The 72,089-nt window shown below is 41.3% G+C and overlaps 1 pseudogene; it reads right to left on the minus strand.

Annotated features, from left to right (window-relative positions):
* Positions 1 to 2,320: 2,320 nt before the first annotated feature.
* Positions 2,321 to 28,562, minus strand: LOC129830453 (uncharacterized; annotated as a pseudogene).
* Positions 28,563 to 72,089: the final 43,527 nt, after the last annotated feature.

The raw sequence follows: 72,089 nt of genomic DNA on the forward strand, positions 1-72,089 counted from the left end.
CTCTGTTATTATTTATGCATACTCACTTTAATAATTCGACCTACATGTACAGTCGTTGCCAAAAGTTGAGAATGACACCAAAATTAATTTTCACAAAGTCTGCTGCCTCAGTTTGTATGATGGCAATTTGTATATTCTCCAGAATGTTATGAAGAGTGATCAGATGAATTTCAATTAAGTGTAAAGTCCCTCTTTGCCATGCAAATTAACTGAATCCCCAAAAAACATTTCCACTGCATTTCAGCCCTGCCATAAAAGGACCAGCTTTTGGAGACTTTTGGAGGATGGCTGTGTGTCAAGAAGGGCAGCAAAGAAGCCACTTCTCTCCAGGAAAAACATCAGGGACAGACTGATATTCTGCAAAAGGTACAGGGATTGGACTGCTGAGGACTGGGGCAAAGTCATTTTCTCTGATAAAACCCCTTTCTGATTGTTTGGGGCACCCGGAAAAAAGCTTGTCCGGAGAAGACAAGGTGAGCGCTACCATCAGTCCTGCGTCATGCCAACAGTAAAGCATCCTGAGACCATTCATGTGTGGGGTTGCTTCTCAGCCAATGGAGTGGGCTCACTCACAATTTTGCCTAAGAACACAGCCATGAATACAGAATGGTACCAATACATCCTCCGAGAGCAACTTCTCCCAACCATCCAGGAACAGTTTGGTGACGAACAATGCCTTTTCCAGCACGATGGAGCACCTTGCCATAAGGAAAAGTGATAACTAAGTGGCTCGGGGAACAAAACATTGATATTTTGGGTCCATGGCCAGGAAACTCTCCTGTACTTCAGACCTTAATCCCATTGAGAACTTGTGGTAAATCCTCAAGAGGCGGGTGGACAAACAAGAACCCACAAATTCTGACAAACTCCAAGCATTGATTATGCAAGATTATTGATTATGCAAGAAATTAATTGACAGCATGCCAGGGCGGATTGTAGAGGTCTTGAAAAAGAAGGGTCAACACTGCTAATATTGACTCTTTGCATCAACTTCATGTAATTATCAATAAAAGCCTTGGACACTTATGAAAGGCTTGTATTTATACTTCAGTATTCCATAGTAACCTCTGACAAAAATATCTAAAGACACTGAAGCAGCAAACTTTGTGTAAATGAATATTTGTTTCATTCTCAAAACTTTTGGCTACGACTGTACATATTACCTCGACTAACTGGTGCCCCAGCACATTGACTCTGTACTTGTACCCCCTCGCTATTTTACTGCTGCTCTTTAATTTTTAAAAACTTTTATTACATTCTTTTCATATTTTTGGGGCTATTTCTCTTAAAACTGCATTGTTGGTTAAGGGCTTGTAAGCAAGCATTTCACTGTAAAGTCTACACCTTACAGCGAATAAAATAAGATTTGACTATCCAACATATTTCACCAACATGATATATTTCTGAAATCCTCAAGATGTTTCCTAATCACAGAGGAAAAATGTTGATATCAGGCATGACACATGCACTTGTGTACACTGCGCCAAAACCATATTTTCAGTTAGCGTTTGGTTTCAGTTAGCGTGCCAGGTACCTCAAGATACGATATGTAGTGTGATTCTCAATTATTAGACCTAAATTGTACACCAATGACAATTCAATTATATCATCTTGAGGATTTCAGCAATATGTGTTAATGTTAGATACCGGTTACAGAAGACAGAAATGCAGTGTCCCACTTTTTCTGAAATCACCCTACTATAGATGGGTTAGCTGACAACTTCACGAAAATGAAGTGTACGCTTCAATGGGGAAGAAGTCAGAGTTGTGATTCTGGATGGCCAGATAGCTAGCAACAATGACAAAGAAAATGCCATGTAGGGAATCGTGACTCATTTCATCTCGTTTTAGATACCATGTCATTTTGACTGATTACATGTCAATGCAAATATGGCTTAAATTCACTAGCCAGCTAACCAACAACTTCAATGATGTATTTAAGAGACAAGTTCTCATTGTGCAAATATGTTTTCAATAAACATTGGAGACTAAATAGTTTACATGTCGTCAAAAATCTAAGCCAACCCAGCCTGTCTTGCCACAAAGTTGCGCAAGCGTCAGTTTTGTGGCGCAGCGGTCCAATGCACTGCATCTGTGCCAGAGGCGTCACTACAGACCCTGGTTTGATCCTGAAATGTATCACAACCGGCCGTGATTTGATTCCCATAGGGCGGCGCACCAATGGCCCAGCGTCGTTAGGGTTTGGCCGGGGTAGCTCGTCATTGTAAATAAGAATTTGTTCTTCACTGACTTGCCTGAAACGTTAAATGAAAAAAAACAAAAACACTTTAGCTACTTCAAAAAAATGACAATTACAAAATTGAAACCTAATATGGGAAACTTTATTTTTATGCACCAGTACATAGTATGCACATTTACGTCACAATGCATTATTTATGACAATTTTAGAACCTTAACATCAAAACAGCAAAAAAAAAATCACTGATCTTACCGTGTGCTCCGTGGGGTGCGCATCCTGTTTGAAGCTTGCTCTGCACTCTGATGCCACAATTTTAGGGCTTTCTGTATAGTGGTATAATGTTGGTGGGGTATTTCAGCCTGTAATGTCAATCCTGCATCACTATCATAAAAGGTTTGATCTTACATTAATTTTTTATTTCACCTTTATTTATACAGGTAAAACAATTAAGAACAAATTCTTATTTACAATGACCTGTCAAATATCAATAAACAAGTCTACTATAGAGATCTACAGCGCATTATGAAAGTTTTCAAACCTCTTGACTTTTTCCACATTGTTACGTTAAAGCTTTATTCTAGAAACAGGATAAAAAAAAATCCCCCTCAATCTACACACAATACCCCATAATGACAAAGTGAAAAAAATTGTTTTTAAAATGTTTGCAAATGTATTAAAAATAGAAAACAAAAATAACTTAATTACATAGCTTTTCAGACCCTTTGCTATGAGATGCTAAATTGAGCTCAGGTGCAGCCTGTTGCCATTGATCATCCTTGAGATGTTTCTACAACTTGGAGTCCACCTGTTGGTAAATGCATTTATATATATATTTGAGTGTTGGTACTTCACCCCTCCCCCCCCCCCCCCAATTCCGTGATATCCAAATTGGTAGTTAGTTACAGTCTTGTCCGTACGGAAGTTGCAGCGATGGGACTCGGCAGAGGTGAAGGTCGAGAGCCACGGGTCCGAAACAACTGCGCCAAGCCGCACTGCTTCTTGACACATGCTCGCTTAACCCAGAAGCACCAATGTGTCTGAAGAAACACCGTACAGCCGGTGACCGAAGTCAGCGCGCATGCGCCCGGCCGCCACAAGTCGCTAGAGTGCGATGGGACAAGGACATCCCAGCTGGCCAAACCCTCCCCTAACCTGGACGAAGTTGAGCCAATTGTGCGCCCTATCATGGGTCTCCCGGTAGCGGCACAGCCCAGGATCGAACGCAGATCTCTAGTGACGCCTCTAGTACTGCGATGCAGTGCCGTAGAGCACTGCACCACTCGGGAAGCCCTTGTGGTAAATTCAATTGATTGGACATGATTTGGAAAGGCACACCTGTCTCTGTAAGGTTCCACAGTTGACAGTGCATGTCAGTGCAAAAACCAATGAGATCAAAGGAATTGCACGTAGAGCTCTGAGACAGGATTGTGTCGAGACACAGATCTGAGGAATGGTATCAAAACATTTCTGCAGCATTGAAGGTCTCCAAGAACACATTGGCCTCCATGGAAGAAGTTTGGAACCACCAAGATTCCTCCTAGTGCTGGCTGCCAGGCCAAACTGAGCAATCGGGGAGAAAGGCCTTAGTCGGGGAGGTGACTAAGAACCCAATGGTGACTCTGACAGAGCTCCTCTGTGGAGATAGGAGAACCTTCCAAAAGTACAACAATCTCTGCAGCACTCCACCAATCAGGCCTTTATGGTAGAGTGGTCAGACGGAAGCCACTCAGTAAAAGGCACATGAAAACCCACTTGGAGTTTGCCAAAAGGCACGTAAAGGACTCAGACCACGAGAAACAATATTTTCTGGTCTGATGAAACGCTTTGGCCTGAATGCTAAGCCTTCACTTCTGGAGGAAACCTGGCACCATCCCTATGGTGAAGCATGGTGGTGGCAGCATCACGCTGTGGGGATGTTTTTAAGCGGCAGGGACTGGGAGATTGAGGGAAAGAGTAACAGAGAGTACAGAGATATCCTTGATGAAAACCTACTCCAGAGTGCTCAAGACCTCAAACTGGGGTGAAGGTTCACCTTCCAACAGGACAACGACCCTTAGCACACAGCCAAGACAACGCAGGAGTGGCTTCGGGACAAGTCTCAATATCCTCGAGTGGTCCAGCCAGAGCCCGGACTTGAAACCGATCGTATATATCTGGAGAGACCTGAAAATAGCTGTGTAGCGATGCTTCCCTTCCAACCTGACAGAGCTTGAGGATCTGCTGAGAAGAAAAATGGGAAAACTCCCCAAATACAGGTGTAAGAAGCTTGCAGCGTCATTTTCAAGAAGACTTGAAGCTATAATCACTTCCAAAAAGGTGCGTTAAACTGAGTAAAAAGGTCTGAATATTTATGTAAATGTCTTATTTTTTTAAAACTTTGCACACCCAAAAATATTTTGGGCTGTCATTATGGGGTACCGTGTGTAGTAGATTGAGGGAAAAACACTAATTCATTTTAGAATAAGCCTGAAAATTATCAAAATGTGGAAAAAAGTCAAAATGGTCTGAATACTTCCCGAATACACGGTACACACACAAAGAAAACACGAAAAGCAAAGCACATCCATATAAAACAAACATTCAGTAAAAAGTCCCTCTAACATCCACCTGAATTGCCCTAGAGCAGGGGTGTCAACTCAGTCCTCTGTAGCTCAATTGGTACGCCATGGCGTTTGCAATGCCAGGATTGAGGGTTTGATTCCCAGGACCACCTGTATGTAAAATACATTCACGCAAGACTAAATCGCTTTGGATTAAAGCATTTGCTAATAGGCATATTTTAATCCATGGAGGGTTTAGTGTCTGCAGGTCTTTCCTTTCAATTAAGCACTAGACAACCAGGTGCTAGAGGCACCAAATCCACCAACTTTATGAAAAATTTGAGATCACGAGGTACAAAAAAAACCTAAAAGCAGATTTACCGTAACTCTATGGAGATTGAAGGGATCTCCTGGGTTAGCCATCCCTGAGTCCGAGCTGAGATTTACTTCAAAGTGCATTTCAAGAAGACCATGGAGAGATGCTCAGCTATATAGAATTAATACTGATACTTTGTGCTCAAGAGGTAATCAGAGTCACATCTTTCAATGAGCAACTGATTTTAATTTGATCAGTAAGGTGTAACTGTTGACAAATAATTACATTAACATATATTGCTAAGAATGAGAGAGTAGTGTGCGTCTCTAACCCATGCCACCAGCACCAATGACAAACACACTAACCACTCTCCAATAAGGGATATGCCTAGGACATGTCCTTATTGGGCCAGTATAGCAAGGCCCTGTCCACAAGCAAACCCAAACCCTCGGCATTTGTGTAGACCTGAAACAGTCTAGGTGTAAATAATAGGGTGAATGCACTTAAGTAAATCTCAGCTCTGTTAAAAATACTCAAGAAAAACTATAACATTAAAAAACAGGGTTATATGCCCCACCAACATCAGACTACACAAAAATCCCTAAAATTGCTGAAATAAGTCATCGAAATCAGAGAACAGTCAGATTAACATAACTGACACAGAGACGGTGGTGTAGCAGGACGATAGGAATGCCGTGTACCAAGAGGTTGGGAGTTAATGGATCCGTGGTTAAAACATCAGAATCTCGATGGGCTCGGCCACAGTAACATGGGGTGACGTGTAAATGATGAAACAAATGTTTTGGAGAACGTTTCTTTGGGATCATCAGGCGACTTCCGGACAACTGACACATGTTCTGGCAAAGTTACAATGAAACGTGTCTAGAACATTCATATTTTAGAGTTTGCCATGTTCGGTGTATGTTTGGTGGGACATTTGAATATTCTCCCAACCCTTAGAAAACGTGTCTAGAACACATAGAATATTCAGTGAACATGGTAACCACGTTCTGCGTAAGTTCTGCTCGACATTAACGGAATGGTCTCTTGGAAACAGTCCCTGCACTTCACTGGAACATTCCTAAGAAAAACGGCAGACTCTTAAGGGAACTTCCTCTGAAGTTGTGGGAACGTTTGTTGTTAGCAGGGTTTTGAGAGGTGGAAAATGCATGCACCTATTCACCTGGTCCCCAGTGGTCCCATGGGCTGCTAACGCCCCTCTTTCTTTTTCTGCCTTATTCGTGTGCTGTTCTGTACCCTCAATAATGGCTTGAATAATAGGCTCGTTAGGAGTTTGTATTGCAGAGACCATGGCATGTTTTCTAAATATGAGATTATGACTGTACACTCCCAGTCAGTAGCCTTTTGGACGTACGGGCATTGATTTGGACAGCTAACGGGTTATTTGTTGAATGAACATAACCCTGATCAATCCATCCCGGCGTCTCATATTTGATTACAAAATTACTGTTATATTACAGCTGTTATGATCAGCACATTTCAGCAATAAGTAAGTCTATATTATGCAAATCACCTTGTCATCACTATCGCCATCTGTAAATGATCCAAAACGTTGTGACATGTAATTTGATTACTGCGCTAGTGTCAGCACATTGTTGCAAAATGATTTCATAGGATAGCTTCATGATCTAAAAAGCTGCAATGTTTGTAGTGCCACGCGTCGAGTCCTGCGCCAACAGTTAATCGAGTTGTTCCCCTAGTGCTGGCGCGCGCAATTGGCAGAAAGCCAACTGTGTTTTAATGTCTATGCAAACGCGCATAAAAAAAAGCCAGCTTTTTTTGTTTGAAAACGAGGTGAAATAAAATCACTATTCTGCCCTACAAAGCAAGAAAAAGACAGTAACTGCTCATAGTGTAGAACTGAGAAAGGTGGCGTTTATTTACCTTGTTTCGCAGTTACTGCTAACATGACCCTCACTTTGTCCAAAACACAAGAGGCAGGAAACTTGCCCGCATGTACTTCATGTAGAAAATAAATAAATACAAAAAAAAAAATCTTATTTGACCAGTTACTGCCTTTTTGCTCGGTAGAGCAGTATTGGTTGTGAATAGGCTACGCTGTGGTTGTCGAGTTGTTTTGTTCGCCCTGTTCAGATGTTTCATATGCATCCTTTAAAACAGATGTATAGGAACTCTTAACTTCTCACATCCAAAAAGAAAACTACCTTTATAACACATCTGGGAAAAAATTAAATAAAAAAATCACACCATTTCAATGGACCCAATTATCCAAAATACAGTAACGACATGACTAGAATGTGATGTATATAAAATAGCTGTAATATTCTAGCAAGTGAATGCTGCATAGTTAAACATGACTTCATTGTCAAAGGTGTGTGTATCATTTATAAAACAGATAAGAAAATTACATTTCATAACGGTTTAAAAGAAAAAAATAATAATATACACTGTCGGTTCAACTCACCACACTTATCCATTCCTTCCCGTATCAGTCAAGGGGTGGCCTATACTATGTGCAGTGTTAGACAAAACAAAACCAGATTTTTGGATGTTTAGGTAATACCCCCAGCATCCTCTTATGTAAACATATATTAAACATAAATATTTTTTCTTCTCCAATCTCAGAAAAGTATCCCAAACAAACCCAATCCTCCCAAACTGAGCACAGCCAAGACAAAGCACCGTCTCGATTTGAGATGTAACTGAAACTGTTTAAAACATGTACATGGAGGACAAAAGGACTAAGACTCTTGACGGCCGTTCACATTGGGTAGGCAATAAGTGGTCGAATCTCTGACCGGTGACCTCGGAGGGATCTTCTAGGCTTACCTCACCTCCTTGTCTATGATTGAGTCAACGTTCACCTCGAACCTCCGGTTGCTCTGGCTCAGTCAGAGGTCTTCCTGCTCTTTGACCAGCCAGACCCCATTTCTGGGCCTCTCCACAGAGTTTGTCCTCAGCCTCATCAGTCGTTTTCCTTTTCTGGTCCCTCATGCAAGGCATTCTGTTGCATTCCTTCAAAACCCGGTCGTTGTGCAGCGTGGCAGGAACAGGGACTCCAATGATATTGACTGGGCAAGGCACAAAGTTCACTTTCCTCAAAGTGACTGATTTTGCGGAGTTTCCGGTACCTTCCAAATGCAGTGCTTGTGTCCCTGTTAGAGATGGTGGCCGATGAGAGTTGGGCACCGTTACCTCTTCTGACCACACCTGTGTGGAACTGCAGTCTTGCTGTGTGGCCTGTAGAGGGTCCAATTATGTTTGTCAGTTTTATGTATGACTGCATCTGGACAGGCCCAACAGCCAATTCTGGTGGTTTTGAGAGGACCGTCTGTTTGAGAGACTCCTTTGACAGATTTGTCAAAAGAATCTTGGGTTGATTCTTCAGGACAACTTTCGCTGCTGCACTTAACAAAGCATAGTTGATTTCAGTGTTCTTGTCCAGGGGTTTTCGACTCTTCTTTCTGCCAGTCTTTTTAACCTTTGAGGCAGCAATGTCCAGAGTACTCTGCGTCTTTACGACAGGCCTGAGTACTGAAGTACAAGACCTGTAACCATAAACATCCTTACTTTTAAGAACAGTAGGCTTGTGACCTTCATCTTTGAGTCCTTTAATAAAAGTGGCCAGTTCCTTTTCACTGTCAAAAAGGTCTTCTGACATAGGACTGAATGCCTTCAGGGTCTCCAGTAGAGTAGTTTGGCCAGCTGAGCTGAATCGCGACCATGACAGGACAACCTTCTCTGCAGCTTCCTTACAATTCATGGCATATACCATGTGTTAGCATTGGCAATACTCACGTCCGAGATTAGCCCTGTGGGAAAGAAAAGTAAAATCAATTAGAAAATGTGCAGTGACTCCATACAAAAACTTCTGTAAATCATTGACATTCAAAAACTTGAATATGGGACATTTCAGGTTGCTGATTATGTAGGCTAACATTTGATTCGAAGTACCACAACAGACAAAAAGACATCACAGGGGGTATAAATCTGAAGCATCTTTTTAGAACTTCCACTCACCACCAAATGTGGTGATGAGCAGAAGTCCAGAGGGAGGAAAATGGAGAAAATCGTTCTAGATTAAACTTGGCTGACAATCGGTTAATTCTCAAGATTCAATCTCAACAGTTTTTGGTTCCTTATGCACTCTTTTTCCTGCATTAAAAAAAATGAATGCGACCACTATCTGACTTACTGAATTAATAAGGTGACTGGGCATCATATTTTGTAAGCTTTCTGCCGTGTTTGAGAAGTCAAAGCCCTTTGGATGAGTTCTGTACACCTGCCACCATTTGATCTTGAGTTCTGCGCCAAGCAGGCAGGCCCGTTGCCCTAGCAACTCCAGACACTGTGTACACATGCAGCTTCAGAGCCAGTACTGTTCTTCTGTCAGACAAGCATGCATTACCTTTGTACATTTTTACAAGCGAATGTGAAGGAGATTTAAAAATGAACTCAAAATACAGTAGCTCACACACGAATAACAGCTGGATAGCCTGTCTTTGTGCTCGTTAGCATATCTAGCTAGCAGCCTCCATGGAAATTCAACATTGTGCTAATTTTATTAGCATTCGGATAAGACGCTCAATGGTATTTGGCTGTTTTTAACTAACAAGTAGGTTAGTTAAAAAGGGATGAAGTGAAAATCTATAGGAGGATAGCGCTCCACGACGAGGGATCGGCATGACAGCAAGCTGTTCAATACTAGGCCATAATGACTGACGAGTGGTGTGGATTGGTATAGCTCGGCTCAGTCCCACAGTATGTTATCAATAGCAGTGTTTACGTTAGCCGGCAACTACCGGCTTTTGGCCGATAATACTAATAAAAAAAACATGAAGCTAATAAATAAATAAATAGCTGACCAAATTAACGGCTGCAGGGGCAGTATTGAGTAGCGTGGATGAAAGGTGCCCAGAGTAAACGGCATGCTCTTCAGTCCCAGTTACTAATATATGCATATTATTATTAGTATTGGATAGAAAACTCTAAAGTTTCTAAAACGGTTTGAATTATGTCTGAGTATAACAGAACTCATATGGCAGGCAAAAACCTGAGAAGTTCCAATTCCTGTTTGGATTTTTTCTGGGGGTGCCATATTTTCAACCACTCTCTCATTGAAAATACAGAGAAATATGGATGGGTTTTCACTTCCTACGGCTTCCACTAGATGTCAACAGTCAATAGAACTAAGTCTGATGACTAATGTGAAGGGGGGGGGGGGGGGAGGGGGAGGGTCGAAGGAGACAGAAATTAGTAATCACTGCCATGTGACCATGCATTCAACATACGCGTTCACGTGAGAGGCAGTTTGTTCCATCTCTCAATTGAAGTCAATGTAATTTTCCGGTTGGAACGTTATTCAAGATGTATGTTAACAACATTCTAAAGATTGATTCAGTACATCGTTTGACATGTTTCTACTGACTGTAACGGAACATTTGGACATTTCGTCACATTATAGTGGTCGTGCTTTGAGACTTTGGTTAGGGTGTTTGGTAAACAATTCGAAAGTAGCTAATTGGACATAAATAACGGACATTAACGAACAAATCAAGCATTTATTGTGGACCTGGGATTCCTAGGACTGCATTCTGATGAATTCATCTAAGGGAACATTTATCATGTATTTTCTGGTTTCTGTTGAGTCCAACATGGCGGCTAATTTGGCTATTCATCTGAGCTCAGTCTCAGATTATTGCATGGTTTATTTTTCCGTAAAGTTTTTTTGAAATCTGACAAAGCGGTTGCATTAAGGAGAGGTATATCTACAATTCCATGTGTATAACTTGTATTATCATCTATATTTATGATGAACTTGATGTTTTTGCAACTAGTGAATCTAACGCCTCAATGTAAACTCAGATTTTTTTATATAAATATTAACTTAATTAAACACATGCATGTATTGTGTAACGTGAAGTCCTATGAGGGTCATCTGATGAAAATAATCAAAGGTTAGTGATTAATTTGATCTCTATTCTGGTTTTTGTGAAAGCTATCTTTAGCTGGGAAAAATGGCTGTGGTTATTGTGGTTTTGTGGTGACCTAAATCGTTTGTAGTGCTTTCGCTGAAAAGCCTATTTGAAATCGGACACTGTGGTGGGATTAACAACAAGATTACCTTTAAAATGATATAAGATGTCTGAGGAATTTTAATTATGAGATTTCTGTTTTTTGAATTTGGCACCCTGCACTTCGACTAGCTGTTGTCATATCGATCCCGTTAACGGGACTGCAGCCATAAAAGGTTAACAGGGAGAAAATAAACATTTGCATTGCAAAATAATGTGTTTTATTAAAATTGGACATACCAGTGGATGTACAGTGGCTTCTGAAAGTATTCACACTGCTCGACTCTCTAGATGTTGTTACAGCCCAAATTTAAAGTGGATTCAATTTAGATTGGTCATCACTGGCCTACATACAATACCCCATGTCAAAGTGGAATTACGTTTTCCTAAAAGTTAATAAAAAGCGGAAATATCTTGAGTCAATAAGTATTCAAGCCCTTGGTTATGGGAAGCCTAAATAAGTTCAGGAGTAAAATTGTGCTTAAGTCACATGGACGTAGATTTTTGAATGACTACCTCAGCTCTGTACCCCACACACAATTATTTTTTAAAGTCCCTCAGAGCAGTGCATTTCAAAACAGATTTTTGCCACAAAGACCAGGGAGGTTGTCCAATGCCTTGCAAAGGACACCCATTGGTAGATGGGTAAAAATAAAATAAAAGCAGACATTGAACATCCCTTTGAGCACGGCAAAGTTATTAATTACACTTTGGATGGTGCATCAATAGACCCAGTCACAACAAAGATACAGGCGTCCTTCCAAACCCAGTTGCCGGAGAGAAAGGAAACCGCTCAGGGATTTCCCCATAAGGACAATGGTGACTTAAAAAAGTTAGTTTAACTTCTTGAGAATACAGGGGGTGCTGTTTCGCATTAGCATAATTGCCTCTACAGACTAAACTGCCTCTTATTCAATTATTGCTGTTACTATATGCATATAACCATATAGCATTGGATAGAAAACAAGCTATGGTTTCTAAAACCGTTCCAATTGAGTCTCTGAGTCAAACACAGGTCATTTCACAGCACTTTCCCTGAGCCAGAAAAAGATTGCAAGATGTGTATGCTCGCTTCAAAGCTCTGCCTATATATGGTCACGCGACCTATGACCCGAATGACACTTCCTTCTTCTTCCTCTGGGTGTCTGGAAGACGTCAGAGGAGAAATTTTTTGTTTATCTTGTACTGACGTGAAATAAGACCTATTTCTTTAGCGTGACCGACAACTTCCGGTTTCCTGAGATGCGCGTTTAGAGAAGCCATTGACTTTTGTTATGCTGACGTTACGGATGAAAACTATCTCCGTGTCGAAGTTTGTTTGATACATGTGACCATATCACCGTAATGTATGTTTTTTCAATATAGTTTAATCAGATTATTAGAATTTTTTCGGGAGTTTTGCCGTGTTCCGTTCTGTGAGTTTTTTAACTTTGGACAGAGCCGTGCTAGTCGACCAGTACCCAGGCTAAATGAAGAGGGAAAGTTGCCATTGTGAATGGATTGAACGACTCATCAGGACTAAGGACACCTTGATCAACATTCTGATGAAAGATCAGCAATAGTAAGACCCAATTTACGATGTTATTTCATATATCTGTCGTGCATGTGAACTGGTCGCGCGCGTCCAGCTGGTTTTGGCTGGCCTGGTTATGCTAATTAGCTAGTTATGCTAATTTCGCTATAAAACATTTAAAAAATCTGAAATATTGTTTGGATTCACCAGATGTTGGGCTTTCAATGTCTGTACGCTGTGTATTTTTTCTGAAATGTTTTAAGACAAGTAATTAGTTATATAACGTTGGTCTCTGTAATTGTTCTAGCTGCATCAGCACTATATCAGATTGCAGCTGCAATGTAGAACTGTGATTTATACCTGAAAAATGCACATTTAAAAAAAAAAAACTATGCTATACCATAAATATGTTATCAGACTGTCATCTTAAGAATTTTTTTGTTGGTTAGTGGCTATCAATATCTTAGTTTAGCCGAATTGGTGATAGCACCTGATGGAGTAAGAAACTGTTGGAGTAAGAAAATGGTGTCATTTTGCTAACGTGTTTAGCTAATAGATTTACATATTGTGTCTTCCCTGTAAAACATTTAAAAAATCTGAAATGGTGGTTTTATTCACAAGATCTGTGTCTTTCATTGGGTGTCTTGGACTTGTGATTTAATGATATTTAGATGCTACTATTTAATTGTGACCCTATGCTAGCGATGCTAATCAGTGTGGGGGGTGTGGGGGGTGCTCCCGGATCCGGGTTAGGTACTCTGTAGAGGTTAATGGCTGTGATGGGGGGGGGGAGATTAGGACGGATCAACATTGTAGTTACTCTACAATACTAACCTAAATGAACAGGTGGAAAGGAAGCCTTTACAGAATAAAAACATTCCAAAACATGCACCCCGTTTGCAATCTGGCACTAAAGTAAAACTGCAAGAAATGAACTACAAGTCCTGAATACAAAATGTTACGTTTGGGGCAAATCCAACACGTCACTGAGTACCACTTCACAACTTCCATGGTCATGGCTGCATCATGTTATGTGTATGAGCATCATTGGCTAAAAATAAAACTGAATAGCGCTAACCACAGGCAAAATCCAAGAGGAAAACCTGGTTCAGCCTGATTTCTAACAGAAACTGGGAGACAAATTCCCCTTTCAGCATGGCAATAACTAGGGTTGCACATTTTGTGGGAATATTCAGAGGTGGAAACTTTGTGGGAATTAACATAAATGCTAATTAATATTAAAACCATTTAAATGTAGATGTTTTTTGCATTGGATATATTTACCATATAATATGGATACAAACAACTTTTACCTTATCATAAGTAGACAATTGCAAATGATTAAATCCTTCCAATAGAAATAAAAACAATTTAGTACCGAAATGAACTTTTAATTAAATGATTTGACTTCATATGGGATGATTTCACTGAAGAACAAAAGGGATTATTGAATGATCCATCACATTTCCCAAAAACATTTTCAACATAAGATCATAGTCTAGAAAATAAAGCCTTATTTGTCTTCCTCTCAGGCTTCCATGTCTTCTCCTGGACCTCCTCAATGTCCACCACTTTCCAACCTGGTTGAGGATGGCTCTTTGTCAGGCTCAAAAATCCTCAAATTCGCCCAGATGCCCACCAATTTTTCAACCCTTGTATTGGTCAGCCTGTTGCGTGCTTTGGTGTGTGTGTCCCAAACAAGGACCAGTTGCGCTCTGAGGCGGCTGATGTTGGTGGGATTTGGAGGATGATGGAGGTAACAGGGGAAAGAGCCAGATCCACAAAGTCCCTTCCACCAGGTGGCTGATGAGATATGTTGGCACGACTGCCAAATTGCATCTCCATCCCAAAGCCCTTGCTTAGAAGTGTATTTCCCCAGACTGCCAAGAACCTTGCACCCATCCAGGCCAAGGTGGCGAGACACGATAGTAATGAAACCATAGGCCTTGTTGATTTCAGCACCAGACAGGATGCACATACCAGCATACTTGGGGTCCAACATATACGCTGCACCGTGTATGGGCTTCAGGCAGAAGTCTTCACGCTTTTTGATGCATTTCAGAACTGCAGTTTACTCTGCTTGGAGCAACAATGAAGTGGGCAGGGCAGTATGGATTTCTTCTCTTACATCTGCAAGCAGACTCTGAACATCAGACAGGATGGCATTGTCTCCCTCAATCCGTGCAATGGCTACTGCTATAGGTTTCAGGCTGCTTACCACTCTCCCAAAATACATCCAGGAGGATCCTCGACGGGGCTGTCCATATCATGTCTTGGAGACTCCTTCCCCTACAGAAGACTGTCAAACATGACAACACCACCCCAATAGGAGTTGCTGGGCAGCTTCAATGTGGTCCTCTTATTCGTCTCACTTTGCTTGGTGAAGTAGATTTCTGTTATAACTTGATGACCCTTCACATACCTAACCATTTCCTTGGCTCTCTTGTAGAGTAGAGTATCTATTGTGTTCAGTGCCATGTCCTTGAGGAGTAATTCAATGCATGCGCAGCTCAGCCAATGGGTGTGATGTGAGGGTAGGACTCCTCCACTTTAGACCAAACAGCCTTCATGGCCACAGCATTGTCTGTTACCAGTACAAATACCTTCTGTGGTCCAAGGTCATTGATGACTGCCTTCAGCTCACGTGCAATGTAGAGACTGGTGTGTGTTGCCCCTTGAATCTGTGCTCTTGTAGAATACTGGTTGAGGGAGTGGAGATGTAGTTAATTATTCCTTGCTCACAAACATTCAGCCACCCATCAGATTGCAATACAGTGTGCTTCCTCTATGATTTGCTTGACCTTCACTTGAATGCTGTTGAACTCTGCATCCAGCAAATTAGTAGATAAAGCATGTCTGGTTGGATGGGTATATGCTGGGTGAAGAACATTCACAAATCTCTTCCAATACACATTGCCTGTGAGCATCAGAGGTGAACCAGTTGCATACTCAGCTCGAGCAAGACATTCTTAAGCATTTCTCTGACTACATTCCTCCATTGAGTCAAATCAACTTCTGATTCCAGGAGGACCATGAGCTGTTGTTATCAATAAGATGTCCGATTCATGATTTTCACCTCCAATAGTAGAGGGACTTTTGTCAGAGGTTGCTTGTTGTGAGCCCAGAGGGAACTTTATGGACTTGGCCAGATGATTCTGCATATTTGTTGCACTCTTCACATAGGATTTGGCACAGTATTTTACAGCTTTTCCTTCTACATTAGCTGCAGTGAAATCTCTCCACACATCAGATAGTGCCTGTGGCATTTCCTAAATAGTTAAGCAGTTAGATTAAACTCCATAGTTAGAAAACTTTCGAAATTAAAACGGGTGAAATAAAACTCATCAGGTTCAAGCAAGCTAAAACCCACATGGTAGCAAAAAATACCTAGCAGAAATTGTTAAGTTAGAAATAATTTAAACACTGCTGTAGGCTACTATTTAGCAGTTAACTTCTCTAGGATAGGTGGCAGCATTCACATTTGGATGAAAAGCATGCCCAGAGAAAACTGCCTCCTACTCAGTCCCAGATGCGAATATATGCATATTAATATAGGATAGAAATCTGAAGCTTCTAAAACTGTTTGAATCATGTCTGTGACTAACAGAACTTATTTGGCAGGCAGAACCCCGAGGACAAACCATTCAGATTTATTTATTTTATTTTTTATGTCACTCTTTTCAATGTGTTTTCATTGGGAATCCAGATTTCTAAGGGACCTTCCTGCAGTTCCTATCGTGTCAGTCTTTAGAAATTGGTTGAGGTTTTTCCTTTGAGAAATGAAGTAGCCATGTTCAGAATGAGGCTCCAGTGAAGTGCACTGTTAGAGGCACGTGACAAGAAAGCATGCTACACATTGTTTTCCTCTGGTATTGAACACAGATCGACTTCAATTTTATCGATTATTTACGTTAAAAAAGACCTCAAGTTGTGTTACAAAATGTTTGGACAAAGCTTACAGTTTTTTAGTCATGTTGAGCTTGTTGGAACCAGTGTTTTTCTGGATCAAACGCGCCAAATAAATGGACATTTTGGATATATATATAGACGGAATTAATCGAACAAAAGGACCATTTGTGATGTTTATGGGACATATTGGAGTGCCAACAACAGAAGCTCGTCAAAGGTAAGGCATGAATTATATCTTTATTTCTGCGTTTTGTGTCGTGCCGGGAGGGTTGAAATATGATGGTCTGTGATTGTTAGCTGGGGTGCTATCCCCAGATAATAGCCTTGTTTGCTTTCGCCGTAAAGCATTTTTGAAATCTGACACGTTGGCTGGATTCACAACAAGTGTAGCTTTAATTTCGTATGTTGAACGTGATTTCATGAAATGTAAATATTTATAGTAATTTATTTGAATTTGGCACTCTGCATTTTCACTGGATGTTGGCCAGGTGGGACGTTACCGCCCCACATATCCCAGAGAAATTAACAAAAAATAATGTCTCAAAATATATATTCACCCCGCCCAGTATTGTAATCAAAACTTACCAGAAAGTATGTAGTCCGTGGCTTAGACAGTGTAGTAGTGTGGGCTCAATAGCATCTCATTAACTTCTTGAGAATACAGGGGGCGCTGTTTTCGCATTAGCATAATTTCCTCTACAGATTAAACTGCCTCTTATTCAATTATTGCTCTTACTATATGCATATAATTAATACCATTGGATAGAAAACAATCTATAGTTTCTAAAACCGTTTCAATTTTGTCTCTAAGTGAAACAGAAGTCATTTGACAGCACTTTCCCCGACCAAGAAGAAGAATGCAAGATGTGTATGCTCGCTTCAACGCTCTGCCTATATCTGGTCACGCCACCTATGACCCGAAACACACTTCATTCGTCTTCCTCTGGGTGTCAAGAGGACGTCAGAGGAGAAATGTTTTGTTTATCTTGTACTGACGTGAAATAGGACCTATTTATTTGGCGTGACCGACAACTTCCGGTTCTCTGAATCGCGCGATTTGTAGGTGTGATTGTCTTCTGTTTTGCTGCCGTTACGGATGAAAACTAACTCCGTCTCGAAGTTTGTTTGATACATGTGACCATATCATCTTAATGTATGTTTTTTCAATATAGTTTAATCAGATTATTTGAATTTTTTCGGGAGTTTTGCCGTGTTCCGTTCTGTGACTTTTTCTTTGGCCAGTCGACCAGTACATATGCTAAATGAAGAGGGAAAGTTGCCATTATGAATGGATTGAACGACTCATCAGGACTAAGGACACCTTGATCAACATTCTGATGAAAGATCAGCAATAGTAAGACCCAATTTACGATGTTATTTCATATATCTGTCGTGCATGTGAACTGGTCGGGGGCGCCCAGCTGGTTCTGGCTGGCGTGGCTATGCTAATTTAGCGCTACATTTTGTTTTCGCTATAAAACATTTAATAAATCAGAAATATTGTTTGGATTCACCAGATGTTGGGCTTTCAATATCTGTACACTCTGTATTTTTTCTGAAATGTTTTAAGACAAGTAATTAGTTATATGACGTTGGTCTCTAATTGTTCTGGCTGCGTCAGCACTATTTCAGATTGCAGCTGCAATGTAGAACTGTGATTTATACCTGAAAAATTCACATTTTTCAACAACAAAAAAATGCTATACCATAAATATGTTATCAGACTGTCATCTTATGAACTTGTTTCTTGGTTAGTGGCTATATATATTTTTATTTAGTCGAATTAGTGATAGCTACTGACGCAGGAAAAAAACTGTTGGAGTAAAAAAATTGTGTCTTTTGCTAACGTGTTTAGCTAATAGATTTACATATTGTGTCTTCCCTGTAAAACATTATAAAAATCTGAAATGGTGGCTTTATTCACAGGATCTGTATCTTTCATTAGGTGTCTTGGACTTGTGATTTAATGATATTTAGATGCTACTATTTAATTGTGACTTTATGCTAGCGATGCTAATCAGTGTGGGGGGGGGGGGGTGGGGGGTGCTCCCGGACCCGGGGTAGGTGCTCGGTAGAGGTTAATGTGAAAGATCTTGAGAATTAGCAGCACATGTTTCTTTATTTTACCAGGTAGGCTAGTTGAGAACAAGTTCTCATATGCAACTGCGACCTGGCCAAGATAAAGCATAGCAATTCGACACATACAACACAGTTACACACGGACTAAACACAACATACAGTCAATAATACAGTATAAAAAAGAACAAAGGCTATATACAGTGAGAGCAAATGAGGTAAGATAAGGGAGTTAAGGCAATAAATAGGCCATGGTGGTGAAGTAATTACAATATAGCAATTAAAACACTGGAATGGTAGACGTGCAGAAGATGAATGTGCAAGTAGAGATACTGGGATGCAAAGGAGCAAGATAGATAAATGCGGTATCGGGATGAGGTAGGTAGATAGCCCATCTGTAAACAGCCTATGTACAGGTGCAGTGAGCTATGAGCTGCTCTGACAGCTGGTGCTTAAAGCTAGTGAGGGAGATATGAGTCTCCAACCTCAGTGATGTTTGCAGTTCGTTCCAGTCAATGGCAGCAGAGAACTGGAAGGCGACCAAAGGAGGAATTGGCTTTGGGGCTGACCAGTGAGATATACCTGCTGGACCACGTGCTACGAGTGGGTGCTGCTATGGTGACCAGTAAGCTGAGAAGGCGGGGCTTTACCTAGCAGAGACTTGTAGATGACCTGGAGCCAGTGTGTTTGGCGACGAGTATGAAGCGAGAGCCAACCAATGAGAGCGTACAGGTCGCAGTGATGGGTAGTGTATGGGGCTTGTGACAAAACGGATGGCACTGTTACAACCTCCAACACTCTACTCAACAAATTGGATGCAATGTTAGATGACGTCGCCGAAGTCGAGGATCGGTAGGAACGTCAGTATTACGAGGGTGTGTTTGGCAGCATGAGTGAAGGATGCTTTGTTGCAATATAGGAAGCCAATTCTAGATTTAATTTTGGATTGGAGATGCTTAATGTGAGTCTGGAAGGCGAGTTTACAGTCTAACCAGACACCTAGGTATTTGTAGTTGTCCACATATTCTGAGTCAGAGCCATCCAAAGTAGTGATTGGATGGGCGGGCAGGTGCGGGCAATGATCGATTGAATAGCATGCATTTAGTTTGACTTGCATTTAAGAGCAGTCAGAGGCCACGGAAGGAGAGTTGTATGGCGTTGAAGCTCATCTGCAGGTTGGTTAACAGTGTCCAAAGACGGGCCAGAAGTATACAGAATGGTGTCGACTGCATAGAGGTGGATCAGAGACTCACCAGCAGCAAGAATGACATCATTGATGTATACAGAGAAGAGAGTCGGCCCAAGAATTGAACCCTGTGGCAATCCCATAAGCAGCAAGAGGTCCGGACAACAGACCCTCCGATTTGACACACTGAACTCGATCAGAGAAGTAGTTGGTAAACCAGGCAAGGCAATCATTTAAAAATATCAAGGCTGTTGAGTCTGCCAATAAGAATGTGGTGATTGACAGTCGAAAGCCTTGGCCAGGTCGATGAATACAGCTGCACAGTCATGTCTCTTATCGATGTCGGTTAAGATATCGTTTAGGACCTCGAGCGTGGCTGAGGTGCACCCATGACCAGCTTTGAAACGACATTGCATAGTGGAGAAGGTACGGTGGTATTTGAAATGGTCGGTAATCTGTTAATTTGGCTTATGAAGACCGTAGAAAAGGCAGGGTAGAGTAGATATAGGTCTGTAGCAGTTTGGGTCAAGAGTGTCCCCCCCCTTTGAAGAGGGGGATGACCGCGGCAGCTTTCCAATCTTTGGCAATCTCAGACGATACGAAAGAGAGGATGAACAGGCTTAGTAATAGGGTTTGCAATAATTTCGGCAGATCATTTTAGAAAGAGAGGGTTCAGATTGTCTAGCACAGCTGATTTGTAGGGGTCCAGATTCTGCAGCTCTTTCAGAACATCAGCCATCTGGATTTGGGTGAAGGAAAAATGGTGGGGGCTTGGGCGGGTTGATGTGGAGGGTGCCGGGCAGTTGACCGGGGTAGGGGTAGCCAGGTGGAAAGCATGGCCAGCCGTAGAGAAATGCTTATTGAAATTCTCAATTATAGTTGATTTATCGGTGGTAACAGTGTTTCCTAGCCTCAGAGAAGTGGGCAGCTGGGAGGAGGTGCTCTTATTCTCCATGGACTTTACAGTGTCCAAGAACTGAGTGTACTACAGGATGGAAGTTTGTTTGAAAAAAAAAAGCTAGCCTTAGCTTTCCTAACTGCCTGTGTATATTTCTTCCCAACTTCCCTGAAAAGTTGCATATCACGGGAGCCAGTTGATGCTAATGTAGAACGCCACAGGATGTTTTTGTGCTGGTCAAGGGCAGACAGGTCTGGAGTGAACCAAGGGCTATATCTATTCCTGGTTAAAAAAAAATGTAATGGAGCATGCTTATTTAAGATGGTGAGGACGGCATTTAAAAAAAAATAATAAGCAGGCATCCTCTACTGACGGGATGAGGTCAATGTCATTCCAGGATGGCCAGGTCGATTAGAAAGGCCTGCTCGCAGAAGTGTTTTAGGGAGCGTTTTGACAGTGATGAGTGGTCATTTGATTGCAGACCCATTACGGATGCAAGCAATGAGGCAGTGATCGCTGAGATATTGATTGAAAACAGCAGAGGTGTATTTGGAGGGCGAATTAGTTAGGATGATATCTATGAGGAAGCCCGTGTTTACGGATTTGGGGTTGTACCTGGTAGGTTCTTTGACAATTTGTGTGAGATTGAGGGCATCAAGTTTAGATTGTAGGATGGCCGGGGTGTTAAGCATGTCCCAGTTTAGTTCACCTAGTAGCACGAGCTCAGATAGATTGGGGGCAATCAATTAATATATGGTGTCGAGGGCACAGCTGGGGGCAGATTGTGGTCTATAGCAAGCGGCAACGGTGAGAGACTTTTTTCTGGAAAGGTGCATTTTTAGAAGTAGAAGCTCGAATTGTTTGGGTACAGACATGGATAGTAAAGACAGAACTCTACAGGCCATCTTTGCAGTACATTGCAACACCGCCCCCTTTGGCAGTTCTATCTTGGCGGAAAATGTTATAGCTAGGGATGAAGATTTCAGGGTTTTTGGTATCTGAGCTAAAGCAGTGAGTAAAACAAACTTAAGGAGTAGACTTCTAACGTTAACATGCATGAAACCAAGGCTTTTACAGTTACAGAAGTCAACAAATGTGAGCACCTGGGGAGTGGAGCTAGGCACTGCAGGGCCTGGATTAACCTCTACATCACCAGACGAAAAGTAGGATAAGGGTACGGCTAAAGGCTATACGAACGGGCCGTCTAGCACGTTCGGAACAGAGTAAAAGGAGCAGGTTTCTGGGCACGATAGCATAGATTCAAGGCATAGTGTACAGACAAAGGTAAGGTAGAACGTTTTTACATTGGAGGTAAACCTAGGCATTGCGTAATGAGAGATATAGTCTCTAGAGAGGTTTAAACCAGGTGCTGTCATCGCTTATGTAGGTGGTGGAACCACATGGTTGGTTAAGGAATATTGAGCAGGGCTAGCAGCTCTACAGTGAAATAAGACCGTAATAACTAACCAGGACCGTAACGGACAAGGCATATTGATACTAGAGAGGCATGCGTAGCCAAGTTATCATATGGGTCCAGTGAGTGGTTGGGCTGGCTGGGGACACGGCGATTCAGACAGTTAGCAGACCGGGGCTCTAGCAAGCTAGCAGACCGGGGCTCTAGCAAGCTAGCAGAAGGGCCTTCGGAGGACGTCGCAATGGAGGAAAGTCTGTTTTTTCCTCCTCGCACGGTGACGTCGATAGACCAGTCGTGGATTAGTAGGGTTCCAAGTAGCTCTAGATCGCTAGCAGGCCGCTGTTAGCAGAATGGGCCTTCAATGGACGTCGCGCCTGAGGGGCCTGTTGGAATCCTCGGGCAGACTATTCCAGTCGTAGAGGATCGGCTGGGTTCCGTGCCCCATACCGGCAGTAGAAGGGGTCCGGATATTGTTGCCCAGGAGTGGGCTTCGGTGGTAGCCCAGGAGCCCTAGCTTCGGGCTAATTGGTGCTTGCGCCAGGATGGAAATGCTAGCCAGGAGTTGTCACCCGGGATTGCGGTTAGCTAGTTGTGAAGATCCAGATGAAAAGGTGATGGAGAATGCACTGTGCATGCAGAGGGTTAACAATTTCATGGAATTGTGTTTAGTTTAACCAAAATATGCCTAGACCTAATTGAATCATGCCTCCCATTCAAGTGCAGGCAATCAGCGCAATTAACCCAGCACTTTACACAATGTGACCTGTAGGCAGTATACATTATAAACACAAATGAATCCTGAATGTTTAATTTCATATTACGAGGCATGTCTTACCTTGCTTCAAAGTAGTCTACAGGCAAAATCTGACCTGGAAACAGATAATTATTTTATAAATACTTAATAGGCTACAAGTGAGTTTAGTTTGGGAAAGCTTACAACTTACCCTACCATTTATACTGCTCTGCGTGCCAGTAATGATTTTCATATGCACATTTGTGGAAAAGTTTAGTTTTAATACGGTTTTTGCTTCTCATAATCAGTGGCATCTGGTTAAATCAAAAACCTGACTTAAAATGAGAAGAATCTAAAAGTTACTGCAAGAGCAGCCTCTGCCATATGGACACATTGATGGCTAAAGAAATGAAACTCAGTCTATTAGGCCAATGCAGTGATAGGCCTAGAACTTCCATTGCTCTTTCATGCCGAGGATTGGTGATTCTTCGAATGATTTCTCAAATAGTTTACTGTGAGGAACTATAGTTAATAGACCATTAGCAATGGATGTTTAAAACACTTTCCTACATTTCCGCGCAGCAGGCCAGGTACTTCTACGCTTGCTCAGTTTACGCTTGCTCAGACGCACGTGCTCGCCCACCATTATAAGGACAGAGAAAACAAACATGCTCATTGCTCACATGGAGCACTCCAACATTTACAAATCTCATAAACGGTTAGTGAAATAAACCAAAACTTGTTTCCCACCAGTGTAGCAGGTTGCGTACTCTGCAAACACACCCAGAATGGTACATTAACAATAAATAGATTATCAGAAATTAATGTAACCAAATGACTGAGAATAACAGTTCATATTTACTACTGGTGACATTTATTTTAAATTTGATCAAAAAGGGAAAATCGCACAAGAATTTGCGAAAGACAGCGGAGCCATTCTGGAGGGAGACTCGCCTAGATCCTCGCCACACCCCTACCCTTGTCTCAACATTTTATATTCTACGCAGGAAACAGTTCACATATTTTAGAAGCTTTTCACTGACAGACGCAACTCAGATAGGCTTCCTGCCACGCGCACTGCCCAAATTGCAGCCTTACCAAACAGGTTTGTGATTTGAAACAACCCACAGTATAAAGAAGCTAATGATCCTCGATTCCTCTGTAGCTAAGTCACTCTTTCTGTTAAAGTATTTTATTTCTGTATAGAGAGGAATAATATAATTAGCAAATTTAATTCAATTTACTTCCTGATTGGACCCACCGCTACACAATTTCTCTCCTGTTCTTTTGATTTTCATAACTCTTTCATTGTCCAAAAGCCAAAATCCCAGTCATATTAGCAACTATCCTAGTTATTGCATCTTTAGCTTCCCCCTCTAAGTTTAAGAGGTTTTTATCCCAGTCCCATGAAACTGCTATCAGCTGTGCCGTTTAGAAATGCATTTTGGTTCATGTTTGAAAAGTGTTTTATTGGCTGCATGTTCTGTTAAGATGCATTACCATAATTTAAAGGCGATTTGTCATTCTGCGCAGTGTAGGTGGATGCCCTAATGCGTTATGCCCTAAAGCATATGGGTCTCATAAAGTTCTCAAATGGAAGGTAAATTTAAATCTTCCCGGTCACGTTGTCTGATGCCACTGATCAGTGACAATGGCTGGCTGCTATTTAAGTGACAAGACTGCGACCCCCAGCGCATGACAAAATGAACAGTACAAAACCAAAATATATGGATCTGTTTTAAGCAATTGATCGTGTTGACTAAACATTTATACTAACGTCACCAATGTGGTAAAAAGGATGTGTAATAACCCCAAATTGATGTGGTCAAACAATCCGCTTGTGTAATGTACACTGAACCAAAAACAAACATGAAACAATAAGATTTTACTGAGTTGGGAGTTCATTAAAAAATTAAATAAGTCCATTGAAATCAACTCATTAGGCACTAATCTGTGGATTTCATGACTGGGAATACAGATATGGATCGGTTGGTAAGAGTGTGGATCAGAAAACCAGTCCGTATCTGGTGTGACCATTTGCCTAACGCAGCGCGACATCTCCCTCGTTGATCAGGCTGTTGATTATGGCCTGAAGAATGTTGTCCCACTCCTCTAACGGCCGTGCTAAGTTGCTGGATATTGGGCGCATGGTCAATCTGACATTTACATTGGCCATGCAGCATTTACGGTGATATGGCCTCAGCAGAAGTCAGGGCATTCATTCATACTTCTTGCGCTTGATGGAGCTGTTGTCAAGTGAGTTTGTCTTCTACAGGATGTATCGCCGAATATATTTAGCAGTTGCGAATAGACTGGACGGTAACATTGCTCCCGTGAACCAACAAACTTAGTCCATCCCGTTTTGAAAATAATGTCTTCCAGGATGGGAACAGGGAAGTATGGCTCCCGTCAAAGCGGTTTATAACGAATCCAAGGTCGTTTCCAATGGGAAGCAATTAGTCATAGTGGGCCAAACAAGCAAGGAGGGAGCGGAGCCAAGCACGAGCTAGCGAGATCTTATTGGCGCTTTCGCACATATTTCCGTAAGGGACCACCTACTCTGAAATGTGCAATAAAGCAATTCAACCATGCACTCCTAAACAACTACATTTTTGGAAACCTTGGCAAGAAGTGAAGTCTACAAAAAAACGTAGTCCCCTGTTCATAAAAGACAGTAGTTTTCGGAACAGAAAACTGTATTGAGATCAAATGTTTCATTGATGAACACATTTGCAGAACGTCAGCCAAAATTAATCTTGTGCCATCTTCTTGGAAAACCAAGCGGATGCTTCACACTTAACTTCTTATGGCTTGGGTGCAGTATTTCGACGTCTGGATGAGAAGCGTGCCCAAAGTAAACTGCCGGTCACTCGGCCCAGAAGCTAGGATATGCATACAAATTGGTAGATTTGGATAGAAAACACTAAAGTTTCCAAAACTGTTAAAATAATGTCTGAGTATAACAGAACTGATATGGCAGGCAAAAACCTGAGGAAAATCCATACAGGAAGTGGGAGTTTTTTTTATGTGGGTATTTTCAATTGAATGACTATAGAGTATCTAATGGGTTATGACCCAGATCCCATGTCTTCCACTAGATGTCAACAGTCTTTAGACATTGTTTCAGGCTTTTTTTCTAAAAAAATGAAGAAGAATGAGACCTCTGTCAATGTACTGTAGAATCATGCAGTGCTGGTTTGCGCACGTGACCGAGTGCACACCCTTCGTTGTTTATCCTTTGCGGTTTGACAACCTGGGAATTAAATATAAACATTGTTTGACATTGACGAACTTTACCGGTACTATTAGGATGCATTCATCTGCATGTTTTGACCGCCTTTGAGCCAGTGGATTACTGAACAAAACCGTTTTTGGGATATAAAAGAGGGACTTTATTGAAAAAAATGATCATTTGTGTAGCTGGGACTCTTGTGACTGCAACCATATGAAGATCTTCAAAGTGATACATTTTTAACGCCATTTCTGACTTTTGTAATTCCTTTACTTGTAAAATGTTTGTATGCTTTTGTAAGCAGGGCGCTGTCCTCAGCTAATCGCATGGTATGCTTTTGCCATAAAGCCTTTTTGAAATCTGACAAAGCGACTGGATTAACAAGAAGTTAATCTTTAAGCCGATGTATAACACTTGTATTTTTTATGAATGTTCATTATGACTATTTCTGTATTTTAAATTTGGCGCTCTGCAATTTCACCGGATGTTGTCGAGGTGGGTCGCTAGCGGAACGCCTGCGCCAGAAAGGTTAACATCCAGGGAAATGTCTCTGTGGTGAAGTCTTTACAAAGCATCAACCTAGATATCCTGCAATCTCCTGGCAGATAAGAACCTTGTTGAGACAAGTCCCATAGCTCTACTGAACGACATCTACTTGCGTGATTGTGCCATCAGCGAAACACAAAGGCCACAATTACTACAAAACATGACATACATTTTTTGATCAGATCGCAAGCTCAATTAAAAACGGCATCATTGGTTTTACTCTCCTGTCACGAAAAAGCAAAAATAGAGCTATAGTGCATCATGTCTGAAACACCCCCTCATCTCTTATGTAGGGAGACAGGAAAAAACGAATTGTGTCTTGCGGTGAAGTTTCCTTTAATAAAAAAAATGTCCATCACCATTATCAGACCACTTACGACGTCCCATACCCTTGCCTGATTTATTTAAGAACAAATTCTTATTTATTATGCCGGCCTACACTGGCCAAACCCGGACAACACTGGTCGCCGCCCTATGGGACTCCCAATCATAGCTGGTTGTGATACAGCCTGGTTTCAAACCGGGGTGTCTGTAGTGATGCTTCAAGCACAGAGATGCAGTGGTCTAAGACACCTTCCTACATTGTCCGAAAATGTCTGAAAATGCTGGTGGAAAATAGTGTTTCCTTAAAAGGGAAACTACACTGCATTTGTTTTACTACGACAGTACATATTTTTCAAGTCCCCCCTAGCGGCTCGCCATAAACGCTATGCCTTTGCAGCCTGGACGGGTAATGCTTTATTTATGTATGAGCCGCCCATGGTACACGTGAATTACCGGGAATGCACTTCAATCCAAGACAATAGTGCAGATCTAGCGGCCACTATCGACTGCCTAGGCTACACGAGTTGTCCCATCCCCCTCCAGCTAGGCATTATTCGGGAAACACTTTTCACGCCACTTTGATAACTACCGAGTTGACTTTTTCGCAGCAGGTTATTAAAATTGACGTAGCATGTTAGGAGACTGAGGTTATGGTTATAAAAGGGTTATCGAAAATACTATTCTAACCTGCTACTAAAATCACTTCGTATCAAAGCGGAGTGAGAAGCTTGTGTCCCGGAATTATTCTGCACTTTGAGTTTAGGTTGTGTGTGTCACAATACCTATCAATTTACCCACTTTTGCAGTAAAATATTTTTAAACAGCCAACCATTTCATAAAATGGGAGACAAGTTAAAAATCATGGTTGTGTTTTGTTCCACCTCGGGTAGTTACATTAGGGGCATCAACAACAACAAAAAAGAGTGTAGAGCCGGCCTTGCCACTACGCACTAGCCTATAAACATTTTTGCGATATAGAGAGTAAACAGACGTGAATTCAGTCACATTAGTTAGTTAGATAAGTAGATGCCCCATTACTCATTCGATTATTTGAGTAGTTAGCTAACGGGTACTCCCAACAGCGGGGGAAAAAAGTAATAAACATTAGCTACAAACAAAGTGGATAGCCGGTTAGTAGCATTGTTCGGCTGGCCAGAGAAGAGGCAGGGCATTTGAAACACGAGTCGACGTAGCTAAAGTTAGCTAGCTAGTTAGCCGTTACGTTTGAGGCCAGACCCCCCAAAAAGCCTTACATTCCTGACTCGAGGAACAAGAGAACACAATGCCGTATTGACAAACCGGCTGGTAACGTTCGTCAAAGCCAGCTAACGTTAGCTATTTAAACACCTATGCTATCATGGCTTGCTATCCTTTCCCCCCCATATCATAGTTTGTGTAACGTTACCTTCTTGTGCAAACCGCTGCTCCCTTGCGCCGATAACTCCGATCAAATTCGAACAGGTAGACTTTGTTTAAAAATATTAAAGGGAACTGCACTCACGCCTCCTCATCAAATACTGCTTTGACAGGTAGAAATCTATTCAAGCCTTGTCAAAGTAAAATGGCAACTGATAGGGGTGTTTCAGGTTTTAAGAACTGAAAGAGAAGACGGGCGGAGTTTCGTCTTCTTCTTTGGTATAATGACGTTCCCACATTTATTTGTGCATGCCGCCACCTACTGTGCGGTAGTGTGTAATCGTTACATTTTTTATTAAAAGGACGGCAAAATAAAAAAAATGGCATCACCAACTAACCCCACACACCACAATTCCATATAAATGTAAAACACCAGTTGCTATTTTAGCATGTAAATCTTGGTGGGGCAAACAAACCGAAACAATTGGGGATGCATGCCAGCAAAGCCACTACACAACACATGAATTGCACTATAACGGTAACAAATGATGCCCACAAACTATTAGGGCCTACACAAAGATGTTCCAAAAGAAGAGTCCCAAAAGCAGTCCCTTACAACAGAAACACCTTACCACCGTTACACCTGGCTTTCAGCGGACCCTTGTCTGGCCATTGAAACAGTTCATTTCAGCCTCATTTACTGCCTTTTAAAAACATAGCTGATATGACTGACTTGCTTAAACAATTAAACAAATGTGGTTTCTAATGACAATTGAGATGTAAAAACTATGGCATAAGGGGACGACAAGCGGATAAGAGGCAATCCGTAATTCCGATTAAGACATTAATGAGTGAGCTAGGACGAACGTAGTCAATATAACTATTTGTTCAGCACTATTTAAATGTACAGCAACAGAATTCAGAACATGGGCCGTTCTTAGTGTTCTCCCTGTACACCAAGTCAGAAATGTAGTCGAAATTTGTAAAAAATATACAAAAAAAGATATACCAAATTATTAGGGTGAAGCACATGGGCTACTAACAGCTTACTACACAACATACACATAGTATTACTTTCTTAGCTACAGTATACATATCTCCCTGGCATATTACATAATTTATGTAGCAGCATACAATACATTTTTAGACTCACCTTGTTGTGCTGTGCTCACTTGAACAGGAAGGTGGCACGGCGGTCCTTCGTGGGCAAATTTTGTCATCAAACTTTGTAATCAAAGTCTGTCATTCTATGGATTTATGGTGCTTTCAAGACAACTGGGAATTAAGAAAAAAACAAGGTCAAATCAGTGATCTTCAGGTCGTAGCTCTAGAAAGAGGCCCGACTTACAATTCCGAGTTGGGTGACCGTTCAAAATGAATTTTCCTAGTCAGAGCTCATTTTTCCCCGAGTTCCCAATTGTCTTGAACTCACTGAAGTCAGATTTCCCAGTTCCAAGTTAACACTTGTTTTGAGCGAGTCAAAAATCATGTTGGATTGACAGCATGGCCGATGTTGAATGTTTATCATTTTAAGCTTGGAAAAGAGACCCTTAAACCCAGACTTGGGACCTCACAGCCACTCCACTGAATAGCAGGCTAGTGATTGCTTTGCAAAGTGTTGAAGGCTGACTATAGCTCAGCCTTCAACACCATAGTACCCTCCAAGCTCATCATTAAGCCCTGGGTCTGAACCCCACCCTGTGCAACTGGGTCCTGGACTTCCTGATGTGCCACCCCCAGGTGGTGAAGGTAGGAAACCTCCACTTCGCTGATCCTCAACACAGGGGCCCCACAAGGGTGTGTGCTCAGCCCCCTCCTGTACTCCCTGTTCACCCATGACTGCATTGCCACTCACGCCTCCAACTCAATCAGCAAGTTTGCAGACGACAGAACAGTAGTAGGCGTGATTACCAACAATGATGAGAGAGCCTACAGGGAGGAGGTGAGGGCCCTGGCGGAGTGGTGCCAGGAAAATAAACTCTCCCTCACCCTACTATCATCCAGAAGGTGAGGTCAGTACAGGTGCATCAAAGCTGGGACCGAGAGACTGAAAAACAGATTCTATCTCAAGGCCATCAGTCTGTTAAATAGCCATCTGGCATGTTTGTCGTAATGATCGGACCAAGGCCCAGCGTGAGTAGAGTTTGACATTTTTAATAAACAGAAAACTCTCCAAAACAATAAAGCACAAACGAAACGTGAAGCTATACAAAAATAGTGCAGACAGGCAACTAAACATAGTCAAGATCCCACAACTGACAATGGGGAAAATGGCTACCTAAATATGACAATGAAAGACAGCTGCCTCTGATTGGGAACCACACTCGGCCAAACACAAAGAAATAGAGAACATAGAATGCCCACCCAAATCACACCCTGACCTAACCAAACATAGATAATAACAAGGATCTCTAAGGTCAGGGCGTGACACTCAGAAATTATAGACGAGTTTCCCACTAGTAATTACCAATTGGCTGGGTGTTCAAGTGGAATTTTCCCACTCCTATGCTTTTTGAAAACAAATATACAAGATGTTATGAACATGTAATGAGGCATAACCCTTTAGGTGTAATCACAGATGATCTATTATATTGACCAGATACTCTAGTGGCTGCTCTAACAATGAAAAAAAATGGTTTAAAACTGGAAGGCAGTCAGGGGAAGGCAAGATCAGGTGGGACCATTCTAGCCAATGAGAGGGCAGATTCGCATACAGACAACAGGCACACGGTTTCCACTAGTTACCACTCCCACAAAGTCAAATTGGCTATATTGTAAAAATGTATGGACTTTTTTTTTGCTTTCTGGTCTTAATTTAAGGTAAGGGTTAGGTATAAGGTTTTCTGTGTGGTTAAAGTTAGGAACAAAATCACATTTTAAGAAGAGACATTTTAGAAATAGGCAGGGTTTATGACTTTGTGGCTGTGATAACTAGTGACGACTAGGCACAACTCCGATATAAAGTGTTTTTCACGAAGTTGACAGGATGTCACGTATCCTACTTATATCAATAGACTCGTAACAACCTAACTATTACGAAACGTTTATTTGATCAAATAAGCCACACTTAGCAAGTAAGCCATTCCATTTTTGTTAACCAAATTCAACACTCTTTCATTGACCTCTATACAACAACTCCTCGCTTGGTGAATGGAAAAAATTACACCTGCTGGGCCCAGTTATCCCTCTCTCTTCATCTCTTCCTCTCGGGCGTAATCAGTGGTCCCGAGAGATATACAATGTCAAATCAAATCAAATTTATTTGTCACATACACATGGTTAGCAGGTGTTAATGCAAGTGTAGCGAAATGCTTGTGCTTCTAGTTCCGACCATGCAGTAATATAACCTAACAATTTCACAACAACTACCTTATACACACACAAGTGTAAAGGAATGAATATGAATATGTACATAAACATATATAAATAAGTGATGGCCGAACGGCATAGGCAAGATGCAGTACATGGTATAGAGTACAGTATATACATATGAGATGAGTAATGTAGGGTATGAGAACATTATATAAAGTGGCATTGTTAAAAGTGGCTAGTGATACATTTAATTACATCAAGATGGCAAGATGCAGTAGATGGTATAGCGTACAGTATATACATATGAGATGAGTAATGTAGGGTAAGTAAACATTATATAATATAAAGTGTCCAGTGATAAATTGATTACATCAATTTTTCCATTATTAAAGTGGCTGGAGTTGAGTCAGTATGTTGGCAGCAGCCACTCAATGTTAGTGATGACTGTTTAACAGTCTGATGGCCTTGAGATAGAAGCTGTTTTTCAGTCTCTCGGTCCCCGCTTTGATGCACCTGTACTGACCTCGCCTTCTGGATGATAGTGGGGTGAACAGGCAGTGGCTCGGGTGGTTGTTGTCCTTGATGATCTTTTTGGCCTTCCTGTGACATCGGGTGGTGTAGGTGTCCTGGAGGGCAGGTAGTTTGCACCCGGTGATGCGTTGTGCAGACCTCATTACCCTCTGGAGAGCCTTCCTGTTATGGGCGGAGCAGCTGCCGTACCAGGCGATGATACAGCCCGACAGGATGCCCTCGATTGTGCATCTGTAAAAGTTTGTGAGTGTTTTTGGTGACAAGCCAAATTTCTTCAGCCTCCTGAGGTTGAAGAGGCGCTGCTGCGGGGTACTATGGTGTTAAATGCTGAGCTGTAATCGAAGGAACAGCATTCTTACATAGGTATTCCTCTTGTCCAGATGGGTTAGGACAGTGTGCAGTGGGATGGCAATTGCGTCGTCTGTGGACCTATTGGGGAGGTAAGCAAATTGGACTGGGTCTAAAGTGTCAGGTAGGGTGGAGGTGATATGGTCCTTGACTAGTCTCTCAAAGCACTTCATGATGACTGAAGTGAGTGCTACAGGGCGGTAGTCATTTAGCTCAGTAACCTTAGCTTTCTTGGGAACAGGAACAATGGTGGCCCTCTTGAAGCATGTGGGGACAGCAAACTGGGATAAGGATTGATTGAATATGTCCGTAAACACACCAGCCAGCTGGTCTGCGCATGCTCTGAGGACGCGGCTAGGGATGCCATCTGGGCCTGCAGCCTTGCGAGGGTGAACACGTTTAAATGTTTTACTCACGTTGGCTACAGTGAAGGAGAGCCCGCAGGTTTTGGTAGCAGGCTGTGTCAGTGGCACTGTATTGTCCTCAAAGCGAGCAAAAAAGTTGTTTAGTCTGTCTGGGAGCAAGGCATTGTGATCCGCGATGGGGCTGGTTTTATTTTGTAGTCCGTGATTGACTGTAGACCCTGCCACATACCTCTCACATACCTCTTTTATCCACAAAAAGTCTGTTTGATGGAAACACATTTCTGGTGAGTAAATGTGCATATTGTTTTATACAGATTTTAGAATATTTGCATTAAAATTTGTTGCAAATTGGATGGAAATTTAGATTATGAAACAGATTATGACAAATGGCTTTATTTGACCGGACAGACCAACTACATCACGGATGACATGAGCTCTCCAGTGATTCCTTTATTTTGGCAGTTACCTGTTACCACAGTGCAGGTATCGCAACCGTATGCCATTTATGCCTAAACAGACATTGTTAACATTCAGAAGAGACAGACATATCCATATATTTAAAGGACTGTTGATGATTATTATGCATTATTTAAATTTTACAATCAAATTGTGTTACTAGTATTAGGCCATGAATTTACCACTTATTATTCACACCATCACTATTCCTTTGAAAAAGCTGATCCTAGAATGGCCATGGGCTCAATTAAAAATATTTTATTTGACACTGTCATTTCTGATCGTCATGGCAATGAAATTTCATTACAACCAGACCAACCAACATTTTTTTTACCATCAATGTCAATATTTTACCATTTACTAATGATGATGATGAAAACTGTATGAAAGTGACTCCATAGACGACAGATGTGGCATAGTCGTCAGTCTTCTATACTGAACACAAATATAAACGCAACATGCAACAATTTCAAAGATTTTACTGAGTTACAGTTCATGTAAGGAAATTCATAAAAATGTATTCATTAGGTCCTAATCTATGGATTTCGCATGACTGGGCAGGTGCAGCCATGGGTGGGCCTGGGAGGGCATAAGCTCACCCACTTGAGAGCAAGGCCTACCCACTGGGGAGCCAGGCCCAGCCAATTAGTTTTTCCCCATAAAAGGGCTTTATTGCAGACAGAATACTCCTCAGTTTCATCAGCTGTCCGAGTGGCTGGTCTCAGACGATCCCGTAGGTGAAGAACCTGGATGTGGAGGTCCAGGGCTGGTGTGGTTACATGTGATCTGTGGTTGTGAGGCCGGTTGGACGTACTGGCAAATTCTCTAAAACGGCTTATGGTAGAGAAATTAACATTCAATTTTCTGGTAAAAGCTCTGGTGGACATTCACCATTCCAAAGTCATTTCTGGTCACAACTTGTAGACTTGTAGAGTTGTTTACGTGCTGCTGTGCATTTTGTTTCTAACCTTACTTTGCTACCTGCCAACTTCACAACTTTTACTTTTTAATTACCGTTTATATTTTTAGTTTTTCCCTCGCGCAATTTTTTTCATTCAACTTTTTCACTCTTGCTTTATATGCTTTATATGGATGTGGTTCATCAGGACCTCCACCAGCTGAAGCTAAGTAGTAACATTAACATGATGCCTTCTAATTACAGTCGCTGTACTCATAATACACAGGAGAATGATCGCTTTACGGTGAGGATAGTAGCTGTGCTGCAAGCCCAGTTTCAGACGCAATCGTTAGGCAAGGGTAATTTCAGTGTAGGAAAGGATGAAATAGCGTCTGTGCCGCCAGTAAATACAGATAGTAGTATAAATCCCCTCGCAGCCGACAACTTTCTCATGGCTTCTGGAAGGAAATGCTGTAGGAATGCTCAACCTGTGTCGCTCATTCAACCAACAGAAACGTTCAACCGGTTTTCCTCATTAAGCAGCGAGTCGGAGTCAGAGGCCAAGGCCGAGCCTTCTCTGGTCTCTACTCCTCCCGTTACGGGGTCTGAGATGACGAAGCCTCCCACCATTAGCTCAGAAAAATTGAAAACCCTAGTCATTGGCGTCTGCATTACCCGCAGTATTAGACTTAAAACAAATCATCCAAAGATCATACACTGTTTACCAGGGGGCAGGGCTACCGACGTTTTAAGGCTAATCTGAAGATGGTGCTGACTGAAGCTAAAACTGGCGAGTGTAGAGAGTATAGGGATATTGTTATCCACGTCAGCACCAACGATGTTAGGATGAAACAGTCAGAGGTCACCAAGCGCAACATAGCTTCAGTGTATAAATCAGCTAGAAAGATGTCGGGCATCGAGAAAATTGTCTCTGGCCCCCTTCCAGTTAGGGGGAGTGATGAGCTCTACAGCAGAGTCTCACAACGCAATCACTGGTTGAAAACTGTTTTTCTGCCTATCTACAAAGATATAATTTGTAGATAATTGGCCCTCTTTCTGGGACTCACCCACAAACAGGACCAGCCTGGACTGTTGAGGAGTGACGGACTCCATCCTAGCTGGAGGGGTGCTCTCATCTTATCTACGAACATAGACAGGGCTCTGACTCCCCTAGCTCCACAATGAGATAGGGTGCAGGCCAGGCAGCAGGCTGTTAGCCAGCCTGCCAGCTTAGTGGAGTTGGCCACTAGCACAGTCAGTGTAGTCAAATCAGCTTTTCCCATTGAGACCGTGTCTGTGCCTCGACCTAGGTTGGGCAAAACTAAACATGGTGGTGTTCGCCTTAGCATTCTCACTGGAATAAAGACCTCCTCCATTCCTGCCATTATTGAAAGAGATTGTGATACCTCACATTACAAAATAGGGCTACTTAATGTTAGATCCCTCACTTCCAAGGCAGTTAGAGTCAATGAACTAATCACTGATCATAATCTTGATGTGATTGGCCTGACTGAAACTTGGCTTAAACCTGATTCATTTACTGTGTTAAATGAGGCCTCACCTCCTGGTTACACTCGTGACCATATTCCCGCGCATCCCGCAAAGACGGAGGTATTGCTAACATTTATGATAGCAAATTTCAATTTACAAAAAAAATGACGTTTTTGTCTTTTGAGCTTCTAGTCATGAAATCTATGCAACCTACTCAATCACTTTTTATAGCTACTGTTTACAGGCCTCCTGAGCCATATACTCAGTGGGTTTGAACCAACATGTCTCCGGACCTATTCACTGCCACAGTCATGCTCTGGACCTAGTTTTGTCCCGTGGAATAAATGCTGTGGATTCTTAATGTTTTTCCTCATAATCCTGGACTATCGGACCACCATTTTGTTACGTTTGCAATCGCAACAAATAACCTGCTCAGACCCCAACCGAGGATCATCAAAAGTCATGCTATAAATTCTCGGACAACCCAAAGATTCCTAAAAGCCCTTCCAGACTCCCTACGCCTACCCAAGGACGTCGGAGTACACAAATCAGTTAACCACCTAACTGAGGAACTCAATTTAACCTTGTGCAATACCCTAGATGAAGTCGCACCCCTAAAAACAAAAAACATTTGTCATAAGAAACTAGCTCCCTGGCATACAGAAAATACCCGAGCTTCCAGAAAATTGGAACGGAAATGGCGCTACACCAAACTGGAAGTCTTCCGACTAGCTTGGAAAGACAGTACCGTGCAATATCGAAGAGCTCTCACTGCCATCCTATTTTTACAACTTATTTGAGGAAAATAAGAACAATCCTAAATTTATTTTTGATACTGTTGCAAATCTAACTAAAAAGCAGCATTCCCGAAGAGAGGATAGCTTTCACTTCAGCAGTAATAAATTCATGAACCTCTTTGAGGAAAATATCATAATCATTAGAAAGCAAATTATGGACTCCTCTTTAAATCTGCATATTCCTCCAAAGCTCAGTTGTCCTGAGTCTGCACAACTCTGCCAGGACCTAGGATCAAGGGAGACACTCAAGTTTTTTAGTACTATATCTCTTGACACATTGATGAAAATAATCATGGCCTCTAAACCTTCAAGCTGCATACTGGACCCTATTCCAACTAAACTACTGAAAGAGCTGCTTCCTGTGCTTGGCCCTCCTATGTTGAACATACTAAACGTCTCTCTATCCACCGGATGTGTACCAAACTCACTAAAAGTGGCAGAAAATATACCTTGACCCAGAAAATATAAAAAACTATCGGCCTATTTCAAATCTCCCAGTCCTCGAACCATTTTAGAAAGAGCCGTTGCACAGCAACTCACTGCCTTCCTGAAGACAAACAATGTTTTTGAACGCTTCAGTCTCCTAACCTACAAAACATTACATGGGCTTGCTCCTACCTATCTTTCCGATTTGGTCCTGCCGTACATACCTACATGTACGCTACGGTCTCAAGACACAGGCCTCCTTACTGTCCCTAGAACTTCTAAGCAAACAGCTGGAGGCAGGGCTTTTTCCTACAGAGCTCCATTTTTATGGAATGGTCTGCCTACCCATGTGAGAGACACAGACTCGGTCTCAACCATTAAGTCTTTATTGAAGACTCATTTCTTCAGTAGGTCCTATGATTGAGTGTAGTCTGGCCCAGGAGTGTGAAGGTGAACAGAAAGGCACTCTTACCCTCTTTCCACTGGGATTCTCTGCCTCTAACCCTATTACATGGGCTGAGTCACTGGCTTACTGGTGCTCTTCCATGCCGTCCCTAGGAGGGGTGCGTCACTTGAGTGGGTTGAGTCACTGACGTGATCTTTCTGTCCGGGTTGGCGCCCCCCCTTGAGTTGTGCCGTGGTGGAGATCTTTGTTGCCTATACTCGGCCTTGTCTCAGGATGGTAAGTTGGTGGTTGAAGACATCCCTCTAGTGGAGTGGGGGCTGTGCTTTGGCAAAGTGGGTGGGGTTATATCCTGCCTGTTTGGCCCTGTCCGGGGGGTATTGTCGGATGGGGCCACAGTGTCTCCCGACTCCTCCTGTCTCAGCCTCCAGTATTTATGCTGCAGTAGTTTATGTTTCGGGCAGAGGGGTATTGTTAGAAGTAATCTCGTCTCCATCCCACTCAGGCCTGTCAGTAGCTACACGAGGAAGCGTCGCTCATCTAATATTACCTTGAATGCTCCATCTGATATGAGCTCTCGAAATAGTGGCCTTGGAAATTCATTTGAATGCTAGAAGCTTGATCCGAAAGTTAGATTTGATTGAAATACTGGTCTCACAATCACATGCTGACATATTGATTATATCTGAATCCTGGCTCTGTGTCTCTTTTCCAGACTCAGATGTTCTGTTAGCTGGGTGCAATATCTACAGAGCAGACAGAGTGGGTAGAGGTGGAGGTATTGCCATATATGTTAAATGCAACCTAGATGTCAGTGTCCATTTCAACTTCTGTTCTGAAACAGTATGAATGCTTTGTTCTAAATGTGGTCCTTGGTCATAATGCACTATTAACGCTAGCGGGAGTTTATCGCTCACCCTCAGCTCTGGTATCTGCTCTATGCAAATTGTTTGAGTTAATGTCTAATTATGTCAACTCTGAATTATTGATTATCAGAGATCTCAATCTGGACTGGCTGATGCCAGCATCGTTTAAATTAAAAGACATTTGTAACTAACTAAATCTTACTCAACTAATAACTATACCTACCCGTCTTAATCCAAAAGACACCCAAAAATCTACATTAATAGACCTTATCTTTAACAAATACACCTTACAAATATATAGCTAGTGGGTTATTTGCAAATGACATCAGTGACCACTGCCCTATTGCCTGTACCAGAGATACTAGGCTAAAAAACCCTGGCCCCCATATAATTCTGAAGAGAAACTATAAACACTTCTCAGAGCAAGCCTTTATCCATGACCTTTACATCTCAGAGCTTTTATCCGTTAACTGCATAATGGACCCAGTTTTAAGGTTCTGCATAATGGACCAGTTCTCTTTCTTTTCATACATTTTTACCTTCATGGCTGATAAACACGCCCCGTTAAAGCAACTTACGGTAAAATAAAGAAATAAATCGACCTAATCCTTGGGTCTCCTGTGATTTAAAATTCCAATTCCTGCAAAAGAATCAATGTCACAATCGTTACAAGGTGTGGACCAAGATGCAGCGTGGTATGTTTCCATCCTTTTATTTGGAAGAGAAACTAAAGAACAATAACAATAAAGCGAACAAACAAAACGTGAAGATCAGAGTAGTGCGCTCAGGGAACTATATCTGGACAAGATCCCACAAAGCACAATGGGGAAATGGCTACCTAAATATGATCCCCAATCAGAGACAAAAATAAACAGCTGCCTCTGATTGGGAACCATACCAGGCCAACATAGAAATATAATTCACCTAGATAACTATCACGCCCTGGCCTTAGTTATCTTTGTTTTCTTTATTATTTTAGTTAGGTCAGGGTGTGACATGGGGAATGTATGTGTTTTTGTATTGTCTATGGGGTTTTGTGTGGCTAATGGGTCAGTTTCTTGTCTACGTGTTTGTATGTCTATGGCTGCCTAGATTGGTTCTCGATTAGAGGCAGCTGTGGTTCATTGTCTCTAATTGAGAGCCATATTTAAGGCAGTCATAGGCATTGGGGTTTTGTGGGTAATTGCCTATGTTGAACGTTTGTTGCTTGTCTATGCACTTACGTCACTTAGCTTCACGGTTGTTTTGTTTAGTTTGTATTCAGTGTTCGTTTCGTGGTTTCCCTTCTCTCAATAAAAGAGAATGTATTTTGCACACGCTGCGCCTTGGTCCTCTCTCTCACCCATAGATGATCGTAACAATTACCCACCCTTAATCACACCCCGACATGACCAACATAGAGAATAAAAAGCTCTCTATGGTCAGGGCGTGGCAATCAAGCATGGGCTTGGCGAGGAAAACTGGTTGGCTGCTTTTTAGGCAATTGAGAAATAAATGGACCTGAGGAATAAAAAGTTAAAATCTAGGTATTTTCTTGATAATATGACAGAGTCTGCTGGTGGTCCCTCTAAATTCTGGAAAACTGTTAACTCACTTAAACGAGGAAACTCCTTGACTTCCCAACCGAAGCAAATTACGTCGCAATCTGGGATCATCAGTGACCAAACTGAAATTTGTGATGTTTTTAATAAGCATTTTATTTCTGCTGGTTTTCTTTTTGAAAGAAAAAATTGCCAACATGATCCTGACCGCTCTATTGTTTCAGCCCCTCGGCCTTCAGCTGATGTGGAAAACAGTAAGCCGGTTTTTAATTTTCAAAAAGTCACAGAAGATGAGGTCTTATCTGCACTATCTGCTATAGATTCTAAGAAATCATTAGGTGCTGACAATCTGGATCCATATTTACTCAAGTGTGCGACACCTATTATTTCTAGTGCAGTGACGCATGTCTTTAATCAAACATTAGTCGTAGGTAAGATTCCTAAAGCTTGGAAAACAGCTTTTGTTTTACCACTCCTCAAGGGAGGTGATGGTAGTGAATTGGATAATTATCGGCCCATCTCTAAGCTCTCCTGTTTGACAAAAATTCTAGAGTTATTGGTGAATAGGCAACTACAATATTTTTTTAACTGTTAACAATACTCTTTCTAGCAATCAATCTGGCTTCAGACCTAAACACAGTACCACTACGGCCACTGTACGTGTTGTAAATTATATTAATAATGCCCTAGATAATTGAAAGTACTGTGCCCCCTTGTTCATAGATTTGTCTAAAGCTTTTGACACTGTAGACCATGTGATACTTTTGGGTAAGCTGTCGTTAATAGGACTGGGATCGGATGCCTGTCATTGGTTTCATGACTATCTAAAGGATAGAAGTCAGTCGACGGCATCCAGTCGGAGCCATTGGAGTTGGTTAAAGGGGTCCCACAAGGTTTGATACCTGGTCCATTATTGTTCACTCTCTACATAAACAATACCTGTGATGAGATAAGAAAGTGTCAAATTAATTTATATGCTGATGACACTGTCATGTACTCTATCGCTTCAATGGCTGACCAAGCATTATCACAATTGGAGACCGATTTTAAGATATTACAAGGGTCTTTTATACAGCTGAAATGTGTTTTAAATTGGTTGGTTGGTTGAAAAACCACTTGCACTTTCGAGCTTGGATGGCTATCAAAATAATCAGGTCTCTGCATATAAATACTTAGTTTATCATCCAGCTATATCTCTGTCTTTTAAAATGCACATCGACAAACTTTATAAACGGCTAAAACTTCCTCTATAGAAACAGGACATGTTTGTCCTCCACAAATAGAAGACAAATTGTGCAAGCTACTTTTGTGTCTGTTATAGATTATGGGGATATTATTTACATGCATAATACGACATCCACACTTAATCACTGGATGCTACTTATCATTGCGCACTTAGGTTTATTACGGGTGCTAGCTACAGAACTCATAACATAACCAAATCAAAATGTGGGTTGGACTTCTCTGTCCATGAGACGAGAACAACATGCTCTCGTGTTTGTCTATAAAGCACTTCTGAATAAGCTACCTTCTTATTTATCATCACTCATCAACATTAGAATTAGAATTCCTAAAACCAGGTCTCAACATGGATTACACTTGAGGCTCCTGCGATTTCCAGAGTTGGGTATGGCTGCCTTTTCCTGTTATGCTCCTTGATTATGGAACAGCCTGCAGACTAAACTTAAACTTGAGACTCTTGTCCCCCTTGCCCATTTTAAACATTTATTGGAGGATTTTTACTTTTGTATTGCTTGTAACTGCTTCGGGTAATGCAAGTTCTTGTGCTTTTAGGGGAATAACCTATGTGTAAATGTAACAATCTGCTGCTGTATTTTTTTGGTGTTATCTGTGATCGTTTTGTTTGTCTTGTGTAGTTTCATAATCATTGTACCTAAACTGTATGTGTAAGCATGTATATGCAGGGCCCAGCTGTAAACGAGACCTTGGTCTCAGTCTGTGTTCATTGTTTGAAATAAAGGTATAATAATATGATACAATATGCAGTATCCTACTGTATGATGAAAATCAAAAAAATAATTTGTTCTTAACTGACTTGCCTAGTTAAATAAAGGTACCGGACTATTCTGTTAAAACAACTAAAGTCACATTTTAATCAAAATTCTAATCATAATTGGCTCATTTCAAAATGTCCTTTTGTGAAACGCAGCTGGGAACTAGTTCTGTATGATGGCGAGTGGTGGGGTCAAAAAACCAGAATTGGAGGATCCTGCATCACTGTTTAAATCTCTAGCTTGGGGAAACATTTTTGGCTTCCCAGTAGATTACAAAGGCGATGGATACAGTATGTCGCCATACTCAACAACAATAGCCTATGTAGCTGCCAACACCTCAAATATGAGGTGGTACACCAACAGCACCCCAGTACACACGAGCAAGAAGGAAATGCAAAGAAAGAACTACACAACATATTTTCCCCTCCGCATTCAAGAAGGCCTTGGCAGCTGATTCTAACCGGGCCAAAGAAATTACAAGAGCGATCGGTAGGCTACGTTTAAATTTTGTTTACAGTCTTTGATTTATAGTGGATATGTCCCCATTCTCGGTTTTTGAGAATATGGGGTTTCAGCACCCTGTGAGAGTGCTCTAGCCATGTTACGAACTTCCCGTTTTGCACCCATTTCAGCAAACAGGTAGTACCCACTCTATATAAGCAAACCAAAGCTGAAGTTTTCAGTTAATTGGCCAATGCACGCTTAACAGTGACAGTGACAGCCCATCACATTACACCGGAGTGGGAGATGTACTGTGCTACAGACAAGCCCTCTTTATGAGTCACAAGTGCCCATCTGGCACTGAAGGAAGCAGTGTCGTGGTGCGCTCGTATCCAAGTGGAAAGTGGGAATTTACCACATTTGACTGGGAAAAATCCACTTGAATGGCCCTCAGACCTTTAATTACAAGTGGGAAACTCGTCTATCATCCTGAGCACTCACTTCTCCCTCATGGTGACCTCTGACATCACCTACCAAGGAAATGGCCTCTGTAACATTATTTACGACAGTTAAATTTAACAACAAAACATTATTTATAAGAAGCAATCTATTAATGTGGTTTTTGAATTCTATAATGTGTTTACAAGCATGTTAGCTGTGCTTCTAGTTTATGGTTGAGACAGCTTGTCGGCCATTAGCCAATCTGTGTTTTTCATCGAGTTCAAATCACATGAATCCATCCAACTGGTATTTTCAAAAAATTGTATTTCACATTTATTTAACTAGGACAGTCAGTTAAGAACAAATTCGTATTTACAATGACGGCCTACCCCGGCCCAACCCTAACCCGGAAGACGCTGGGCCAATAATCAGTACAGTACCCAGTAGAGCACACTAGAGTTTACTGTATTGTACTGTACTCTATTTCAGTGGTTCCCAACCTTTTTTTTAATGGTGGCACACCTTGTTGGGATAAAAAAAAAAATCTGCTGCACACCTAAAATGTCCCTATTAATAAATGTTGTGGTTTTTACAAATTCCCTGCCGGTGACTGTTATCAGCACCTCACAACTCTGAACTGCACACTCCACTTCCCATCCCCCACAAGCGGAGCCTGAGAGCCTAGGGGGTGCCATAAACCTGCCTCTCAAACTCTTCCTGACCTGTGTTCTGATAGGTTGCTATGGAGGTTACTAGGGGGCCAGACATCTGCCCTTCCTCTTGACTCTGCAGGTCCAACACACTCAATTCCTGCAAATACTGCTGAGGAGTATTTCTGTCTGTAATAAAGCCCTTTTGTGGGGAAAAACTCATTCTGATTGGCTGGGCCTGGCTCCCCAGTGGGTGCGCCACTGCCCAGTCATGTGAAACCCATAGATAAGTACCTAATGTATTTCTTTCAATTGACTGATTTCATTATATGAACTGTAATTTAGTAAAATCTTTGAAATTGTTGCATGTTGCGTTGATATTTTTGTTCAGTATAAATTCCCATCAACCCCACACAAGAATTTGGTTGGTCATCTGAATAGCCTGACTAGTTTTCAGCCTGGGGCAACATTGAAGGGTTTCCACTAGATCGCAAAGCCACAAAGTAAAAATTGGCTATATTGTAAAAATGTATGAAAACAAAAATCTGCTTTTCTGTCTTAATTTAAGGTTTTACTATTAGGCATAAGGTTAGCAGTGTGGTTAAGGTTAGGTGTAAAATCACATTTTAAGAAGATACTTTTTAGAAATTAGCGGGTTTATGACTTTGTGGCTGTATAAACTATTGACGACCACATTGACTCGAGCTACAGAGCAAGACATCAGTCTAGCTAGCTGCACTCATTTAAAAAAAAAACACACAAGTGGCTTACAGGGAGAATCAATTAAATAATAAGGTTAACTGTTAACTTACAGCTATTTTTAGATTTTGTGTTATCAACTATACTGAAATAATGTTACAACAGCTGTAAATTGTGCTAGTTACCACATTAGCTGACTTGGTTTGGTAAATCCAAAGATACATTACACAAGCATATCAAAACACGCCTTTGCAATGTAACCCCTTTCAGAGATTTAACAAATGTTTAATTCATGACGACTGTTAGCTAGCTAGCTACTTATCTAACTTGCCAAAGGTATGCACTTTATGTCTACGGTGTCCATAGCAATACCTAGCAGAGGCAATTATGTTAGCCAGTTGATGATGTGGAGACGCTGGGCAATTTGCATCACTTGGCGTCACACACTGACTGTACTTCATCCGTGTGTTGATCCAATCAATGTATGTGACAATTAGCTTAGCTAAGGGACAGGCTTTGTCCCACCTCAAACTGGTCAATATGTAAACACTGTAGCACGTATATTCTCTTATTGGGTGATGCATGGTCACACCAGTGCTTTAGGATCATGTGGATGCCTCCGAGTGGTCGGGTAGGCTGTTTGGAGTGTTTAAGAGACTTGGATTTAGGACCACACGGACACCACAGAGCGGGCTGACAGGCTGTGTGAAGGCAAAGCTTCTGGAAGGCTGGCTCTTTAGTTGCGTGATGTAGCTGGCGAGGTAACTGCTGCTTAACTTAACAGGGGGAAAAAAATTCACTAGTGTTTATTCGCAGTGCTGAGCTAGTATTTTAACTAACATGTAAAGTTAGCTAATGTTTCCTCCCCTCTCGACTGAGGTGATTGAATAAGTTAAGCTGGTAAGTACAGTGGGGCAAAAAAGTATTTAGTCAGCCACCAATTGTGCAAGTTCTCCCACTTAAAAAGATGAGTGAGGCCTGTAATTTGCATCATAGGTACACTTCAACTATGACAGACAAAATTAGATTTTTTTCCCCAGAAAATCACATTGTAGGATTTTTAATAAATTTATTTGCAAATTATGGTGGAAAATAAGTATTTGGTTAATAACAAAAGTTTATCTCAATACTTTGTTATATACCTTTTGTTGGCAATGACAGAGGTGAAACGTTTTCTGTAAGTCTTCACAAGGTTTTCACACACTGTTGCTGGTATTTTGGCCCATTCCTCCATGCAGATTTCCTCTCGAGCAGTGATGTTTTGGGGCTGTTGCTGGGCAACACGGACTTTCAACTCCCTCCAAAGATTTTCTATGGTGTTGAGATCTGGAGACTGGCTAGGCCACTCCAGGACCTTGAAATGCTTCTTACGAAGCCACTCCTTCGTTGCCCGGGCGGTGTGTTTGGGATCATTGTCATGCTGAAAGACCCAGACACGTTTCATCTTCAATGCCCTTGCTGATGGAAGGAGGTTTTCACTCAAAATCTCACGATACATGGCCCCATTCATTCTTTCCTTTACACGGATCAGTCGTCCTGGTCCCTTTGCAGAAAAACAGCCCCAAAGCATGATGTTTCCACCCCCATGCTTCACAGTAGGTATGGTGTTCTTTGGATGCAACTCAGCATTCTTTGTCCTCCAAACACGACGAGTTGAGTTTTTACCAAAAAGTTATATTTTGGTTTCATCTGACCATATGACATTCTCCCAATCTTCTTCTGGATCATCCAAATGCTCTCCAGCAAACTTCAGACGGGCCTGGACATGTACTGGCTTAAGCAGGGGGACACGTCTGGCACTGCAGGATTTGAGTCCCTGGCGGCGTAGTGTGTTACTGATGGTAGGCTTTGTTACTTTGGTCCCAGCTCTCTGCAGGTCATTCACTAGGTCCCCCGTGTGGTTCTGGGATTTTTGCTCACCGTTCTTGTGATCATTTTGACCCCATGGGGTGAGATCTTGTGTGGAGCCCCAGATCGAGGGAGATTATCAGTGGTCTTGTTTGTCTTCCATTTCCTAATAATTGCTCCCACAGTTGATTTCTTCAAACCAAGCTGCTTACCTATTGCAGATTCAGTCTTCCCAGCCTGGTGCAGGTCTACAATTTTGTTTCTGGTGTCCTTTGACAGCTCTTTGGTCTTGGCCATGGTGGAGTTTGGAGTGTGACTGTTTGAGGTTGTGGACAGGTCTTTTATACTGATAACAAGTTCAAACAGGTGCCATTAATACAGGTAATGAGTGGAGGACAGAGGAGCCTCTTGAAGAAGAAGTTACAGGTCTGTGAGAGCCAGAAATCTTGCTTGTTTGTAGGTGACCAAATACTTATTTTCCACCATAATTTGCAAATAAATTCATAAAAAATCCTACAATGTGATTTTCTGGATTTTTTTTTGTAATTTTGTCTGTCATAGTTGAAGTGTACCTATGATGAAAATTACAGGCCTCTCTTATCTTTTTAAGTGGGAGAACTTGCACAATTGGTGGCTGACTAAATACTTTTTTGCCCCACTGTAGCTACCACAGCCAGGTCAGCTCTTGCCTCTAATTATCTGTCAGATAGCGATATGAGGTGGCTATTATTTCCATCTAACAGCAGGTGTTTGTATGGACATATTTTGTAGCTTTTGTTTTGTCATGTTTCAGAAGTAAATTAACCTGGCAAGCTCCCCCAGTTGATGAGAGTGCAGACCAAAAGTTGGCTTACATTAGCTATTATTTTTGCCTCAATCAAACTAAACCTGAATCAAATGATGTAACCATCGGCCAAAGGATCGAAGATTGATATTCTGACGTTTTTTCAGTGCAATGTGAGTTGTATTAGTAAGTATGTCATTGTAAGTATAACTTAAGAAATAGGTTAAATTACCAGAGATTCTCACATGACCCTTACATTGTATTACTGGGCTATATCAGCCAATATGCTAGATGTAGTTTGAAAGAGCAGAGTTGGAGACAATTGCACTTTCTCTTGAGCTATTTTTATAGCCTACCTTTTATGAGTGGGAAGATTTTCAGACAGAGAAATATGGGGATCAATGTTTAAGCCTATTTCTAGGGAATGTAGTAAACTATAGCCTAATCATAGGCGTATTTAGGAAGTACATTTCCTTGGAAAGATAACTGTCCCGTGCTTCTCCGCCATGTATACATAAACTGTAGCCTACTCTATTTAATTGAGACCACACGCGCACCTGATCTCGTAGGTACAGCATGACTACTGAACTGGAGGCAGCAAGAATGACGTCAATGAAACTTGCTACGTTTTGCATAGTTCTATTAGTGATGCTCTAAGAGCCGGGTCTTGTAGGTGAACGTTGGGAGCCGGCTCGCATATCAGAAGAGTCGAATCTATTTATAAAAATATATAGTTTTTTAGATATGAATAATCAAAAGATTTAAATCAATAGAATTAACTAATTCAAAGAACGAAAAAATAATTAAAATAATATAGGCCTAAATGCTCAAGCGCACACACATTCGTTCTGACTGTCTGCTCAGACTAACAGCCTCACCTGTTGTTCCTGTCAATCAGACATGCAGTGTCAACCAATGAACCAACGATGAGTGAGGGAGGGCCGAGCCAACTCACTCACAGTCACACACCTAGCAGCCGAGGAGAGAGAGGAAGGACAGCTGTGAAACAACAGCTGGAAAATGAGTCGGAAGCACAGTAGCATTTGGATGCATTTTAATAATGTAGACAATGTTAGAGCACATTGTAGAATTTGTCAAAGCGAAATCTCATATAAAGCTGGTTCTACGCACAACCTACACTGGCATATGTGAACTATGCACCCAACTGTGAAGCTAGCTTTAGCGAGAAAGTAGCGGGCCTGCTAGTGATAGTGGTGGAGCCAGCACCTACACACATATGTATCCACTCAGTCAACTAGACCTACTCCGCGACCCACAGCAACGCAGTCTTCTATGGACCAGTTTATGCCAAAGTCTGTCTGTAGAAAAACAAGGCTAAATTGATATTGCATTGGCTAAAATGATTGCCACCGATTTCCAGCCATTTTCAATCGTGGAGGACAGAGGTTTTAGAAATTATAGAAATAGTCTAAATCCAATGTACACAATTCCAAGCACGAAAACTCTTTCAAAATCACTTAATCCACAACTGTATGAGAGCACACAGGCTTCAGTGTGGGATGAAGTCCAAAAAGCTACTGCAGTTTGCCTTACCACTGACTGCTGGACATCAAGGGTAACCACTTCTTACATGTCACTTCGTTGAATATTTTTCGATGTCTAGCTGTCTTCTGGACTGCTTTGAGTTCAGCGACAGACATACCTCAGAGAACTTGGCAGAGGAACTGTTAAGAGTGGCCAGAGAATGGCAAGTAGATGAAAAAGTGCTCTGTTGTGTTAGCGACAATGCAGCTAACATAACCAAAGCCATGAAAATGTTCAAATGGACCCATCATCCATGTCTTGCCCACACAATCAACTTGATTGTATAGATGCTCTGAAGGTGATGAAGCCCACTGCAGACAAAGTGAAAGCAGCTGTGGAATACTTCCACATGAGAACAGTAGGTGCTGAAAAACTAAAGTCTACACAATGCCAGATGGGGATACCTGAGCTGAGGCCTAATCAAGACTGCACTACAAGGTGGAATTCAACATTTTATATGTTGAAGCGGTTTCTTGAGTCAAAGGATGCCATCATCTCTACTCTGGCCATTGTCAATGCACCTGTTGATGCTTTGACCCAAGAGGAATGGGAGGTGGTGGAGGAGGTGTGCAGTCCTTGAACCCTTAGAGCAGATCACTGTGCAGATCAGTGGAGAGAGGTACAGTAAGCAGTTATTACTACATCATTATATAATCCAGTATTATTTATGTATATGAGAATGTAGTATCAGTAGACAAAACATGAACGTCAACTAATAAGTTACTGTTCTCTCTTCTCAGCTATGTGACATCATCAAAAATGATACTCCTTTCTAAGGGTCTGCAGCGAATCACAGCCAGTCGCCAGAGAGACACAAATGTAACCACAGGACATGTGACAGAGTTGATGGACACCCTATGTTCATCAATGGACAGAACGTTCCACAGAATGGAATATAATCGCATGCTATCAGAAACCGCTGCACTTGACCCCAGATTTAAGAAGTTAGCCTTCAGTGATGCCAGAGCGATTGATGAGGCTCTTTAAAGAATAACCTCAGCAGCAGGGAGGGCCAGCCCCAGCAGTCAGCTGGCTCAGGCACCAGGGCAACAGGAAGAAGAGGGAGCAGATGGTGCAGAAGCACCAGCAGTAGTGCCACAAACGTCTGTTGTGTGGATGCTGTTTGACGAGAGAGCAACTGGGGATGCAGCACGAGGGAATCGATCATCAGAAGCCACAATGGAGGTCCGGTCCTATTTGGAGGATCCTTTGAGCAGGTGGAAGAACAAGGCCTCTGTCTACCCACGGCTTACTAAAGTCATGACAGGGAGACTCTGCATAGTGGCCACATCCGTTCCCTCTGAGAGGGTCTTCTTGAAAATGGGACAAATAATTACTGAGAGAAGAAACCGCATCAGCCCCTTGAAAGTGAGGCCAGCTTTCGTTTCTGAATGCAAATCTCTCATAAAGGAAAATATGGTCACCATTGCTGTGTGTTGCTGGTTATAACATGGCAATAAAGAAGAGAGAGAAAAGAGGGACCAGTTTAATGTTTTAAGTGGGATGCTGCAGTTTTGCAAATTGTTATTTATTTTTCTTTGACATGGTGCAATATTCTATTATGCTGTTCAGATTGTATTCATTTTGAATGGTTAGATTTATATGCACTTTGTTTATATACATTAAAAAGTTATACTTTAAATGCAAACGTTTAATAGCATTCTTTTTCATAACAAACCAATGCATTGTTAAATACATTGTGGTTAAGGTAGAGTATGATTTCGTTTAATAATTTAATTACAATTGTTTTAACACCCATCATAGTCAAACTATCGCAAACTATTTGACTTGAAAAAATACCAAACACTTTTTTTTAAAGAGCCGTTTGGTAGTGAGCTGAGACGAACGAGCCGGCTCACTGAAAAGAGCCAGAATGCCCATCACTAAGTTCTATAGGATATATATAGCCTTCCCATTAGGAGGACGATTTGCAGGCAGAGACTAATAAATGGGTAATCCATACTTATTGATGTGCGTGTTGTGCCTTTTCCTTTTCAATCATGATTACATTTTTTGATTGCACTTCGACTCAGGTTGGTTGAGCGCCCTCCACTTCTTTTCATTATCTAAATGTATTGGCGTAAACTACAGTCTAATCATTATTAAGTAAAATTCATATTCAAGTTAATTGCCACGTGATTCTCCGCCCATGTAGACAGCCTACTCTAAACTCAGCAAAAAAAGAAACGTCCTCTCACTGTCAACTGCGTTTATTTTCAGCAAACTTAACAGGTGTAAATATTTGTATGAACATAACAAGAGTCAACAACTGAGACATAAACTGAACAAGTTCCACAGACATGTGACTAACAGAAATGGAATAATGTGTCTCTGAACAAAGAGGGGGTCAAAATTTGCTCTGGCTATCTACTCCGATTTCAGACCTCAGGTAAGATAGTCTAGCTGGCTACATTTTCAGATATTATGTTCGTAGATAAGATGAGAGCACCCCTCCAGCTAGGATGGAGTCCGTCACTCCTCAACAGGCCAGGCTTGGTCCTGTTTGTGGGTGAGTCCCAGAAAGAGGGCCAATTATCTACAAATTCTATCTTTTGGGAGAGGCAGAAAACAGTTTTCAACCAGCGATTGAGTTGTGAGACTCTGCTGTAGAGCTCATCACTCCCCCTAACTGAGAGGGGGCCAGCAACAAGTACTCGATGCCGACACATCTTTCTAGCTGATTTACACGCTGAAGCTATGTTGCGCTTGGTGAACTCTGACTGTTTCATCCTAACATTGTTGGTGCCGACGTGGATAACAATATCCCTATACTCTCTACACTCGCCAGTTTTAGCTTTAGCCAGCACCATCTTCAGATTAGCTCTAACATCGGAAGCCCTGCCCCCTGGTAAACAGTGTATGATCGCTGGATGATTCGTTTTAAGTCTAATACTGCGGGTAATGGAGTCGCCAATGACTAGGGTTTTCAATTTGTCTGAGCTAATGGTGGGAGGATTCGGCGTCTCAGACCCCGTAAGGGGAGGAGTAGAGACCAGAGAAGGCTCGGCCTCTGAAAATTTCTGTTGGCTGAATGAGCAACACCGGTTGAGCATTCCTACAGCATTTCCTTCCAGAAGCCATGAGAAAGTTGTCCAGCTGTGGGGACTGTGCGAGGGGATTTATACTACTATCTGCTCTTACTGGTTGCACAGACGCTGTTTCATTCTTTCCTACACTGAAAGTACCCTTGCCTAACGATTGCGTCTGAAGCTGGGCTTGCAGCACAGCTATCCTCTCCGTAAGGCGATCATTCTCCTGTATATTATGAGTACAGCGACTGCAATTAGAATGCATCATGTTAATGTTACTACTTAGCTTCGGCTGGTGGAGGTCCTGACGAACCACATCCAGATAAAGCGTCCGGAGTGAAAAAGTTGAAGGAAAAAAAAAAGTTGAGTGAAGGAAAAACTAAAAATATAAACGGTAAATAAAAAGTCAAAACCGTAAAGTTGTCAGGTAGCAAAGTAAGGTTAGCAAAAAAAATGCACAGCAGCACGTTAACAAGTCTGCAAGTTGTGACCGGATATGGCAGATTTCAGTGAGCTGTTCTCTCTCTCCTAGATGTCTGGAAGTAGCTGGCAAGTTAGTACAGCACACTCGGATCAACCCTTAAAGAGATGGATGGGGCTAAGGCTTAAGAGAGTGTGAACAATGCTGAATGGTGTAGAAAAAGAAGGGCTCTCCAATAGTAGTACCAAAGACGGTTTTCTCAAAAGTGAGTTTACAAGTTGATCAACTTTCAAAGCATAATTACTTTCCCATTGTTTCTTCAAATGCAGTGTGTGATATACCATTTTGTACTGAGTCTCTACTTTTATCCAATGTAAAACAGAAATTCAAGTTTTGCTACATAAGACCAAATCCAGGTCGTGAGTCACAAATTCTTTGTCATGCCTCATGACAAATTTGCATATGTTGTGGTCTTCTGAGGGCTGGCTGAATTCTGGCAAAGAGGATGTTCTTTTATCTCAGCATGTCTACAGATTCTCCCTTCTCCTTGTTTTTGTTTGCTTGGAAATGTTGATACTGTAGACTGTTATAAGAAGAAACTATGTACCCTAGCATTTATAGTTGCTAATAAATGCATTGCCATTAATTGGAAGGTTGAAAAGTTCATCCTACAATGTATGGAAGAAATGTCAAGTTATGTACAGTATCACTAGATTTGTTTTGAGATTAAGGCTAAACTGTGCAACTTTCATAAGGTCTGAATGCCTGATTTGGAATACTGTACGACAAAAGGAGTCTGTATTGAAAACATGCCCACGTCAGGGGAGATTTAGGCAATCCCTAGCTGCTGCGCTGCTTAGTCCTGGCCCCAGGGTTCTGCTGTCGTCTTGTTACTCTGGCCTAGGCCTAACACACCTGAAACCAATAATGAATGTTTCACTAAGATCCTAAAGCTGAAGGGGGTGGTGTTGGGTTGGTGCGCTACAGGACCGTGGACCCCTAGCAGCAGGACGGGGTGACCCAAGTATATTGTGTGCAAGTAAAAAGAGCTCTACAGTACTATTAGGCCTATGATTTGAATTATATGGAAGGTGTACTGTTCCTGTGTGTTTCTGTGTAGGTGTATGTGTGTTTTCATGCCACTTTTATTTTCCAAACACTTCCCTTGAGACACAAAAAAAAGATGGGAAGGAAGTTGTGTTTGGGAGAGAGTTGAATTACTGACTAGACTGGTGGGGGTCGGGTGTGTAGGCGGCTTGGGTTGGCTGGGCTGTCTGGCTGGAGGATGGGACTAAAAACAAATAAAAGATAACTATTGTAATATATACTGTGTCCGTAAAATCTATATAGTATCTATAACATGGAAATAGAAGCCTAAGTGTTGTTGTCCATTCGTTTACTCCGATTAGGGGAGGGATGGTAGGTTTAAGGGAAAATAATAAATTAAATATATAAAAAATTATACATGGGGGATTGGAAATGATGCAGACAATTACATTGATGGAAGCCAGAATCTATCTGCAATATTAAAGCTGAAGTTTGGACACACCTACTCATTCAAGGATATTATCTACATTGTAGAACAATAGTGAAGACATCAAAACAATGAAATAACACATATGCAGTAACCAAAAAAGTGTTAAATCAAACTATATTTAATATGTGAGATTCATCAAAGTAGTCACCCTTTGACTTGATGACAGCTTTGCACACTCTTGGCATTCTCTCAACCAGCTTCACCTGGAATGCTTTACCAATAGTCTTGAAGGAGTTCCCACATACGCTGAGCACTTGTTGGCTGCTTTTCCTTCGCTCTGCGGTCCAACTCACCCCAAACCATTGCTATTGTGTTGATGTCGGGTGATTGTGGAGGCCAGGTCATCTGATGCAGCACTCCATCACTCTCTATCTTGGTCAAATAGCCCATACACAGCCTGGAGGTGTTGGGTCATTGAGATATCAGCTGATGTAAGAAGGGCTTTATAAATACATTTGATTTGATTTGATTGTCCTGATGAATCAATCTAAACACAATACCCCATAATGAGGTAGTCGCCTCTTCACTGTTGACTTTGAGGCTGGTGTTTTGCGGGTACTATTTAATGAAATCTGCCAGTTGAGGACTTGTGAGGCATCTGTTTCTCAAACTAGACACTCTAATATACTTTCCCTCTTGCTCAGTTGTGCACCGGGGCCTCCCATTCCTCTTTCTATTCTGGTTAGAGCTAGTTTACCCTGTTCTTTGAAGAGAGTAGTACACAATTTTGTACGAGATATTCAGTTTCTTGGCAATTTCCTGCATAGAATAGACTTCATTTCTCAGAATAAGAATAGACTGACGAGTTTCAGAAGAAAGGTCTTTGTTTCTACCATTTTGAGCCTGTAATCGAACCCACAAATGCTGATGCTCCAGATACTCAACTAGTCTAAAGAAGGCCATTTTATTGCTTCTTCAATCTGAACAATTGTTTTTCAGCTGTGCTAACAGAATTGCAAAAGGGTTATCTAATGATCTATTAGACTTTTAAAATTATAAACTTGAATTAGCTAACACCACGTGCCATTGGTTGCTGATAATTGGCCTCTGTACGCCTATGTACAGTGGTTCCTCCTTTAAAAGTTGCACCATACTGCGGCACAACTTGCGTGCTACCACAGAATTCTGTGGCATAACATTAAATTGTCAGCCGTTTTTTCTGTTACTGTAAGTTATTGCTAGTTTGACCACAAGAAGGCATCTTTGAGAAGCATTTGATAGTATTCCATATTGGCATTACCAGAGAATTAACTTCTTCTGGCTGCAAGCCCGAGGCCGCCCACAATATGACAACAGCCTCTTCAAGTGCAGGGCGCGGAAATTCAAAATATATTTTGAATTTCGAGCCCTGCACTTGAAGTGGCTGTTGTCATATTGATCTCGACTTAGGGCTTGCAGCCATAAGAATTAACATTAATCATCAATAAGGATCCAACCGGAGAATTTCATTGTCTGAAGAAAGAGCATTGGAACCAGAGCACTCTCTCTCGCTCGCGCGCAAAATGAGACTGAGACCACTCAGTAAAATAGCTCCTATGAGCCCCTCCTTTATAGTAGAATCATATAACCAAAATCTAAAGACGGTGATATCTAGTGGAAGCCCTAGGAAGTGTTTGCTTATCCATAACTATATGGTGTATCATTTGGCAGTGATTTGAAAATCGAGTTCTCACTTCCTGTCTGGAAGTCTTCTCAGGTTTTTGTCTGCCAAATGAGTTCTGTTATACTTACAGACATAATTCAAACAGTTTTAGAAACTTCAGGGTGTTTTCTATACAATAGTAATAAGAATATGCATGTATTACCTTCTGGGGCAGAGTAGGAGGAAATTACGTTTGGGTACGCAATTCGTTCAAAGTGGAAACGCTGCCCCCTGTCCATAACAGGCAACCCCAAACTTTTGAACAGTAGTGTATGTCAAACAAAAATGACTGATTTCAAAGTTTAACAAACCATACAACTCTATGCACAAGGACTACTTTGAACAATTTCAACTCAGCATTTTACAAAAAAACATTTACTCGAAGAACTGTTCAGATGCCAAGTTTGGTAAAAATGATTTTGTTAAAATCTCCCTCAGTTTATGTGTCCACTGTCACGACTTCCGCCGAAGTCGGCTCCTCTCCTTGTTCGGGCGGCGTTCGTCGGTCCACGTCACCGGCTTTCTAGCCATCGCCTCTCCATTTTTCATGTATCCATTTGTTTTGTCTTGTTCCCTGCCCACCCATTCCCCAATCAATCTACATGTATTTATTCCTCTGTTCCCCATCATGTCTTTGTGTAAGATTGTTTGTGTTATGTGTGTATTGTTGACGCGCCAGTCCGGCTTGTTTTCAGTGTGATTTTTCACAAAGATATTTATTGTTAAACATAATTCTTGTGACTGTTTTGGGCTTCTTGCATTTTTGCCTAAATAAAGTGTACGTCTGTTCACAAATCTCTGCTCTCCTGCTCCTGACTTCGCTACCAGTACGCACACATCTGACATCCACGTTTTCCTAAAACTCTGTTAAATATCTGCTCTGAATTAAGATTCAAAGATGTCTGCAGAAATAATAGGGTGTCAGCTATGACATGACACATTGCCTTTGAAAAAATAACACTTTTAGTTATTGAATTTACACCTCTAACAGAATTAAAGTAACAGAATTTCATCATAGGTCTCTGATGTGTACTACACAGAAATACCTAATTATGGATATGAAGATCATTCTGTAGCCTAAACAGACAAAGGTAGAAATTTGCAATATCCTACTTTGCGTATTTGGCTATTATTATTATTATTATTATTATAATGAGCTCTCTTTAAGAGCTAGCATCGATTTTGTGCACTATGTTATTATTGTGATCCTCATCAGTAACCAAATATGTTGTAGTTATCTCACATTATTCAAACACCACCATCAAATTAACAGCCTATGAAGCTCTTTTGTACCCTGTAGATTAAATGTTGCAAAAATAATAATCTGAACATCTTGTCAGTACAAAACTCCACACATATTTTGGCATTTCTTTGCATCCTTGACAATCTCTAATCAATGTCCAAAAAAAGCACACGTATTTACCTGCAAAACTTCACATCATCTTCTCTCGCTTGTGGCAATAATTTGAAGGCTTATTACATGCTGACCACAACGCTCTTATTACGTGCGCGAGCGTTGCAAAATAAATGTACAAATATTTGTTCAATCATTTCATCAAAACTGCTCACTTGCGCCAACAAGCGTCTGCATAGCCAGGTGCTAAAATATATAAAATATAATATTTTTGACGTATGACGCACTGCAAGTCCCGCCTCTCCCATCTCCTCATTGGTTTTTAGGAGCATATACCCACGTGGGTGATTGAAAGATTAACTGAGGTCCACAATCCAGTCCAGTTGGTGGTAGTTGGTTGCCAACCGCCATATAAAGTCCAAAGAAGAAGAAGAAGACTGAAGGAGGAGTAGAGGACCTTGTGAATTTTGGGGAACTAAATAACATCCCAATTTTTATATCGCAGGACAAATTAGCTAGCAACAGCAAGCTAGCTAGCTAAATTCCCATGAAATGTTTAATGCGTTTCAACCTGTCCCCAAATGAATAGTTTGTTTTGATATTTCAACCTGCGTGTCCTGATCGCATCTGGTGTGAATGGATAAAATCAACATGCGCATGATGGCGCACGACGAGGGTCTGAGTTCGTTTTGAGTGTTTACACTGCACAAAAATGTAACTGGATTGAGTTCACCAAAATTGTCTGAAAGGAACCAAGTGTGAAAACACCCTTAGCTTTACCATAGAAAAAAACGGAGCATTGCTTTGTGTCAGTGGTTGCAGTTTACAATGCAGAAAACTGCTCTTCTCTAGGCCAAACTGTTCAAAATAGGACCTATTTTACCTGAGCTAAAAATAAATCTTTCTGGCAGAGTTGCCCGAGACGCTCTTAAAGAGGTACACACAAATTAACCATCATGAGTAAGGAACTATGAAAATAGTTCATATAAACCCTATTTAATCTATACAAAAAAACGTTGTCACAGAAAATATGGTTTGCAGTATGGATCAGCTAAGATGGAGGTCATTACCACTGAAAGAGAGAGACCCGGCTCTAAGTATTTGACCCTCGGTTAGAGAGGAATAAAGCAGCCCAAGAGTTAACAGACACAATAACTTTATTCAGACACAGGAGAAGATCAACATGGGAATACACATGGGGATGTACATGGAGATGAAAAGTAGGAGAGGTAGTGGAATCGTAGTGGTTTAGTAAATGGACAGAAACAGTAATGAATACACACATACCTAATGAATACACCAAGGCACAAACGCACAGATACAGAATATAGCAGTAATAAATGTCAAAAGACTGTATATCTTGCATATGCCACCTGCAGAGTATTACACAACACAGAAAACTAAGAGGGACAACATACAATAGGCAATAGTAGTAACTATGAAGAACGATACACAAATGTCACACAAATGTCACACAACTCACTTTGGGCACGCACAACATCCAACAAGTCCAGAGATATGATTGAGTCCAGTTGATGATAGGCAGAGACAGACATGTTGCTCTCTGTGACTGGTTGAGGGAGACTGCAGGTATTGTGTGACCTGCCAACACAATCTCACACTTAATTTGTGCAAATATGAACAAAAAGTATTTCAGTAAATTTGAGGAATTTTTGGGGCATTGTCGTGTCTTTGGCATCATTAAAGTGAAGACTGTTATTTCATCAAATCAATTCTCTGTAATTATTATTACGTGACTAAACTAATCATGTAAATGTAATGAACTAGGAAGTCGGGGCACCAAGGAAAATCTTCAGATTACAAAGTTATAATTTTCCTAATATAGCTCTTCAGATATTTTAATATCTGATCAATTAGTCTTCTAATTAATGAATTATTCTTTACCTCACGTTAGTCTCATTCCAAATTGATTCCAAATTCCTCATTCATAAATTGTTGGTTATCTGCACGAACCCAGCCCTTACTATGAATCATTCATACATCAATTGTCTTTATCATTTATTTACTAACCAAATAATCACAGAAATGCATAAACGAACAAACAGTTGATATGGTTACAAGAAAATTATAGGGGAGGTTTCCTATTGGGCTAAGACGATATGACGGCTTGGTGGACAAAGGGAAGTGGGTGCTTCCATGGCAAGGTTTTGTCCCCTGCCATTACCTCCTCCCAGGTCCAGGATGTCCTCCACTCATCTTTCTCCCGGGTCCAGGATGTCCGCTCCTCATTCAACACGCTGCTTGGTCCTTTTGTGGTGGGTTCTTCTGTCATGGCCGTTGTAGGGAGGAGACCAAGGCGCAGCATGGTAAGCGTACATTCTTCTTTATTAAAGAACGAACACTGAACAGAACGAACACTGAACAAAGCGAACAAAACAACAAAACGTGAAGCTAATATGGATAGTGCAAACAGGCAACTAAACATAGATCAAGAACCCACAAAACCAAAAGGGAAATGGCAACTTAAATATGATCCTCAATCAGAGACAACGATAAACAGCTGCCTCTGATTTGGAACCAAATTCAGGCCACCATAGACATACATATACCTAGACTTTCCAAAATCCCTAGACTTACAAAAACCCATAGACAATACAAAACAAACATACTCACCCTCGTCACACCCTGACCTAACTAAAATAATAAAGAAAACATAGATAACTAAGGTCAGGGCGTGACAGACGTAACACAAGCGGTCATATTTAGATAACTCTCAGCTGACAGAAACTACAATATAAATTCGGTAATAGCAATTACTATTTATAATTAATCACATCACGGGTGAGCTCAACATTGATCGAAATAATTGAATAAAACACTTTCTAGCAATCAAAAGTAATCAGACGATGGGGAGCGCCGCAATGTTTGTTTTTTCGCGTCAACCAAAGATAATAAGAGGAGACCAGATGAGTTTGGTTTATTTGCAGTACGCATGTTGAAGGGGGTGTGTCATCTACGATCATTCACATCCCCTCATTAATATCCGGAAGTTCACTCGAAAGATGAGTGAACCATTCCTTCACCTCATTATAACATTTTTGATCTGACAATGTTTACGTGACACCCAGAATGCATTGTATAATTTCAACAAACTTGGCGCCACACATAACTGTCAAATAGCTTAGCATTAGCTCTTAAAGTCAGTACAACCTTAAAAAAGTATTTTACACACATCATGGGTGTCCATTATAATCTATGCAATAATCAGAATGCCTTATTTGTCACCAGTTCTTGAAAATGGGAATAAAACTGTAAATACATTATGCTCCAAACATACATACTACCTGCTACCATAGAAACGACAACACAATACACAGAAACTAAGTCACTTACTTTGATAGGAACGTACACATGTCCAAATTATAATTGTAAGGAAAACAACAATGGAGGCAATGCGAGTGCCAGAGAGATAATGTGCCAGTTTGAGCAAGACTGAGCAAATGTCTGCATACTTGATGTGCAGAATAAATAGGGAAGGGCTTTCCTCGAAGAGCCTCAAACATAAATTGTCCACAACACTGAAATGGGCTACTTCTATTTGAATTAACGACGAGGCTGAACACAACACAATTCAAACTATTGTTAGAAAATAAAACTTTCAACTTTTTTTGTTGAAATTGACAAGTTGTAACATAGCCTGTAGCATTAGCTCATTATGATCAGTACAACCTTAACAACTTGAACATGTGGAATACCCATGTAAGAATGCTGTTCATTGACTATAGCTCAGCCTTCAACACCATAGTACCCTCCAAGCTCATCATTAGCTGCAAGGGGCAGTATTGAGTAGCCTGATAAAATGTGTCCATTTCAAACGGCGTCGTACTCAATTCTTGCTCGTACAATATGCATATTATTATTACTATTGGATAGAAAACACTCTCTAGTTTCTAAAACCGTTTGAATTATTTCTCTGAGTGAAACAGAACTCATTCTGCAGCACTTTTCCTGACCCAGAAGTTCAAAGTCTGAAATCGATGCTCTGTTCAACTTCATGCCTATACATGGGCAATGAACGTAAGAGTCTACGTACACTTCATACACCTTCCTCTGGGTGTCAAGAAGGCTGTGAGAGAAGAAAGGAGGTGATTATCTCGATCTGGGATGGAATAAACCCTCTTGGAATGACGTGTACTCAACTTCCGGTACTCAGAGGAACGCAATTTGGACGGTGGGGTTGCCTTTTGTTTTGCTGACGTTATAGGCGAATATTATTTCCGGCTTTGATTTTATTTGATGCATGTCACCATATCATCGTAAAGTATGTTTTTTCAATGTAGTTTCATCAGATTATTGAAATTTTTTCGGGAGTTTTACCGTGTTCCGTTCTCTTCCGTTTGTTTACATGGAGAGATCCGTGCAACCCGGCTAGCGCTTTTGCTAAATGGAGAGAGAAAGTTGCCATTCTGAATCCAAACTCTGAATGCAGACTCATCTGGACAAAGGACACCTTGTTCAACATTCTGATGAAAGATCAGCAAAAGTAAGACCCAATTTATGATGTTATTTCATATATCTGTCGTAGTCGCCGGCGCCCAAGTGTTTCTATTGTGCTAAGCTAAGCTAATATAACGCAACATTTTGTTTTCGCTGTTAAACACTTAATAAATCGGAAATATTGTCTGGCATCACAAGATGCCTGTCTTTCATTTACTGTACACTATGTATTTTTCAGAAATGTTTTATGATGAGTAATTAGGTATTTGACGTTGGTGTCTGTAAATATTATGGCTGCTTTCGGTGCAATTTCTGAATGTAGCTGCAATGTAAACTATGATTTATACCTGAAATATGCACATTTTTTGAAAAAAAAACATATGCTATACAATAAATATGTTATCAGACTGTCATCTGATGAGGTTGTTTCTTGGTTAGTGGCTATTTTTATCTTTATTTGGCCGAATTTGTGATAGCTACTGATGGAGTCAAAAACTGATGGAGTAAGAATATTGGTGTCTTTTGCTAACGTGGTTAGCTAATAGATTTACATATTGTGTCTTCCCTGTAAAACATTAAAAAAATCGGACATGATGGCTTGATTCACAAGATGTGCACCTTTCATCTGGTGTCTTGGACTTGTTAATGTGTGAAAGTTAAATATTTAAAAAATATATATTTTGAATTTCGCGCCCTGCACTTGAGCTGGATGTTGTCATAAGTGTACCGGTGTCGGGCTGCAGCCCAAACAGGTTAAGCTCGGGGCCCTGGTTCTGAACCTGTGCAACTGGGTCCTGGACATCATGACGGGCCGCCCCCCAGGTGGTGAAGGTAGGAAACAACACCTACACTTCGCTGATCCTCAACATAGGGGCCCCACAAGGGTGCGTGCTCAGCCCCCTCCTGTACTCCCTGTTCACCCATGACTGCGTTGCCACGCACAACTCCAACTCAATCATCAAGTTTGCAGACGACACAACAGTAGTAGGCCTGATTACCAACAATGGTGAGACAGCCTACAGGGAGGCAGTGAGGGCCCTGGTGGAGTGGTGCCAGGAAAATAACCTCTCCCTAAATGTCAACAAAACTAAGGAGCTGATCGTGAACTTCAGGAAACAGCAGAGTGAAAAGATCTCTATCCACATTGACGGGACTGCAGTGGGGAACCGCAGCACCTTCAACCTCAGGATACTGAAGAAATTTGGCTTGGCACCTAAAACCCTCACAAACTTTTACAGATGCACTATTGAGAGCATCCCGTCAGGCTATACCACCACCTGGTACGGGAACTCCACTGCCCGCAATCTCAAGGATCTCCAGAAGGTGGTGCAGTCTGCCCAACGCATTACCGGCGGCAAACTACTTGCCCTCCAGGACACCTACAGCACCCGATGTCACAGGAAGGCCAAAAAGATCATCAAGGACATCAACCACTCAAGCCACTGCCTGTTCACCCCGCTATCATCCAGAAGGCGAGGTCAGTACAGATGCATCAAAGCTGGGACCGAGAGACTGAAAAACACCTATCTCAAGGCCACATGACTGTTAAACAGCCACCACTAGCACAGTAGAGGATGCTGCCTATAGGCATAGACTAGAAATCACTGGCCACTTTAAGTAATGGAACACTAGTCACTTTGATAATGTTTACATATCTTGCATTACTCATCTCACATGTATATACTGTATTCTATATTATTATACTGTATCTTAGTCCATGCCGCTCTGACATCGCTCATCCATATATGTATATATTCTTAATTCCATTTTTTTACTTAGATTTGTGTGTATTGGTTATATGTTATAGATATGACTTGTTAGATATTACTGCCTGGGCTAGAAGTATTAGAATTTCGCTACACCCGCGAAAATATCTGCTAAACACGTGTATGTGACCAATAAAATGTGATTTGATTGTCAGGTTATTAGATGTATAAGCTTCTCTAACAAAAGAACACCATGGTTGTAATAACACTTTAAACAGGAAGAAAGTGAAAGCTGCAACAGGGACTCTAACCAGGGCTCATACTTGGCAAAGTGAGCTCTAATGGCCGTTAAACCTGTCCAGAGGTTAGTGTCCTATTCCTGTTTTTTTAAGCATCCTCAGTTAAAATAAAAATATTAACATACACCACCCTGATTGGTGGATAGGAAACAAACACCCATAAACCAAAAGTGAAACCCAAGAGCACATCGTTAATCTAATTAGGCTACACAATGATTATACTGGTTAGTCATTACTTAACTTAGTCTGGGACTTGCTAGTCTAGAACTAATTCATCTGAAGTTAAGCAACATCTCAGAAAGCCATTTAAAAAAAAAAAATCTGGATTAATTTAAATAGAATTAGCTTAGCCCTGATTTAAATTAAACTCTGTCTGGGAAACCGCCCCTAAAAGTGTGTCTTGACATTATATGATTGTAGCACACTGGTCCATCATCTTAAAAATGTCTTCACTGAAGTCGTTATACTGCAGACTGAAAGAGAGGAAGGCAAAGGCAATGTCAGAGACTTTTCACATGACACAGACTGTGACAAATTTCACAACAGCAGTAAGGACTATGAAATATACCTGACAAGACATGTCTTTTGGGGGTGGTATTATCAAAATCTAAAGGTCATAGTGTATGAATGCTATTGTATAGAACCATCATATACTTCTATAATGTATCAGTGGCATCCACCACTGCATTGGCTCACTCACTTTGTTCACTTGCTCCAGGTGCTCCAACTTGCAGCGTTTGTGAAACAGCTGTCGTCCTCCTCATCTGAGGAGGAGAAGTTTGAAGGATCGGCAGACCAATGCGCAGCGTGGTAAGTGTCCATAACGTTTATTTTAAAACATAAACTGAACACTATGAAATACAAAACAATGAATGTGAACATGAACGAAACCGAAAACAGTACCGTGTGGCAACAAACACTCACACGGAAACAAACACCCATAAACCAAAAGTGAAACCCAGGCTACCTAAGTATGATTCTCAATCAGGGACAACGATTGACAGCTGCCTCTGATTGAGAACCATACCAGGCCGAACTCAAAACCCCAACATAGAAAAACACACATAGACTGCCCACCCCAACTCATGCCCTGACCATACTAAATAAAGACAAAACAAAGGAAATAAAGGTCAGAGCGTGACAGTTTGTCTCCTAGTTCAACCCAGAGGTGTTTGTCTCCTTTGTCTCCTACTTTGTTAAGGCCCACAGACAGCGTTCTCAGTCCAGAGTCCCACTGCTGATCAGCAAGACACCCAACTCCTTAAAGAACAGGGGAGTCAACTCCCAGCAGACCAAGCTGGAACAAAATATCATCATTGGTTCTGATACAAAGGTGTGAATTGTCTCATTACCAAGGGGATTCCAAGACTACAACAGATAATATGGTCACTACATTACGTAACGCCTGGTCGGTGAGGGTGTTCTGTGTCAAGTTCAGTATTCCCAGCCCTGATTGGCCAGAGCAGTGCAGTGCAGTGCAGTGCAGTTGACAAGGCCTCCATGGACCCTTCTGTCAACTCTCACATCGGTAGCTTGGACAAAACAAAGTAATTACAGGCTAATAACGATATTTGAACTGTTAATCATAGGTGTATTCTTCTTCCAAAATGGTAACATTACAATATCTGTGCTAGAGTATGTACTGAAGCTCCTGCAGTTAGCAGTGAGGGCTTCCAAGTGTTTGGCTCAGATTCCTGGTCCCAGAGTGTATTCCCCTCAGCTCCATCACGCTGAGATGGGATTTCTCCGAGGTCAGTACTGCCTCCAGGTCCCCACAGTAAGCCTCTGTCAACCTGCACACTGGAAGTCTACAAAAACCAATCATCATCCACTGAGATTACAACAGACCAAGAGACTTTACTATTACGTAGTTCAATAGAATGGGCCAAAACGCTAATTTGAATCAGTCATAAGTTAGAATAATGTTATAATTAAGTGTATGGTGTCATAACTTAAACGCTTCACCACCACCAATATTGGATTGTGCATTACATTTGAATGACATGAACCCTGTCCATTTCATATTCTGTGAAGTAAGATGGAACTCACTTTAATATGCGTATGTTGCAGTGACCAAGTCCTGTGCAGAGAACTTTAAACCCTGTGTCACCCATGCCATTGAAGGACATATCTAGCTATGGTGTCCTTCCCTGGCTGAGGGCTGAGGCCAGGTGAGAGAGAGTCCTAGCACTGAGAGAACTCTGAACCAGGCTGTGGACAAACAGAAGGAGAGATGTGCCTGCGTATGCAGTTCTGGTGATGGTGTAAGAACTGTAAACATTTTACAAAATGTTAACTTTTTGTTGCGTAATTTATTTGACGTAGCCTACAAAACCATTGAAATGTTATGTTTGTGTGTATCAGATTGTACACAGATTGTATGTTTAGCATAAATGCTGCTTGGTTGGGTTCATGCAAGTGATTGATTGCATGTGCGTGGGAGGAATCCTCACTATCACTGTATAAGAAATTTGGCAGTATGCCCATAACATTACTCTGGGAGTCAAGAGGAGTATCTCAGTTTCAAGGTCTCAAAAACAAACATATCCAAAAACAAATTGGGAAATTAAATTATTATATACTAATATAATTTCTCAGAGAAATGAACAAAATAAACTCAAAACAATCTCTAAAAGATAGGTGTCAAAATGATTTCTAGCCATTTTCTTCTTTTACCCCCTTTTTCAATCTGGTCTCATCGCTGCAACTCCCCAACGGGCTCAGGAGAGGCAAAGGTCGAGGCATGTGTCCTCCGAAACATGACCCGCCAACCACACTTCTTAACACCCGCCCACTTAACCCGGAAGCCAGCTGCACCAATGTGTCGAAGGAAACACTGTTCAACTGACAACCAAGTCAGACTGCAGGCACCCGGCCCACCACAAGGAGTTACTGCAGGCACCCTCCCCTAACCCGGACGACGCTGTGCCAATTGTGCACCACCCTATTGGACTCCCGGTCGCGGCCGGTTGTGACACAGCCTGGGATCGAACCCGGGTCTGTAGGCCTCAAGCACTGAATTGCAGGGCCTTAAACCACTGCTCAACTTGGGAGGACTGCACCCATTGTCAATACCTTTCAATAACTCACCTTGCGAGGATAACAGCACTGAGCCTTTTTCCTAAATGTTTTATGAGATTGGAGAACACATTGGGAGGGATCTTAGACCATTGCTCCATACATTTTTCCAGATCCTTATATCTGGATATATCCAGATATCATTCGTCTGCCCTTATGGACTGCTCTCTTCAATTCAAACCACACATTTTCAATGGGGTTCAAGTCTTGAGACTGTGATGGCCCTTGCAAAAAATATATTTTTGTGGTCAATTGACCATTTCTTTATGGATTTTATTATGCACTTGGGGTTATTGTCTTGCTGGAAGATCCAAGTTTCAACCTCCTGGTAGAGGCAGACAGATTTTTGGCTAAAATGTCCTGGTACTGGGTGAAGTTCATAACCACAAGCACATATGAAAACCCAGAAAGAAATGGTTAATTGACAACAAAATATACATTTTGAAATGGCCACCTCAATCTCTGGACTTTTCGCCCGTTGTCCCGTGGTGTCCAGTATTTTCATTAATAAAGAGCAAGAGGAGACAATCAAAAGTATGTGTCAGAAGCTTGAAACAGAATACGTTTTCGCAAATGAAAGAAAAACAAATCAGAGCAGGTGCTTTATATATATATATATATGTCTTTTTTATTTTTTTTGACTTTACAATATATTCCGGGATGGCAGTTTTATAGAGCAGAGGGGAAAAGGAAGTGATGTGCAATATCCTTTATGGCCAAGAATCAACCTCTACTTTATTGGGCACTAGTTGATGATCCAATTAATGTGCGAAAACCTATACATGTAACAGGCAGCAGGGTCTACATAGTTTCAATTAGCGAACTATGGAGTAGGCAACGGTAAGCCATAGGAGGTTGGTGGCACCTTAATTGGGGAGGATGGGCTTGTGGTAATAGCTGGAGTGGAATCAGTGGAATGGCATCAAATACATGGTTTCCATGTGTTTGATGCAATTCCAATTGCTCCGTTCCAGCCATTTTTATGAGCCGTCCTTCCTTCAGCAGCCTCCTGTGCTGTAGGCTGCTCTAGGCTACTCTATGGTAGAGGAAAATAAGATAGCCCTTGTTGGGGGTCAATGAAAGTCGTTGTCTTCTATCACAAAATCACACACTGTTTGTTTGAGGGTTTCAATGCAACAAAACAAAATGCTCAGCCTCTGATGAGAACTGAAGTATAACATTCTGTTATTGGAGCTTTTCTGATTGGCCAGTAGATGTCTGTAATGGTCCATGGGATGTATAGCTAATCATTTATCGTCAGTTTAATGGGCACTTTAACAGTAGAATATGGAGCTGGGTAGTCATGGCTCTACTAAAACTTTATTGGAGGGCAATGTAGAGTGAGAATGGCTGTGAAGGAGAACAATGGAATAAGGAAAGGAATATTCCAACTTAACTCAGCATCAAAATGAGCTCTGATCACCACAAAAGGTCTGTTTGTCATGATTTAACTGCTGATGTAGTATTGAAAATAGAAAAACGAAACGTATTAAACAAATTGTTCTGATCAATGTGGGCAGAGAAATTTAGACCTTTTTGCAAATGGTGGAAAAAGTATCCAATTGTCACAGTTGAGTAAAAGTAAAGATACAGTACCTCTAACGCCTCACAACCCCGGATCCGGGAGCACCCCCAACACAAAATCTGACTAGCATAGCCTAGCCTAAAGTTACAGGGATATCATAAAATAAAATGTTCATGAAATCACAAGTCCAAGACACCAAATGAAAGATACAGATCTTGTAATTCAAGCCATCATCTCTGATTTGTAAAATGTTTTACATGGAAGACACAATATGTAAATCTATTAGCTAACCACTTTAGCAAAAGACAACAATTTTCTTACTCCACCATTTTCTTACTGCATCAGTAGCTATCACCAATTCGGCCAAATAAAGATATTGATAGCCACTAACCAAGAAAAAACCTCATCAGATGACAGTCTGATAACATATTTATTGTATAGGATAGGTTTTGTTAGAAAAATGTGCATATTTCAGGTATAAATCATAGTTTACAATTGCACCCACCATCACAACTCGACTAGAATAAATACAGAGAGCAACGTGTATTACCTAATTACTAATCATAAAACATTTCTTAAAAATATACAGCGTACACTAATTGAAAGACACAGATCCTGTGAATCCAGACAATATTTCAGATTTTCTAAGTGTCTTACAGCGAAAACACAATAAATCGTTATATTAGCATAGCACATGTGCAAACATTACCCCAGCATTGATTCACAGCAAAAAGAGCGATAGCATTATCACCACCAGAATGTATTAATTTTTTCACTAACCTTCTCAGAATTCTTCAGATGACACTCCTGTAACATCATATTACAACATACATATAGAGTGTGTTCGAAAATGTGGATATTTAGCCACCAAAATCGTGGTTATACAAGTAGCCAAGCTGGTCAGAAAATGTCGGGCGCCATATTGAACAGTGATCTAGTCTTATACATAAATACTCATAAACTTGACAAAAAAATACAGGGTGGACAGCGATTGATAGACAATTTAGTTCTTAATGCAATCGCTGAATTACATTTTTTAAATTATCCTTACTTTTCAATACAGGTTGCGCCAAAGCGAAGCTACACCAAAGAAAATGGCGGCATAAGCGTTTAACATTTTTCGACAGAAACACGATTTATCATCATAAATAGTTCTTACTATGAGCTGTTCTTCCATCAGAATCTTGGGCAATGAATCCTTTCTCCGGTCTAATTGTCTGTTGGTCGAAAGATGTCCTCTTGTCCCGTCGAAATGGCCACTAACGTTCACCATGCACTCAAAGTGCCCAGCTCCTCGAAGTGCGTCACACAGAAATGCCATAAAATCGCCCTAAACGGATATAAATTGCTATAAAACGGTTCAAATTAACTACCTTATGATGTTTTTAACACCTATAACGAGTAAAAACATGACCGGAGAAATATTACTGGCTTAACAAGAGCTTGGAAGGAGGCAAGTCCGACGTCCATCGTGCGTCAGGCGCAGAGACGAAAAGAAAGCTACTTCCGGTCATTGGTGTTTTATACAGGCCCTGATTGCGCAATCGACTCCATTCAAAGCGTCACCACTTACTGACATCTAGAGGAAGACGTAGGCAGTGTTTGTTTCTCCATAGCATTTACAGGGACATTAAAACTGACCTGGGAACAGGGGCCAAGATTTCTGAAATCTCACTCCCTGTCATGAAAAGTGCTGTAGAAGGAGTTCTGTTTCACTCAGAGACATAATTCCAACGGCTATAGAAACTAGAGAGTGTTTTCTATCCAATAATAATAATAATATGCATATTGTACGAGCAAGAATTGAGTACTAGGCAGTTTAATCTGGAGACCGATTTATGCTAAGTCGAAACAGCACCCCCTATATTCGCAAGAAGTTAATAGAAAAGTCACTCAGTAAAATGCTACTAGAGTAAAGTCTAAAAGTATTTGTTTTTAAATATACTTAAGTATCAAAAGTGAATGTAATTGCTAAAATATACTTAAGTATCAAAAGTAAAAGTATGTGCTATAAATCATTTCAAATTCCTTACATTTTGCAAACCAGTCGGATAGCCAGGGCCAGCGGCACACTCCAACACTCAGACATAATTTACAAACTAAGCATATGGGTTTAGTGAGTGCGCCAGATCGGAGGCAGTAGGGATGACCAGGGATGTTCTCTTGATAAGCGCGTGAATTGGACCATTTTCCTGTCCAGCTAAGCATTTAAAATGTAACAAGTACCTTTGGGTGTCAGGGAAAATGAATGAGAGTAAAAACTATGTTTTCTTTAGGAATGTAGTAGAGTATAAGTAAAATGTATAAAAAATATAATTATTAAAGTACAGATACGCCAGAAAAATTCCTTAAGTAGTACTTCAAATCACTTTTACTTTATTAATTTACACCACCGTTCATCGCATCAAAGCAAACCCTGAGAAACAAACTATGTCTACTCAAGGTTTGTGTTGGAATGCTCTCTTGCTGTTTCAGATAGAAGGAATCTCATGAATTAAATGTTTATCGACACCGACTGTCTGCCCTGGGCTTTTGTCATCAATCTTACAGATAGATTTTCTTTATGTCGACCTGGTATTTGTTGACCACAATAGGAAGTACTTCAGTTCTGCATGTTCTTTCACACTGGGCACAGACGTCAGTTCAATGTCTAGTTTGGATTTACATTTGGTTTAGTTGTCAACTAACGTGAATTCAACGTGAAACCAACAAAACATGTCACCGTGATTTAGGTTAAAAGTTGGGTGAAAAAAAAGACGAAATGCCCTTACGTTTATTACCTATTCTTTTATAGTCTAGTCAATTAGGCTTTTTGCTAATCTAAACGCCAAGCTTCGTTGGGCAGGGTTCAGTGGTCTTGTGTCTAGAACCCTGAGTTTTCTATGAAGAAGACCTGACCTGACGAGGAAAAACTCTAGACCCTAGTTGCAGCTCATAATAAAGTGTATCTGGTCTGGTCTGCCTGAAACTGTCATGATTCTCTATAATTCCCCTTTCTACATATGTTGTTATACACAAGAGATTAATATCGGAATGTGCTGTTATTTTCACCCAGGTTAACCTCTCTTGGGAGGGGGCAGTATTTTGGGTAGGGGGCAGTATTTTGACGTCCGGATGAAAAGCGTGCCCAAAGTAAACTGTCCAGAAGCTAGGATATGCATATAATAGAAAACACTCAAAAGTTTCTAAAACTGTTAAAATTATGTCTGTGAGTATAACAGAACTGATATGGCAGGCGAAACCGAGGACAAACCATCCCAATTTTATTTTGCCTACCTCTATTTTCAATGTCTATCACTTTAATTATAAGGCCAAGTCCTCCCAGATTGCAGTTTCTAGGGCTTCCACTTCCAGATGTCAACAGGCTTTAGAAAGAGTTTCAGGCTGGTTTTTGGAAAAATTTGCCAGAAATTGTAGTTTTTCTAGGTGGCTCCCATTTTGTCTGTAGTGTTTCCAAGCGCGTGGAAGAGAGCGTGTTCTTTGGTGTTTTTCTCCGGTAAAGACAATAACGATTCTCCGTCTTAAATTGTATAATTTATTTACGTGTTAGGGTACCTAAGGTTTGATTTTAAACGTTGTTTGACTTGTTTGGAAAAGTTTATTAGTAACGTTTGAAATTCATTTTGTATGCATTTTGATGGAGGGAAACTGGGTGGATTATTGACTGAAGCGCGCCAGCTAAACTGAGTTTTTATGGATATAATGAAGGACATTATCGAACAAATGGACCATTTGTGATGAAACTGAGGATCTTTTGGAGTGCCAACAGAAGAAGATCATCAAAGGTAAGGCATTTTTTATATCGCTATTTCTGACTTTCGTGTCGCACCTGCCTGGTTGAAATACGTTTTTCATGTGTTTGTATGCGCGGCGCTGTCCTCAGATAATCACATGGTTTGCCTTCGCCGTAAAGCGTTTTTGACATCTGGCACGGTGGCTGGATTAAGGAATGAGCGTTACACCGAGGCCTGTACTCTGGAGCAGAACTGATTTGGAGGTGGAGGGTCCGTCATGGTCTAGGGCGGTGTGTCACAGCATCATCAGACTGAGCTTGTTGTCATTGCAGGCAATCTCAACGCTGTACGTTACAGGGAAGATGACATCCTCCCTCATGTGGTACCCTTCCTGCAGGCTCATCCTGACATGACCCTCCAGCATGACAATGCCACCAGCCATACTGCTCGTTCTGTGCTTGATTTCCATTAAGACAGGAATGTCAGTGTTCTGCTATGGCCAGCGAAGAGCTCGGATCTCAATCCCATAGAGCACATCTGGGACCTGTTGGATCGAGGAATGGCTAGGGAACTTGCAGGTGTCTTGGTGGAAGAGTGGGGTAACATCTCACAGCAAGAACTGGCAAATCTGGTGCAGTCCATGAAGAGGAGCACTGCGCTGCATTAAACACTGCAATACTTAATGCAGCTGGTGGCCACACTGACTTACTTTTTATACTGACTTACTTGTGATTTTGACCCCCCTTTGTTCAGGGACACATTATTCCATTTCTGTTAGTCACATGTCTGTGGAATTTGTTCAGTTTATGTCTCAGTTGTTGAATCTTGTTATGTTCATACAAATATAATTACACATGTTAAGTTGCTGAAAATAAACGCAGCTGACAGTGAGAGGACATTTTTTTTTTTGCTGAGTTTACATTCGTGGCAATTCCGTTGCTAAAAGCAGAGAATTGCATTGGTGACGCTGCGCCAGCAGGTGCCGAAATGCAAAGGGAAAAAAGAGCACTGTCCTATATTTTCAACGCTTGTCGCTTGAAAATACGAGCTTTGAGCAAGAGTTTCTGTGACTGTTTATTCTCAGACAACCACCAACCTTTCAGTGTGCATGTAGTGAGAAACTATAACACTTGATTCTAAGATTTCACAA

This window comes from Salvelinus fontinalis, chromosome 31 (assembly GCF_029448725.1).
Source record: "Salvelinus fontinalis isolate EN_2023a chromosome 31, ASM2944872v1, whole genome shotgun sequence".
Taxonomy (NCBI): domain Eukaryota; kingdom Metazoa; phylum Chordata; class Actinopteri; order Salmoniformes; family Salmonidae; genus Salvelinus; species Salvelinus fontinalis.